The following is a 65,665-nucleotide window of genomic DNA, read 5'->3' as shown; positions in this document are numbered from 1 at the left end:
AACTGAAACAGATGCACACCAGGACACATTATAGTCAAGCTGTCAAAAGCCAAAGACAAAGTGGAACCTAAAAGCAGCAAGAGAAGTGACTTGTCATGTACAAGGGATCCTCAATAAGACTAAATACCAATTTCTCATCAGAAACCATGGAGGCTGGAATGGAGAAAGTGGACATATTTAAAGACAATTATCAACCATGATTTCTATATCTGATAAAACTGTCCTTCAATAGTAGAGAAATCAGGACATTCCCACTTAAACAAAAATGGAGGGAATTTGTAACTACTGTACCTGCCCTAAGACAAATACTGAAGGAAATCTTCCAGAAGGAAAGGAAAGGATACTAGACAGTAAACTGAAGCCATGTGATGAAATAAATATCCATAATAAAGTTAACTAAATGGGTAAATATAAATGCCAGTATTACTGTATTCTTGGTTTTTAACTCTACTTTTTATTTTACGTGACCTAAAATACAAAGCATACGAAATCATAATTCTATATCTTGGGGCACACAAAGTATAAAGATACAATTTGTGACAAAACAACATAAAGGAGTGGACGGATATAGGAACAGAAATTGTGAATGCTGTTGAAGATAGTTTCATATTCAGACTTGATTTTTACAGATTAAGTATATTAAATGTAAACCCCATAGTAACCAAAAGTTGGAAAGGAATAAGTGAAACTATTTGTATTTGTAGATGACATGATCCTATATATGAAACTAAAAAAAAACCCATGAGAAAACAATAAGAGGTAATAAAAGAATGCAGAAAAGTTGCAGGGCACCATAGCAACACACAGAAATCAATTCTCAAAGCCAAAAGGTGGCATGCATGATTGTTATGTAACCCACAACTTCTTGAAAAAATAAACAAACAAAAGGTGGAAGCAACCTACACACCCATTAGATGAATGGATAAACAACATATGGTGTATATATATATATATATATACAATGGAATATTGTTCAGCCTTATAAAGGAATGAAATTCTGATACATGCTACTGCATGAAGCTTGAAGACATCATGTTGAGTGGAGTAAGTCAGACGCAAAGAGACAGTATTAGAACAATACAGAGATGATTACCATGGCACCCGCACAAGGATGATATGCAAGTTCATGAAGCATTCCATATTTTCCTAATTACATGGAATCTAGAATATGGAATGAGATCTTGTTATTCTGTACAGGTTGATGTAATACTCTGATAAATTCCAGAGTAATTTGGGCAGAAAATAAAAAAAGTATTCGCAAAGTCCCTTGAGGGACTGGATAAAAAATGTGAAACTATTAAACCTCCCTACCTGGGGAATACCTGATATTCTCTCGAGCTTTAGGAATTTCCAGTGTAATAAGCCAAACACTCATCCTTGATGCTTGCCTTTAGGTAACTTATTTCTATAATGGCGAAGCTAAGTCTGCTTATAATTATGCCTGAGAGTCACCCCCAGAGAACCTCTTGTTTCTCAGATGTGGCTTCTCTCTCTAGCCAAACTGTGCAAATAAATTCACTACCCACCCCCTCCACCCCCCCACTTCTATGTGGGACATGACTCCCAGTGGTGTAACTCTCCCTGGCAACATGGAACATAACTCCCAGGGATGAATCTGGTTCTGGCATTGTGGGATTGACAAGGGGAAAAGAAATGAAGCCAGATAAAGATTCAGTGGCTAAGAGATTTCAAATAGAGTTGAGAGGTCATTCTGGAAGTTGCTCTTATGCATGCTTCAGCCAGATATTGCAAATTGCCACTGTATGCCAAGCCCCAACCAACAGTATTCCTGAAAACCCTAAAGAATACCCTGGGCTCTATGTAAGATTCAATAAGATTTTACTTATTAAGTTTATTTTTCCAGAAACTTAAAACCTTCAGATTGTTCCTAAGCCAGATAAGCCCTGAAACCCAGAGGTACCAGTCTATGCAAGAACATCAACCCGTTTCATTCCTCTACTCCATAAAGTCAACACACTTTTTCAGCATGAAGAATTTAGAATGGTCACTGCCCAGATATCTCTGAAGATTGAGAGAATGCTCAAATGAGAGGGAGGAGTTGTAACTGAAAAGGTAGAATTTAACAAATGATTATGACTACTGATGCATTATATAGATATTTCTTTTTTAGTTTCTAGTGTATTCGAATAGTCAGAAGGAAATATCTGAAATTGTTGAACTGTAACCGGGTAGCATTGATCATTGATTATGATTGTGTTACTATGTAGCTTTTATCCTGTGAGACTGTGATTGTAAAAACCTTGTAACTGACACCCCTTTTGTCCAGTGTATTATTAGATGAGTAATATAATAAAGACATGCAAAAGTTTAAAAGCCTTAAAAAATTTACTGGGCAACAAGGTTCAAATATGAAATATTTCATTTTGTAAATTAAACAATTTTAGTAACTGTAACTTTTCTAGCAAATGCCATTACTTGAAATATATGTACACTATAACACTGTCTTTAGGTTTTACGCTATATTTCTCTGGATGAGGTTTTAGAATCACAAAATAAGCCATTTACTTTGATACAAAAAAGAGACAGATATTGTTTGATTCTATTTGTATGAAATAGCTAGAATATGCAAAGTAATATACACAGAACCTAGAGTACACGTTACCTGAGGAGGATGAATGGGAAGTGAATGCATGATAGGTACAGGGTTTCTGTTTGAGCTGATGGAATATCTCTGGTATGGATCGTGGTGAGATTAGCACAACATTGTGAATATGATTAATTCCACTGAATGGTATGCTTGGGACTGGCTCAGATGGGAATGTTTATGTTTTATATGGGTTTCCACAATTAAAAATAAAAAAGCAACTAAGCAGAGAATGACAATTAAATGTAATACATTAACTTGGACTAGATCTAATTATGGGAGAGAAAATGCCCAAGTGGACATTATTGGGACATATGAAAAATTGGAATATAGACTAACCTTTATAGCAATGTTTTATTTCTTGAACTTGATAACTGTACTTAAGATAGTTAAATAAGTGAATATCCTTTTTCTTAGGAAATGTACAAGAAAGGATTAATGTTTCAGTGCTTGATGTATACATCTACTCTCAAATGTTTAGACAATAAATAGGATGATATGGCAGATGTGGCAAACTGTTAAAAGTTGATAGATCTGTGTATCTCTTGTAGGCTATTTAGGAGTTCTCTGTATGGGTTTTGTATTTTTTTTCCCCACTCTCCAATAAATTTGAGATTATTTCAAAATTAAAAATAAAAAATAAAGCGTGCGTCGCCCAGCTATCAGCGAACAAGGACGAAACCGCAGGTCACACGCAACTAAAACTCCTGGAGCGCCCCAGACCTCACCGTCAGTGTCTCCGCGACAAAAACCCAGGGTTCTGACAACTACAACTCCCAGAGTTCCCCGCAGATGCGCCATGAGTCCTCTGAGACAAAAACCCAGATCTCAGAGAACTACGACTCCCGTAGGGCCCAGCAGCCGCGCCGTTAGCGCCACCGGAAGGAAGGCAGCTGGTCTCACATAACTACAACTCCCCTAGACTCAGGCAACTACGACTCTCATAGCGCTCTGCCACCGCGCTATCAGCGCACCAAGAAGAAACCTCCGGTGGAAGGCAACTAAAACTAGATCGCCCCGTGACCGCGCCGTCAGTGCCTCTGAGAAAGAAACCCCAGCCTCAGGCAACTACAACTCCCAGTGAGCCCCGCGGCTGCGCCGTCACCATCACCGGAAGGAAGTCAGCCGGACGCACTACATCTCCCAGAGAGCGCCGGGACCAAGGCCCCTGGACTTAGGCAACTACGAGTCCCAGAACGCCCCGCAGCTGCACCGACCGCGCCACCGGAACGAAGACAGCCGGTCTCAGGCAACTACAAGTCCCAGAGTGCGTCGTGGTGAATGCCCCTGGACGCAGGCAACTGCGACTCCCAGATAGTTCCGGGAGGAAGGCCCCTGAGTCAGGCAACTACGACTCCCAGAGCGCTCTGCGGCGGCACTATCAGCACAACCGGAGGAAGACTCCTAGAGCGCCCCGTGACCTCCCCGTCTGTGCCTCAGCCACAAAAACCCCGGGATAAGACAGCTACAACTCCCTGAGCACCCCACGGTTGCGCCATGGGGGATTACGACTCCCATAGTGACCACGCCATTAGCGCCACCCGAACGAAAGCAGCCTGTCTCAGCAACGACATTTCCCGGAGCGCCCCGCGGCTGCGCCGTCAGTACCACGAGAAGGAAAGCAGCAACTACAAGTCCCAGAGTGCGTCGGGACGAGGGCCCCTGGACTCAGGCAACTACGACTCCCACAGTTCCCGGCGGCCGCGCCGTGGCGCATGCGGAACGAAGATCGCCTGTCTGAGACAACTACGGCTTCCAGAGAGCTGGGCGGTCGCACTGTCAGGCACCAGGAGGAATCCTCCGTTTGAAGGTATCTAAAGCTCCTAGACCGCCCCTGACGGCGCCGTCAGTGTCTCTGAGACAGAAACGCCGGCCTCAGGCAACTACACGTCTCAGAGCTCCCCGCGGCCGCCCCCTGGCGCCTCCGGGACGAAAGCCGCTGGTTTCAGACAATTCCCAGAAGTCACTGCGGCCTCAGCCCTTGTTAAGAATCTCTGGGCTTGGAGAACTACGGTTCCCAGAACCCCTCGCGGCGGAGCGGGGACTGCCGGGCTCCCGTAGTGCCCGAGGACGCCTGAGCGTCCGGGCGAGGCCGGGTAAGAAGCACAGGGTGGGAAGATCCTGCGCGTGGAGCGGCCAGAGTTACCCGAGGGGCGGGTCTCCGCGTCTGCTCTGAAAGGGCCTAGGATCCGGGAGGGTGGGAGGGATGGGGGCAACTAAATATAAAAATATGAGGATTAGGGAAGAGCAGCTAACTGAATCTGGGAGCAGTACTCAGTTGGAAACCGTTTATGAAAAAGTCTCATCGCTCACACCAAAATGCTTGCCCAGGTCTCCTGGCTAATCGCTTTATTTAAACAACGTGATGAACCGAGGAAAAGAAACAAGTTTAGGAAAGAAGAAATCGAGTTTATTTTGGAACATCAGACGTTTGTGTGCTTTCTTAACTGCTAATCTTGCCCAAACTGTCATCTTGAATATTACCGTTACTTCACCACATTCATTTCTCCAAATCTTTACACAGAAGTCAGCCTGATGTTTATAAAAGCAATTCTAATCGTCATGTCATTCCCCTGCGTAACATTATTTGCTTGCTCTTAGGTAAAAGCTAAAATCCTTAACATGGTCTACAGGATTCTGCATGATCTCATCCCTATCTACCTCTTCAGACTTTATTCTTAAATTACTTTCTTCCTCTCTGACTGTGCTAACATGGTTTCCACAAATGCCACGTACTTCAGGATCTTTGAGCATTTCAATTTGCATGGTCTGAAAAGCTGCCTATCCCTTCACCCATGATTTCATTAGATCATTTCAATCCATCCTATTTCAGCTCAAGCAACTTTTTCAAGGAAGTGTTCTCATGCGCCATATACATAAGGTCTCACTGAATCCTATACTTGTTCTTTTTAGCATTTATAAAATTTGCAATTGTATTTCTAATTATGTGTATTTGTGTGATTCTAAAGACTTTCTAGTTTGCCCTTTATACTCTAGTTTGCCCTGCACGCCTATCATAATTAACACATTGCTTGGCCTAGAGTAAGTACTCAATGAATATTTAGTGAATTGATGAATGAAGAATTGTTTGTTTCCTAGAGCTGTCATATATTACCACAAACTGGGTGGCTTATAAAACTGAAATTTATTCTCACAGTTCTGGAGGCCAGATATCTGAAATCAGGTGTTAGCAGGACTGTGCTCCCTCCAAAGACTCGAAGGAGAATACTTGCCTCTTCTGGCTTCCGGTGTCTCCAGGAATTCCTTGGTTTGTTGCTACATCCTCCAGTCACATCCTTCTCCTCACTCTGTGGCTCTTCTCTGTGTGTCTCTTACAAGGATACACCATTGGATTTAGGGGCCACCCAGATAATCCATTTTAAAGATCTTAAGATCTCTATCTTAATTTATCTGCAAAGACACTTTTTCCAAATAAGGTTACATTCACAGGTTCTCAAGTTGGGATGTAGATACATCTTTTTGGTGGGCACCATTCAATGGAAGAGACCTAAGTGATAGCCTTTTCTGCAGAAATAGAACACTCCAAGTTTGGCCTCCTGAGGAAAGAAAAATAGTCATTTTGAAAGTTGGGAATCTTTTTCTGGATCTTAATGGCTCCTTTTCTTTTATTTGCTCCAACCACTCCCTCCTAGTCTCTACCTTCCCCCAGGCCATAGTCACAAATATCTCTCTGAAAACCTGCTATGGAGGTGAAGAAGCACTGTTGCATGGGAGTTCAGGGTCCCTCAGGCCCTGCTGCCAACTTAAAGCAGGAAAACCTAGTACACAGTTCCTATAACAAATATATCAAATAATGTAAAGCTTAAGTTCTATCACTAGGACTGCTCAGAGCCTATGTTGGAAATGTCCTGATTTGACAAGTAGATTAGTGATGAGGCAGTTTTCTGACCATGGCAGAGGCAGCAGCTCCCTCGGTTTTCCGATTCTGTGGTGTGGTCTGGGGGGTTGTTCCTGAAAATTCAGCCTAGAGTCTATTTCTTCCTTCATATATTACATTCTAGCTAGCAGGGAAGAATTTTGTTGTCTGCATGCAACAGCCCTATTACAATAATTGGTACCAGAAGTAGTTCCAGGCAGCAGGCCCTCAAGGAAATGGGAATCATGGATTAGTTCTTGGATGAGTTAGCTTTTGAAAGGCATGAAGATCTAGTTATTGTTAGAAAATAATTCATGGCATACAATATACAGCTTTTGGTAGATCGAAAGCCACCTGTGAAGACCGTCACTGAGGAAATGAGGAATAAAAAGTTTGTGATGTGGGCTGGCTGTTTATAAGTGCACTGGAGAGCCCAAAGAAAGAAAATTCCAGGTTGAGGTATGAAATTACCAGCTCTAGGAAAAATTAGAGAAACAGTTTCTAAAACCACCCAAAAGTATTTCATCTCATGTAGTCACAGGACTAATAGAAGTAAAAAAATCTTATCCTAGAAGTGGCTGAATTACAACATTCGTTGAATTCACAGCTGTGCTAGTTCTCTTACGTAAATGTTAAGATACCAACTGGAAGAATTAGGAGAGTTTTAGTAACTCAAAATATCCCAAGAATCCCACTGAGCCTCCAGTGGGAGCAGAAGCAGTGTCTCCCTTGTTCTTCTTATCTGATTAAGTTAATTCTGCCTAGCTGAAGACCCTATGTCATAATCCAAGTAGGCTACCTTGAAAGGGATTACAATTTTTCTCATGTCTCCACCTCAACACCAATAACTACAATTGTATCCCAGCATGCCTTGGGGAGAGAAGAGTCACACTCATAAGACTATTTACATTATTTGCTAATTTACAATGAAAATTTGAAAAATATACATGGGGGAAATCTGAGGATACTGGGGGAGACTGAAAATCTATATCAGCAAGATTTTTTTTTTTTTAAGTATGGGATTATTTTTAAGAATTTCTAGATTCAATGAGTAAATACAGGCAGTTTGGAGTGGTTATAACTTCTTCCTTAGTTGGTTACCTGAAAGACAGCAGAAGCCAATGCTAGGTTAAGTTGAGATATCAGGAAATTCCTTGGCACAAAATAATGATTTAAGGAAATATGATTGTTGCTATAGATTTGTCATGAATAATCCACTCACCATTCCTCGATTTTGACCCCCAAGGGGACCCAAAGGACAATTTTTTTTTTAACAAGGACATTTAGAAGTTGATTAGTGAGAGGAATGCCAGCATTATGGCAGGGAGTTGTAGGCCAAGACTGAATACAGAAGACACTGCCACTGACATAAGACCCCTTGTATTAGTTAGGGTTCTCTAGGGAAACAGAATCAACAATCAATATCTAAATATAAGATTTCATAAAAGCATCTCAGGCAACTGTGGGGATGCACTAGTCCAAATTCCGTAGGGCAGGCAGCGAACTGGCAGCTCTGATGAAGGTGTTTGACAAACTCCTCAAGAAATGCTATGCTGGTCAGCCAAAGAAGTAGTGAAGATCCTCTATCTGTCTTGCTTAAAAGTCTTCAACTGATTGGATTAAATCCAGCTGGTTGACTTCTCTCATTGTGGAAGACAGGCCCTTCGTTGATGTAATCAGTCATAGCTGCAGTCAACTGACTGATGATTTAATAAGCCAGCTCTCTGGTTTATTAACCAGCCACAAATGTCCTTGCAGTAACAGTTAGGTGAGTGTTTGCTTGACCAGACACCTGGACACCATCACCCGGCCAAGTTGACACATGAACCTAACGATCATGTCAAAGAAGATGATAGGATTCTGGGATGGAACAGACCTAGTAGCAGAACCTAATTGCCAGAGGCAGGGTGAGGATGGTTACTGCAACAGGCTCAAGGCCGCAATGGTAATCAGAATTACTGGTCCTGCGGAAAGCTTTGGAAAAGGCTAATTGGTCAAGGGATCTTAAGGACCAAAATAGATGTTCAGGTTACATAGGTCTTCCCTTATCTTATAATGGAAAATATAGGAGAAGCTGGATATCCTTGAGATGGACCTTGTAATTGTATCACAAGTACAAACTATAAAACTTAGGAACAATCAACAGGCCATTTTACCAATCTATCAAGCTGACTTTCTTGGTGATCAAAACAATGTTAAGACTAGTGGACTTATGCATGGTTAGGATGCCATCATTACACCTTCCTTTCCTTAAAGTGGGTCATTTGGTCTGAAGCCAGCTGATAGACAAAGATGAGTCACACTGTTGATCTGTTTGCCTTCTCTGACTCTCTAGGCATTAACATGAGACAAAAAAATCCACGTTTCATGCCCACTATGAAAAGTTCATCCACATACCTTTTCCTCAGATTTCCTTATCCCTTATGTTCTAGTCTTGCTCCTCTCAGCACCCGGAAACCAATCAAGTCAGTCACCACTGCCAAGGAGTTAATGCATATCCACATTTACACCCATATTTCCCTGTCTCTGAGGCAAAATATCAAGCTCATTGTTCACACTTTCGGCCACTGCCTCTTAGGGTCCTCCCACACGTGAGGCTGAAATGCGTCAGTGGTCCTTTGCAGATCATGCTGATGCATCTGTGAACCAGAATTGGAATTTCCTCCTCTGTCAGAGAAGTCCCCCACGAGGCCTAAGTATCAGTTGAGGTAGGTGGCACAGGAGTCTGGACAACCCTGTTTATGTATTTTACTTAGGCTTTATAAACCTTCCAGGTCCTGATGCCAAAACAAAGCATTCCCATCTGCAGTGGGAATAATACACCTCATGATGGTGAGCACATGGTCACATAGGAGCAGAGTGCTCAGTCTCGATTAGGCTCCAGCAGTATCCTAGAATCTGTTTCTCAAATGGAAAATAGTTCTCTGACACAGAAGGCATGGCCTTGCTCCACAATCCTATTAGTTCCCTCTTGTGACTCTCCTTTGGAGAGTGAAATAGACTCCATAACAGCATCCCTGTTTGCCTTGGATATCTCCAGAATGGTCAGATTTGCTGCATCATGTGACCTAGCTCATCAAGAGCTTACACCAGTCCAGGGCCTGCTGCAGGTCCCTCTCTCGCTCCAAGCCCCACTCAGAGTTAGAAGCCTTCCAAGTTAACCAACAAACCTGTCGGAACAGAATATCTCAGTGAGCTACATGCAGCCTTCAAAATCCAAAGTGGTCGACCAAGCATTGAACCTCTTTGTGTTATGGGGTGCCAACGCGATATCTTTTGCTTCACCTGAGATGGGATGTCCTAGCAGTCTTCCAATCACTGAACCTCTAAAAACCTCATTGATGTGGCAGGTCCTGACTCCTTCTGGGGTTTCCCTCCCACTTTCTGGCATATACGTATATTATAAGGGAATGGGTACTAGCTACTTCCTCTCACAATTCCCGAGTAGTTGACTTCATCAGTATAGGGGGCCGATGTGACCTTTGACCAAGATCCCTGTGTATTATATTATGACAGCGAGTGAGAGTGAATTGACCCTCATCCAACATAGTGAATATGTACTGATGTCCTTGCGATGTGAAGGCATCTGCCTTTGATCCTCTTTGCTGATGGGGATTGAGAGGAAACAATGGCATACCAAGGGCCAGAGCTGTGTGGACAGGCTCAGTAAAGACACCACATAAAACTTTGCAGCAGAGGGAGAACCTAAGATGGCAGCTAGGTGAGATAGGGCAAAAAAAACACCTCTGTGAAAAATATTAGATAAAAACCAGAAAGTGACACAGAACATCAGTTCCATAGTATAGCACCAGCCAGACAAGGTCTGCTAAATCTACAGGGACCATGCATTTGGTGAAACCAGGAGTCTGCATTCTGAAACGAGTGAGTGAGTCGGCTGAAAGTCCCTCGGCCACACTGCAGTGTGGGGAAATGGTGGGTTGGTGTTTGGAGACAGACTAGTTCTTAAAAAAAAAAAAAAAAAAAAAAAACAAAAACCCAGGAGCAGCTGCAGATACGATGGGGAGAGCCCCACAGTGAAGCACGGCGGGAGTGGGCTGGGCTAACGCCTCTGTGCCTGGCATGGAGGATACTCCTTCCTGCACCTGCTGCTGGTTGTCTTGGGGCCAGGCGCGCAAAGGGGAGCCAAAGGGAGAAAGGACTGCATGAATTGCAGCTATCTCCCCGGCAGGCAGGTGACGCTGCTGCCTGGGGCTGAACCCACAGCCCAGAGCTGCAGTGGGAAGCCCAGTGTGATGGGGAATCTTGCCCACAGTACTGTGCACATGCCAGTGTCAGCCATGGACAGTGGCCTTTAATACACCCACGGCTGACCATCCCGGAGCTGGGAGGGCGGAGCTGTGCAAAAAGGGGGAAGTTAACACGTCCCATTCAACCATCTTTGAAGCAGGCTGGGAGCACCCCTGCATGGCCCAGGATCCCAGGGCTTCCCTGGAGGCCAGCGTGCACCTGTGACATGGCACAGCCCTCCCTCAGCAGAGGTCCTGGAAGAGCACAGCAGGGAAAGGGGAACCACTCAGAAATCCCAGGGAACCTATGCCAATACCAAGGACTTGTGGGTCAGTGGCAGAGAACAGCCTTAACTCTCTGGGAACATCTGGGAGGTTTGATTATTAAAGCTGCCCTGCCTCCCTAACCATTCAGACACACGCCCCTCATTTAGGGCGGACAGCACTGAAAACACACCCAAATTAAATGCACCAGTTGGACCCCACAAGAGTCAGATCCCCACATACCACAAAGACAAAGTTGGGGAGAACCGACTTCAGGGGAATAGGTGACTCATGGACGCCATCTGCTGGTTAGAGAAAGTGTATGCCACCAAGCTGCAGTTCTGACATATTAGAGATCAAGTAAAGCAAATGCCAAGAAGCCAAAAACAAAAGAAAATCTTAAAGCATATGATAAAACCAGATGATATGGAGAACCCAATCTCAAACACCCAAATCAAAATATCAGAAGAGACACAGTACTTAGCACAATTAATCAAAGGACTACAATCAAGAATGAAAGCATGGCACAGGATATAAAGGACATGAAGAAGACCCTAGAAGAGCATAAAGAAGACAATGCAAGAGTAAATAAAAAAAAATAGAAGATCTTATGGTGATTAAAGAAACTGTAGGCCAAATTAAAAAGACTCTGGATACTCATAATACAAGATTAGAGGAAGCTGAACAACAACTCAGCCTCCTCGAGGGCTGAGAACAGAAAATGAAAGAACAAAAGAAAGAATGGGGAAAAAATCGAAAAAATCAAAATGGATCTCAGGGATATGATAGATAAAATAAAACTTCCCAAATCTTCTACACAATATAAATACACAAAGCATAAATGCCCAGCAAACTCCAAATAGAATAAATTCAAATAAACCCACTCCAGGACATATTCTGATCAGACTGTCAAATACTGAAGAGAAGGAGCAAGTTCTGAAAGCAGCAAGAGAAAAGCAATTCACCACATACAAAGGAAACAACATGAGAATAAGTAGGGACTACTCAGCGGCCACCATGGAGGCGAGAACCGTGGCATAACAATTAAAATTCTGAGAGAGAAAAATTTCCAACCAAGAATACTTTATCCAGCAAAACTCTCTTTCAAATCTGAGGGAGAGCTTAAATTTTTCACAGACAAACAAATGCTGAGAGATCTTGCTAATAAAAGACCTGCCCTACTTCAGATACTAAAGAGAGCCCTACCGACAGAGAAGCAAAGAAAGGAGAGAGAGATATAGAAAATTTAACAGACATATATAGAATATTACATCCCAGGTCATGGGGACACACATTCTTCTCTAGTGATCATGGATCTTTCTCCAGAATGGATCAAATGCTGGGACATAAAAACAAGCCTCAATAAATTAAAAAAAAAATGGATTTGTTCAAAGCACATTCTCTGACCACAATGGAATACAAATAGAAGTCAATAACCATCAGAGACTTGGAGAATTCACAAACACCTGGAAGACAAAAATGAGGGGGTGATAAAAACATTCCCAGATAATCAAAAGCTGAGAGACTTCATCACCAGTAATCAGTCCTAGAAGAAATGCTAACGGGAATTGAGCAGGCTGAAACGAAGGGACACTAAACAATTGACTCAAACAACATGAAGAAATAAAGATTTCCAGTAAAGATCACATGGTAAATATAAATACTAATACTACTGTATTTTTGATTTATAACTCCACTATTTACTTCCTACAGGATCTAAAATACATAAACTGTAATGATATATCAGTGGTTTTGGACTCAATGTAAAATACGTAATTTTTGACAAGAACTACATAAAGGTGGGGGAATGATGGAGTATAGGAACATAGTTTGTGTGTCATACTGAAGTTAATTTGGTATCAAAGAAAAACAAGATTGTTATAGATTTAAGATGTTAAATTTAAGCCCCATGGTAAACACAAAGAAAATATCAGAGAATATGACCACAGAGATGAAAAGTAGAGTAGGGATTCCGAGTGGGGGAAGGGGCAATGGGGAGTTAAGAAATGAGAGTAGGGTTTCTGTTTGGGGTGAAGGGAAACTTCTAGAAATGGATGGTGGGAAGGTGATGGCATTGCAACATGCTAAATTCTAAATTCTAAATTTAAACATTCTAAATTTAAAACATTCTAAATTAGTGGAATTAGCATTCCACTAATGGAATGCTAGGAAGGGGGTGGAATGGGAAGATTTAGGCTATATATTCCACAATTGAAAAAAAAAACAGTCTAAATAGATGACAATTAAATGCCAAGGATGATCCTGGATTGGATCTGAGGATGGAGGATTGGAGGCTCAAAGGGACACAGATGGGACATGCACACAAAAAGGAAATATAGAATGTAAGCTTTGTATCAATGTTGAATTTCTTGAACTTCTTAGATGCGCTTAATGAGACTGCATAAAAGAATGTTCTTGTCCATGGGAAAAGTATATGTGAATTATAGTATTTGTTCAAAGATATGTGCAGCTAGCTCTCATATGTTCAGAGGACAAAGCAATAGATGATGGATGTTAGGAAGGGAGAGAGGGAGGAAGGGAGGGAGGGAAAGAAAGAAATGCTGGTGTGACAGGTTGCTAAAGTTGGTGGATCAGGGTATCGGGTGAGGGGAGTCAGGGTATGATGGAATTCTATGTACAGGGTTTGTACTGTTTTTGCAACTCTTCCTGTAAGATTGTATTTATTTCAAAATAAAATTTATTAAATTAAAAAAAAACAAACATTGCAGCAGCATCTGGGGCTGTCAGTTGGATATGTTTACAGTAGTTCACAATTATCCACCACAATCCATCTGTTTCTTTGCAGGGGCCTGATGGGTAAATTACATGGGGATGTGACAAGGACCATGACCTCTTAATTCTTCAGGTATATGATAGTGGTACTAAGCTCTGTCATTCTTCCCAGAATTCAGTATTTCTCCTAATTTACCAACCTTGACTGGGGAGGCAGCTGAAGGCTCCCAGTTTTCCTTTCCTGTCATGATGGCTCTTACTCAATGAGTCAGGCAACCAAAGTGAGGGCTCTCCTAGCTGTTCAGTATATATATCCCAGTTCAACATTCTAGGAATAGAAAAGTACACACTAAGTGGGCCCCCAGACACAGTAGACACACTGGGAGAAGGACATAGGCCAACACTTAATTTATCACCGAAACTCAGCAAGTCCACATTTCTAGATGACAGCATTTCAGATACCCTGATATCAACGTTACCTTGAACTCCATGAGGTCTTTTACCATGTCCCATAGATCTCTTACATTACTTTCTGTATTTTCTATTCTTTGCTTTTCTGTACTTCTATCTGAATATTTCTTCTGACCTATCATGCATTCACTCAGTCCCTCTTCAGTTCTCATTCTGTGAATCCCATTTAATGACATAATTATAATTCATGTATTTTTCAGTTTAAGAATATACATCCAATTCTCTTTTATAGTTTCTCAATGTTATTTAATTTCTTGGACATATTATTCACAGACATTTTAGATCTGTCTCAAATAATGTGGAATTTGTTTTTCTTATTGGTATTTTAATATACTCCTTTGCCTTTCATTTTTATTCAATCCTCCTTCTGTATGTCTGGTAATTTTAAAAATTTTAACTTTTCCTTTTGAAATAAATTCAGACTTAACAAAAAGTAGCAAAAATAGTACAAAGAAATACTGTGTACCATTTACCTAGCTTTCCCAACTCTTACATAACTACAAAATTAGGAAAGTGACATTGATACAATATATTATTTAATACAGACCTTATTCAATTTTTTCCAGTTGTCCCACTAACAAATTGTATCTCCCTCCTTCCCTCCCCGCCCTTGTCTGTTTCAGGATTCATTCCAAGATCACATATTGCATTTGGCTGTCAGGTCCGCTTAGTCTCCTTTAATCTGGGGGCCTCACACTTTTTCTATCATGAGCCTGATACTTCTGAAAACTACTGGTCAGTTATTTTGTAGAATATGCCTTAATTTTTGTCTGATGTTTCCTTGTCATTAAATTCAGGTTATTTAAAAATTTGAAAGCATCTCTTATAAAAAAGCTCCAACCAGGAAGGGCACAATAGAAAATCTCAGCAAAGAAACAGAAGTTAAAAAAAACAAATGGAAAAATACCAAAACCAAAATTTAACAACAAGCTCACTTGATGGGCTCCATAACAGAACAGAGATGACAGGAGAAAGATTCCTTAAACTTGATCTAAGAACAACAGAAATTGTTCAATATGAACAACAGAGAGAGAAAAAGGATAAAGAAAAAAAAAAGAGTGATTGAGGGACTTGTGGAACAACAGGAAAGGTCTAACCGTTATGTTTTGGAGTCCCAGACGAAGAGAGGGGAGAAAGTGCAGGACATAAATTTGGTGAAAAACATTAACTTTCAGGTCTAACAACCTCAACAAGGCCCAAATAGGATAAACTTGAAAACTGTTTTTTTCAGGTGTTTCTATTGTCCTCAGCAATAGGGTTGGCCAAAGCAGGCTCTTCTGCCATTGTTGGAAATGGAAATACCTCTCCATGTACTTGGATATTTAAAAAATATACTTTTGTTAAAAAACTTTATTTTGAAATACATTCAAACTTACAGGAACAGTTGCAAAAACAATACAAACCCCATACACAGAACTCCAGCATACCCTGACCCCCCTCCCCTGATACCCCGATCCACAAAGTTTAACATGCTGTCACACCACCATTTCTTTCCCTCCCTCCCTCCCTATCATCCATCATCTATTGCTCTGTCTTCTGAACATGAGAGCTAGCTGCACACATGCGTGAAAAAACAATATAATTCACATATACATTTCCCATGGACAAGAACATTCTTTTATGCAATCCCATTAAGTGCAGCTAAGAAGTTCAAGAAATTCAACATTGATACAAAGCTTACATTCTGTATTTCCTTTTTGTGTGTGTGTCCCATCTGTGTCCCTTTGAGCCTCCTCTCCTCCATCCTCAGATCCCATCCAGGATCATCCTTGGCATTTCATTGTCATCATCTATTTAGTCTTTTTTTTTTTTTTTTTCAATTGTGGAAACATATACAGCCTAAATCTTCCCATTCCACTTCCTCCCTAGCATTCCATTAGTGAGATTAGTCACATTTAGAATGTTACAATGCCATCACCTTCCCACCATCCATTACTAGAAACTTCCCTTCACCTCAAACAGCAACCCTACACTCATTTCTTAACTCCCCATTGCCCCTTCCCCCACTTCTCATAACCCATACTCTACTTTTCATCTCTATGGTCATATTCTCTGATACTTTCTTTGTGTTTACCATGGGGCTTAAATTTAATCTCTTAAATCTATAGCAGTCTTGTTTTTCTTTGATACCAACTTAACTTCAATAGGACACGTAAAGTATGTTCCTATACTCCTCCATTCTCCCACCTTTATGTAGTTCTTGTCAAAAGTTATGTATTTTAAATCACTGCCCTCCCCCCTACGTGGGATCAGACACCCAGGGAAGTGAATCTCCCTGGCAACGTGGAATATGACTCCCAGGGAGGAATGTAGACCTGGCACCGTGGGACGGAGAACATCTTCTTGACCAAAAGGGGGATGTGAAAGGAAATGAAATAAGCTTCAGTGGCAGAGAGATTCCAAAAGGAGCCGAGAGGTCACTCTGGTGGGCACTCTTATGCACACTTTAGACAACCCTTTTTAGGTTCTAAAGAATTGGGGTAGCTGGTGGTGGATACCTGAAACTATCAAACTACAACCCAGAACCCATGAATCTCGAAGACAGTTGTATAAAAATGTAGCTTATGAGGGGTGACAATGGGATTGGGAAAGCCATAAGGACCAAACACCACTTTGTCTAGTTTATGGATGGATGTGTAGAAAAGTAGGGGAAGGAAACAAACAGACAAAGGTACCCAGTGTTCTTTTTTACTTCAATTGCTCTTTTTCACTCTAATTATTATTCTTGTTATTTTTGTGTGTGTGCTAATGAAGGTGTCAGGGATTGATTTAGGTGATGAATGTACAACTATGTAATGGTACTGTAAACAATCGAAAGTACAATTTGTTTTGTATGACTGCGTGGTATGTGAATATATCTCAATAAAATGATTAAAAAAAAAATAATAAAAATAAAAAAATAAAACCTCCTTGCCATTCCTGGGTGCCCCTGTTCCTCTGTCAAAAGGTGTGAAATGAAGAATGAGTGGAGAGTGGACCAAAGTCCTTGGACTTGGGGTAAAAAAAAAAAAAAAAAAAAAAAAAAAAAAAAAAAAAAAAAGTTATGTATTTTACATTGAGTCCAAAACCACTGATTTATCATTACAGTGTATGTATTTTAGCTCCTGTAGGAAGTAAACAGTGGAATTACAAATTAAAAATACAGTAGTATTGGTATTTATATTTACCATGTGATCTTTACTAGAAATCTTTATTTCTTCATGTTGTTTCAGTCAGTTGTTTAGTGTCCCTTCCTTTCAGCCTGCTCACTTCCCTTTAGCATTTCTTATATGACTGATACTGGTGATGAAGTCCCTCAGCTTTTGATTATCTGGGAATGTTTTCATCTCCCCCTCATTTTTACCCTCCTGTTGTTTGTGAATTTTCTAAGTCTCTGATGGTAAGTGACTTCTATTTGTATTCCATTGTGATCAGAGAATGTGCTTTGAATAAATTCAATTTTTTAAAAAAAATTATTGAGGCTTGTTTTATGTCCCAGCATATGGTCTCTTCTGAGAAGGATCCATGATCACTATAGAAGAATGTGTGTCCTGGTGATTCAGGATGTAATGTTCTATATATGTCTGTTAAATTTCTCTATATGTCTCTTTCCTTTCTTTGTTTCTCTGTTGGTAGGGCTCTCTTTAGTATCTGAAGTAGGGCAGGTGTTTTATTAGCAAAATCTCTCAGCACTTGTCTGTGAAAAATTTAAGCTCTCCCTCAAATTTGAAAGAGAGTTTTGCTGGATAAAGTATTCTTGGTTGAAAATTTTTCTCTCTCAGAATTTTAAATATGTTATGCCACTGCCTTCTCACCTCCATGGTGGCCGCTGAGTAGTCACTACTTAGTCTTATGCTGTTTCCTTTGTATGTGGTGAATTGCTTTTCTCTTGCTGCTTTCAGAACTTGCTCCTTCTCTTCAGTATTTGTCAGTCTGATCAGAATATGTCTTGGAGTGGGTTTATTTGGATTTATTCTATTTGGAGTTCTCTGGGCATTTATGCTTTGTGTATTTATATTGTGTAGAAGGTTTGGGAAGTTTTCCCCAACAATTTCTTTGAATACTCTTTCTAGACCTTTACCCTTCTCTTCCCCTTCTGGTACATCAATGAGTCTTAAATTTGGACATTTTATTTTATCTATTATATCCCTGAGATCCATTTCAATTTTTAAAATTTTTTTCCTCATTCTTTTGTTCTTTCATTTTCCATTCTGTGGTCCTTGAGGATGCTGAGTCATTGTTCAACTTTCTCTAATCTTGTATTATGAGTATCCAGAGTCTTTTTAATTTGGCCAACAGTTTCTTTTATTTCCATAAGATTTTTTTTTATTTATTCTTGCAATTTCTTCTTTATGCTTTTCTAGGGTCTTCTTTATGTCCTTTATATCCTGTGCCATGCTCTTCTTCATGTCCTTTATGTCCTGTGCCATGCTCTCATTGTTTGACTTTAGTTCTTTGATTAATTGCACCTAGTACTGTGTCTCTTCTGATCTTTTGATTTGGGTGTTTGGGTTTGGGTTCTCCATATCATCTGGTTTTATCATATGCTTTAAGATTTTCTGTTGTTTTTGGCCTCTTGGCATTTTCTTTACCTGATAGGGTTCTTTCTGGATATAAATAGTACTGATTTCTAATTTGTCAGATCTACAGCTTGGTGGCATACACTTTCACTAACTAGCCAGCAGATGGCGTCCGCGAGTCACCTATTCCCTTCCCAACTTTGTCTTTGTGGTGTGTGGGGATCTGCTTCTTGTGGGGGTCCAATTGGTGCACTTAATTTGGGTGTGTTGTTGGTGCTGTCCGCCCTGAATGTGGGGTGTGTGTCTGGGTGGTTAGGGAGGCAGAGCAGCTTTAACAATCAAACCTCCCAGGTGTTCCCAGCTGGAGATTTAAGGCTACTGCAAGAGTCTAAACCTTCATTTCAGTCTCGCCACAGATTGTCTCTGCCACTGACCCACAAGTCCTTGGTATTGGCATAGGGTCCCTGGGATTTTTCAGCAGGTCCCCCTTCCCAGCCATACTCTTCCAGGACCTCTGCTGAGGGAAGGCTGTGACACGTCACAAGTGCATGCTGGCCCTCCAGGGAAGCCCTGGGCCACTGGGCCATGCAGGGGTGTTCCCAGCCTGCTGTAAAGATGGTTGAATGGGGTGTGTTAATTTCCCCCTTTGCACACAGCTCTGCCTTCCAGCTCTGGGACAATTAGCTGTGGGTGCACTAAAGGCCACTGTCCACGGCCGATATTGTGGCTTGTGTGCGGTACTGTGGGAAGTACTCCCCGTCGCACTGGGACCCTTGGCGTGGCTCAGGCCTATAGCTCCAGCCCCAGGCAGGAGTGTTTCCAGCCCGCTGGGGAGATGGCTGCAAGGGGCATGGTTTCTTTCTCCTTTTGGCTCCCCTCTGCCCCCTGGCCCCAAGACAATCAGCAGCGGGCTATCCTCCATGCCAGATACCGAGACATTGGCACAGCATGCTCCTGCTGTGCTTCATTGTGTGGTTCTCACTGTTGTAACTGCAGCTGCTCCCGGGTTTTTTTTTGTTTTTTTTTTAAAGAACTAGTCTGTCTCCAAACACCAACCCACAGTTTCCCCACACCGCAGCACAGCTGCGGGACTTTCAGCCGGCTCACTCACTCATTTCAGAATGTAGACCCCTGGTTTCACCAAATGCACGGTCCTTGTGGATTTAGGAGACCTCGTCCGGCTGATGCATCGCTGGAACTGGTGTTCTGGGTCACTTTCTGGCTTTTATCTAGTATTTTTCATGGAGGTGCTTTTTTGCCCTGTCTCACCTAGCCACCATCTTAGGTTCTCCCCTAAAAAATATACTTTAAAAAAACTCATCAATCAAAGAAAGTATTCATAATTCAATGAAAAGATATTTAGAATAGAATAATCTGGAAATACTACATAGCAAATTCATGAGATGCAGTGAAAGTAATGATTTGAGGTAGAGGTATACCTTTATGAGCTTATATTACAAAAAAACGAATGGCTGACAATTAACAAACTAGGTTTCCAGCTTTATAAAAAGCTAGTAAAAGAATGTCAGAATAAACCCAAGAAGCAGAAAGCATAATAAAAACATCTGAAATAAAAAAAGATACAGATCAACAAAACCAAAATCTTGTTTTTGTAAAAGCTGATAAATAGACAAACTCCTGACAAAATGGAGCAAGTAAAAAGAAGTCACAAATAAATATTATTAATGAAGAAATGCAACATAACTACAGATACAGAAAATATTCCAAAATTAAAAGAAAAGTCATCTACAATTTGATGTTGATAAACATAACTTCTTAGGAAAAATAGCCTACCAAATTTCCTTAAGAAGATATACAACATTGTGCAAAACTGTGAATAGTATGCTATTGTGCTAGATTGCAAAACCTTTATAGAGTTTATCTCCCATCTACCAGATTGCATGTGGTGTGTCAGGACCTCAAACTTGTTAGCCACCTTTTGCTCACCCTGCCTGCTGGGCATTCTCTCACTGTTGTAATGGATCACTGTGATGTTGTCAGGATGTCCAGGCAGGCTAGGTCTCTTCAGACTATATTTTGACAGCCCTGAGGTAAAACTGAGTGTATAATGTTGTCTGATCCATGTGAATGCAAACATTTTCTGACCCTCCTTCTTGACTGGGATAAAAAGAATCCATTTGCCAAATCAAAGGCTATGTACCATGTACCCGAAGCCATAAACATCTCCTTTAGAAACAATACCATGTTTGAAGTTGGAACTACTTCTTGGTTGAGCTTGCGTCTAACCTATGGTTGTTCTCTAAGATTTGTCTGGTTTCTGCAGAGTCTACAATACTGGATTAAGCAGAAATATGATAGGAACACTACAAGTGTCTGCCATACTCCTGCCTCCCTCCCCCCTCCCAACTAACGCTGCATGTGAGAATATTTTTGATTTGTTATCTTAGGGGGGAACAATTTCACAGGTTTCCACCTGGCCTTTCCTACTATGGTAGATCATGGTAAATTTTAGGTTGCATATCTAAATGTTACTAGAATGAAAATTTAAAAAAAGAACATAGGATGGTCTAACACAAACAGTGAATGCTATTGTAAATGATGGACTATAGTTAATAGTATAATTATAAAAATGTTGTTTCATGAATTGTTACAAATGTATACACCAATGGAAGGTGTTAATAATAGAGTGGTATATATGGGAACTCTGTATTTTATGCACGATTTTTCTGTAACCTGTAACTTCTGTAATGAAAAAAAGAAAAAGAGAAAAAGAAAAATATTCAATACATTTTAGCAGTTCTAAGTTTGTATGAAAAATTACAGATCTCAAACTATCCAAGACAAAAATGAAAAAGCACAATTAGAAAAGCTTTCCCTTCTAGATATCAAGAGATTTTATAAAGGTATAGTAACAAAAACAATGTAATGCTTTTCATACAGGGATATAAAAACAGCTCTATTGATAAGAATAGATAGTCCAGAAAGGGACCTTTGCACACGTGGAAATTTGACATATAATTTCACAAATGTTGAAGAAAAAATGAACTATTGAATAGTTGGGGTTAGGAAATCAGCTTCCCATATGGACAAAATAAAATAAAATAAAATTAGGTCAACATCTCACACTACATAGACAATATGATTCTGTAAAAAACAAACAAACAAACAAAAAAGAAAAAGAAAAAAAACGTGGTTTCCAAAGTTGGACCCACCTGACCCTGCACAAAACCAAGAAACAAGTCTCTTGGTGAGAAAGTGAATTTTATTGTGAATGCACACACAAGGAACTAGAGGAAATCTTTCCTAGACATGTTAGAAGTGAGAAAGAGGACTCAGGCTTTTATAGCCCAAGAAGACAAGGAGTCCAGAAGAAAACAGAAAATAAGAAAGAAAAAAAAAAACCTGAGTAATAGTCACAGGATTCATTAAAACTGAGCAATGGTCACCTGCTTCATTCTCATTAGATTACCACATCCTGTTATCTTACAGGTCCTCCTCTCTTTGCTGACTATCCAGGTATCTCCGATCTTTGTCCTTCAAGGCAGGAAGGTGCTGATTTATGAGTCCATATGGTGTTTCTGGCGCCATTCCATCCTGCTTTAGGATGTTATCTCATTCCTGCAGGTAAAAATGAGAAGGTCTGGTTAATGTAACTAGAAATGGAGAGTAAATGTTTGAGATGAGATCAACAGCAAGCTATTCCAGCAAGGGCTTTAGGCTTTAGATGAATCAAAAAGCTGTTTGAGTAAGAGATTATGATAAACATTTTCTAGCTACCAAAGGCCATATGAAGCATTCTCCAGCTAAAGGATTATATTGAGCATCTTTCCAACTATCCAGCATCACACACATGCGCTACATGCACACATGCACACACTCAATTCAGATAGAATGACACTTAAATGTCAAAAGCCAAACTCTAAAAGATAATGCAAGGAAATATTTTATAACATAAGGATAGGGAAAGATTACTTAAGACATTCCAAGCAGAAACAGTGAAGAAAAAGTTTTATGGTGTCAAAATTAAAATCCAAGAGATTGACAATTTTATAAACAAAGTTCAACTACAAGAAATAGAAAAAATATTTAAAACATATTTTGTAGATTGAGGATTAGTAAATAGTATTCTTCGAATTCTATGACTCTATGGAGCAAAATAACCCAAAAGAAAAATGGACAAAGGTTATAAATTGACAATTTATGGAATAAAAACTTAAATTGTCAAGAAATTTATGTAAATATGTTCTGCTAAACATATCTACTAAACACTGATACACAATATCTGTATTTTCTGCATTTCTGATATTAGCCCAATTTTAAAAATCTTGACCTTAGTGGCTAGACACATCTTGTTCCTGACCCCTCCAGCATACTGGTTTTACGGCTCAGGTCCTATGTTTTTATCTTAAGTAGCATACAAATATTTCTGCTTCACTATTTTTAAATATCTTGTATATATTTTGAAGTCTTAAATATCCTTTTCATCTTAAGATGATTATAGATTTTTTCCCTTTGACTCACAGATATGGTGATACTCACGGATTTCCTGATCATCCTTATGTTTCCGAACAGACGCCACTTGATTGTCGAGCACTTTTGTAAGGTCTTGCTCCACTTTTTCAACAATGTCTCAGTATTTCTGCATGTGCAATAACAAGTTTTTTTTCTGAGGCTTCTTTTCAAATCATACATTCGTAGATTCTGGTTTATGCTGGATATTTAATAGGTAATTTTGTTTTCTTCTAATTTGTCTGGAACTGTTTACATATAAGAATTCTCTGATCACTAGAAGTTTGAAAAACTCACCCAGAACCTCATGGAATGATGCTTTCTGGCAGAGACTCTCTGAAATTGTTTTCAGTTTTATCCACGATTAGGGTTTCCATTTTCTTGGGTGAAGTTTCATCATCTTTATATTCTTGGAGAATCACGCGTGTCACAAAGAATTTCGAATTAATTAACATAGAGGGTTCTCATTTAGTTTCTTATGTGTCTGAGGTTCTTTCTTTTTCATCGTACCCTTATATTTTTATTTTCCCATATGGACAGTGATTTATCTATAACTTTCTCCTTTTTTGGGCTCCTTTTCTTTTTATAAGGTTAATGCCTTATTTTTACTTTTTCCCACAGCATTCGTTACGGACCACTTTACTTTTTACTGTTAATTCCTTTGTGATTTCTACAAATGTACTTAATTTTTCCCCTGGTTTCCTCAACAGAATTTTTAATAAAATCGATTTTTGTTTGTTCATTCTTAAACACTGATGGATTTGGTCTCCCAGGTTTTCTACGAATCCTAAACTTTTATATTTCTCACAGATTCGCGATCACCAAGCCTCACCTGCGTCCCTTGGTGACCTCGGCTTCTAGAACGCCAGATGTCGCCGTGCCTCGGGGCACTCTGGGAAATGGAGTTCGGGAGGCGCCTTGCGCACGCGCACCGGCACGCGGCAGCCGAAGCTCTCGGGTTGCGCTTGGTTCCTCTTTGTGCTCGGCTGCCACGTGAGGCGGGGCGGGTGAATACGTGCGCGCGCGCGTGAGCCCTTGCGTGCGCGCGCGGACCGACCCCGCCCCGCCCCGCCCCGGTGCTGGTCGGCGCGGCACCGTTCGGATCCGACAAAGGCCGGCGCGCGGCGGCCGGCGCCGGGTGGTGTTTGCGGGGCCGGGGCGGCCCTGCCGGGCGCGTGTCGAGGGGCTCGGTTGGCTTTGACTGCGGATCCGAGGCCTGTGGGGGTCAGTGTGTAGGCAGACGGAGAGCTGGGCGGAGTGGGGGCCGGTGGGTCGTGGCTGGGGGCACCTGGGTGGTTCGGGGTCTGGGGTCCGTGACTGACGGGGCCTGTGAGGTGACAGGTCGCGGCCCTTTGGGGTGCTGGGGGCTCCTTTCGGGCCAGCGACGGGAGGGTTGGCGATGAGGTGGGCGCTGGGAGCCCGAGGGGGCGACGGGGCGCCCGGTGCTGGCGCGGGAAGCCCGCAGGCCCCGGCGCCTTCCTGCCGCTTGTCTCGGGCTGTTTCCTTTCGAGTCGACGTGGAGCAGGCGGCGCCTTCGCGTGTCATCCGCGGTGCCTGGACGCCGTCGGAAGTGCGGGGACCCGGGGCCACAGCGAGGGCGTCGCGCGGGCGCCGCGGGCCGGGGCGCGGTGCGGGGGTGGCTGCTGGCCCCGCGCCCTCCGCTCTCGGGGACGGGTGTTCCCGGGGGGTCCCTGCTCTGGCGGGAGCTGGGGGACGGAGGGCAGGGCGAGGCCGCGTCAGAAGCCCTTTTCTATAGTTTTGATTCCAGCTCCACCACTTACCGTGGACAGTCCATTCAGTTCCTGGGAGACCTGAAGTTTTCCATCGAAAACTAGGGAATGCAAAGAAGTGATTTTTCCCCCTAGCTCTGATCCCGTCTGTTGTCATAAAAATATTTTGTTTTAATTACCTAATTCCTGCTTCTGGTACGAATACCAAGATGTGAAGGGTATATTTTGAAAAATAAATTTCTCTCTTCTGTGTTCCTCGGGTATCCGGTTTCCCTCCACCCACTGGAGTCAGATGCTCTAGTGTTCTGCCACTTGCAAACCTGTGTATGTATCTTTTAACACAGAGATACTTTGTATACTTACATACTCGTCAGCACTGTGGGTTTTACTTAATGTTTCATCTTGATAATCCTGTGGTCAGCCCCTACAGGTCCCATGAATTTTTATATATGCTGCGAGGATTCCTTTGTATGCTTGTTCCATGATTTGGTTCCTTGTTCCCCATTGATGGACATTTAATCTGTTTCTGGACATTTGCTATCATACCTTTTTTTCCTATTATTTAAAACAAAACTCCTATCTTTTAGAAGGGTTTGGATTCCTGAGCCGTCTTAACAAGGCTATAATGCTTTCCTGACTTCCCTTTGTTTCAGCCATGGGGTGCTGAACTGAAACTGCTCTGCATATTTATTGTTTCCTTGGATTATGAACTTTAAAAATTTTTTAAATAGTATTTACCATTTTTTATATTATGATAAATTTTAAATATATTCATTGCAGCAAATTTGGAGCATCTTAATAAACAGAAGAAAATAAAAATCATCCCTCATCCCCTTCAACAGGAGATTGTCACTGCTAACGTTTTGATACATTTCTTTTAGTCAATTTATATATGTTTTTATACATACATATTTTTACATATTACCTATTTGTATTTTCTTTAAAAAAACAAAATTGGCATAATATGGTGTGCATAATATGGTCTGGCACATGGTAAATGTAAAAAATGTTACTTTTTATTTTATACCTTTGAAATATCCTTAGAATTTGACAGAGTGGAGCCACGGGAACTTCCTTCTGAAGAAAAATGTAAGAGCTGGTAAAGGGAGAGCTGCAGCATTCAGCAGGAGCTGCCAAGGTAAAAAAGGAAAAACAATGAGGTTAAGAGGGGCAGAATTCTATAGTGAAGGGCTTAGGCTTCCCTTTACTGAAAGGATGTGTTTTAGGACCAAGTATAAGAGATTTTGGTTCAGGGGTAATTTCTCCCTCAGGGGCCAATGTTAGAAAACATTTGTTTAGATTAGTAAAGTCAAGTCACTCTAGAGTCTCCATTATTCTCAGTAACAAACTTAAATAGCACCAGAAATATTTTTAAATTGCCACACTGATGGCTTACTCCTGTTGGCCTGAAATTTTGAATCTTGTACACTGTCTGTAATAAATCTACCCTATTTCCACATAAATCCCTCCACTCTTAAGAAATCTTCACTGAAATTCAGCTAAATTTCACCAAGTAGTCTTTGACAAGAGTATAAGGAGAGTAAAAAATTATGTTGTGTAGTTTGGCTATGTGCTTAAGGAAATGGTTGAATGATAAACATAGTTTTATTCTTTTCAACATAGGAATTTTTATGTGGAAATGAAATGAAGTGGAAACAATGCAGAGAAAATGACATGTTTGTTACAGGTGTATTTTCCTGTATTTTTATTTTTGTGTGTGTATCTATATGTGCATATTATAATTGTTTTTTGTTTTTAACCATGTGGATTTTTCATTTTTTAATGGCTAAATTTATTGCCTTAAAAAAATATTGTGGTTTTTGCTTTTTGTATCATTTGTAGGGAAAAAATCACCTGCCAAATTATACAAAAATTCACCTGTATTTTCTTCAGGCATTATTGTGGTTTCCATTATTTTTAATTTTAAGTCATCTGAAAGTAGGTTGCTGGAATATATGAGATAGACATTTAACTTTAGTTTCTTTTAAATCCATTAAGTAATCTAATTTTACTCATGGCTTTGAAATGCTACATTTATCATATGCTAAATTCTAACATACTCTTGGGAATTAATTTGCACTGTTAGATTTTATTCATCTGTATATCTTTTCTGAAGCCAGTGTCATACTCTTTTGATTTTTATAATTTTATAATATATTTTAATATTTCATTGGGCCTCTTTACTCTCATTATTTTGAACTTTAGAATTGCTTGTTTTAAAACAAATATTTTTGAGATTATGGTTGCAGTTCTCTTAAATATGTATAGATGATTTGGGGCTGAATTATCTGTATAATGTGAAGTCTTCCTATCCCAGAATAAGATAAAACTGTACCTTTATTTAAATATTTTTTATTATCCTCACTGGTGTTTTTGTTTCTTATTTCATGAGTCTTGCACATTTCTTGTCAAGTATATTCTTACATGCTTTATGTATTTGTTTTATTATGAGGAGGAGTTGATAGTCTATCTTTTTATTGTTTTTTGTAAAACGGTCTATTGATATTATAGAAATACGTTTAGTGACCAAGGATGATATTCTTTGTATAGTGGAAAAAAATCAAAAACAGGTTTTCAGCATGACCATATACTTTCAATTTTGTTAAAAGTGTAAGAATAGTTTCCATCATCTCCTAAGAGTGGTTTTCTGTGTTATGGTGGGGTTGTAGTAATAATTTCTTATTTGGCTTGTATGCATTTAAGTATTTTGCCATCATATTTTATTTTTGCAATAGTAAATATGACTAATATTTATTTAGTGATTACAATGTGTCAACCATTGTTCTAAGATGCATATATCATCACAATTTAAGATCTAATGGAATCATTTCTTGTGTAACTAGGAGAAATCTCAGTAAGTGTTTCTGAGTTGGCACTAAAGTTTGAAACAGAGAAAGTTGTGAAAGAGAAGGGCTTGTTTTCTTAAATGTGGTTTTGTAGCATGATGTACAGGTGAGGCAGGTTGTTTCTCATTTTCGTTTTTGTAGGAATAGGGTGACTGGATGGTGCTTGTGCATATGGGTGTGAGAGTGTGTACACATACCAATACAAATGACACCATGGCTTTTGGTATAAATGCATTGAACATAGCAAGAAATAAAATTCCAAATCTGCTGTGTAACAGCCATGCAATTGTAGACACTCCCTAACTCACTCTATTTTCTCTCTGTAAAATGTTGGTTTTATTAAATCCCCAACAGGGTCCCCTGTGAGAAATAATTTGCTTAGTATGTTGCCTTGCATGTAGCAAACATTCAAATGTTAGCTATTATTGTTATTACAAGGCCCTGTTAGTCATTTTCTTTTAAAATCTTGTTTAACCCTCAGAATCCCAATATGAGATCCACTTTATCCTCACCCTATTAGCAAGTAAAGCAATGGAAGCTCAGAAGGTAGGAAAGGAAGAAACCAAGAAGCAATAATACATGTAAGAACCATAATAAATACAACTTTATCAATTAAAAGACAAAGGTTCTTGGTTTGGATTTTTTAAAAAACTTAAGCAAAGCTGATTATAAGGGACATCTAAAATGAGACTGAAATTTAGAATGTAATGAGATGGGGGATCATATGCCAGGCAAATACTAACCAAAAGAATGCTGATGTTGCCAACTCCATCTAAGATAAAATAGATTTTAAGGCAAAAGGCATTATTTGGGGTATGAAGTGATATTACATAATGATTAAAGGAGTAATTCTCTAGAAATAAATAGTTTCTGTGCATCAAACAGCATAACAAACATGTAAACCAAGCATCAACAAAATTATAAGAAAAACTGACTGATCAGTAATTATATTGGGAGATTTTAGCATATCTCCTTCAGAAATGGATAGAATTGGCAGGCAAAAATTAGGAAGGATATAGAAGATTTTAACAGGAAACTAAGGCTTGGAAAGGTGAAATTTGTTTTTGCCCAAAGTCACAAAACCAGCAAATGGGGCAAGATTGAAACTCAAATCCATTTTAATACAAACCACATAAGCTTTTCAAAATTCCATTTGCTTAAAAAAAGAATTGTCTTTTACTTCATAGCATCTGAACATTGGTTTAATCTCAGAGTTACTTTATTTCCAATATTTCTTTATCTGTTTGCAGAGCCATGGGCTTCTATTGTGTAATTAAGGAAGCTGGGTTCTTTTCAACTGTATTGTGTTTCTGTCCCTGATAGCCCTGTTTAAATTATATAGAAAACACACCCTGACCTTAGATGGTCATGCATTTCTAGTTCCTATCAGGAGAGAAAACACAATTTAGGTGCAATGTGAATATACCAGATAAAGTGAGTTTGTTTCTAAATTCACAGGTCCTGGTTCACTAGAAATAACCCTGCTCACGTGGTATAAGAAAGAAGGTCCTGGAGCCAGGAATTTAATCCCAATGGAGAAGACCTAGTCAGGACCTCACCCCGGAACGTTGAGGCCAAGCAGGAAGAGACATAAGATAGAACAGATTTCAGATTTGCTGATCATCTCCCAGGGAAAACAGAAAATGAATACATTACAGGTGAGTTGATTGTTTATTATTCATTATTTTTTCAGGGGATTAGAAAAGATATGTAAGAAGTCTTACAGTAAAAAAGAGAAGTAGAAGTAATTAAGAAATTAGGGGAAAATATCCTTAGAGTAGAAAACTGGGATTGGGGCAAAATTGGAGTAGTGATATGTCAACTATGGGGCCTTGTGAAGTTCTTAAGGTCGGAATTCCTATAAACCATAGCATCCTGCATAATTATTTTTTTTAAATGCAATTTTATTGAGATATGTTCATATAATATACAGTCCTTCAAAGTGTAAAATCAGTTGTTCATAGTTGTGCATTGATCACCACAATCAATTGTTGAACATTTTTATTACTCCATAAAATAAAATAAAAATTAGAATTAAAAAAAACATCCAAAACATGCCATTCCCCTTCTCCCCCCATTGTTCATTTACTTTTTTTCACACTCATTCATTGTTATTTTTAACTTGATCAAAAAATTAAAAAAAAAACAATAAAAAAACAGCATTTCAAACAAAATAAAAGGAATAAGAAAAAACAAATAACCTAAAATAGCTACATTGCTTCCAACATGTTCCTACCCTACCCCAAGAAAATAGAGAGACTATAACCTAACAAAGGAATAAGAAAAACAAATAACCAAAAATAACTACATTTCTGCAGACTTGTTCCTACCATACCCCCCAGAAATTAACAAACCATAGTCCTTCCTGAGCATTCCCAGAACATTAAGTTTACCCTCGATGACTTATCTGTTCTTATTAGATTATCATCACCTCTTCACTATTTACTGTCTATTGCTAGGTCCCCTACATTCTACAATATAAATCATTAAGTCTTCAAGGTTCATCCATGTTTCATATGTTTCACGGTATCATTCCTTCCTATTGCTATGTAGTATTCCATCCTGTGTATATACCACATTTTGTTTATCTCCTCATCTGTTGAAAGACATTTGGGTTGTTTCCATCTATTGGCAATTGTGAATATTGCTGCTATGAACATTGGTGTGCAGATACCTGTTTGTGTCACTGCTTTCAGATCTTCCGGGTATATACCGAGATGGGCAATTGCTGGATCGAAGGGTAACTCTATATCTGGTTTTCTAAGGAACAGCCAAACTGACTTCCAGAGTGGCTGAACCATTATACAGTCCCACCAACAATGAATAAGAGTTCCAATTTCTCCACATCCTCTCCAGCATTTGTGGTTTCCTGTTTGTTTAATGGCAGCCATTCTAACTGGTGTGAGATGGTATCTCATTGTGGTCTTAATTTGCATCTCCCTAATAGCTAGTGAAGCTGAACATTTTTTCATGTGTTTTTTGGCCATTTGTATTTCCTCTTCAGAGAGCTGTCTTTTTATATCTTTTCCCCATTTTATAATTGGGCTGTCTATACTATTGTCATTTAGTTGTAGGATTTATTTATATATGCAAGATACCAGTCTTTTTTCAGATACATCAAATATTTTTTTCCCATTGACTTGGCTGCATCTTCACCTTTTTGACAAATTCCTTTGAGGTACAGAAACTTTTAAGTTTGAGGAGTTCCCATTTATCTGTTTTTCCTTTTGTTGCTTGTGCTTTGGGTGTAAGGTCTAGCAAGTGACCTCCTAATACAAGGTCTTGAAGATGTTCCCCTACATTATCTCTTCTAGGAGTTTTGTGGTACTGTCTCTTATATTGAGGTCTTTAATACATTTTGAGTGAATTTTTGTGTAGGGTGTGAGGTACGGGTCCTCTTTCATTCTTTTGGATATGGATATCCAATTCTCCCAGCCCCATTTTGAAGAGACTCTTCTGTCCCAGTTCAGTGGTTTTGGGGGCCTTATCAAAGATCAGTCAACTGTAGATCTGAGGGTCTATCTCCAAATTCTCAATTTGATTCCATAGATCAATATGTCTATCTTTGTGCCAGTACCATGCTGTTTTGACTACTGTGGCTTTATAATAAGCTCCAAAGTCAGGGAGTGTAAATCCTCCCACTTTGTTTTTCTTTTTTAGAATGCTTTTAGCAATTCAAGGCATCTTCCCCTTCTAAATAAATTTGATAACCAGCTTTTCCAAGTCTGCAAAGTAAGTTGTTGGAATTTTATTGGAATTGCATTGAATCTGTAGATGAGTTTAGGTAGAATTGGCATCTTGATGTATAGGTCTTTTACATCCTTAGTTATGTTTATACCTAGGTACTTGATTTTTTTAGTTGCTGTTGAGAATGATATCTTTTTCTTGAGTGTCTCTTCAGTTAGGTCATTTATAGTGTATAGGAACATTACTGACTTATGTGCATTAATCTTGTATCCTGCTACTTTGCTAAATTTATTAGCTCAAGTAGCTGTGTCATCGATTTCTCAGGGTTTTCCAGATATAAGATCATATCATCTGCAAACAATGACAGTTTTACTTCTTCCTTTCCAATTTGAATGCCTTTTATTTCTTTGTCTTGCTGGATTGCTCTGGCTAGAACTTCTAGCACAATGTTGAATAACAGTGGTGACTGTGGGCATGCTTGTCTCGTTCCTGATCAGTCTCTCACCTTTGAGTACTATGGCTGTGGGTTTTTCATATGTGCCTTTTATCATATTCAGGAAGTTTCTTTCAATTCCTACCTTTTGAAGTGCTTTTATCAAAAAAGGATGCTGGATTTTGTCAAATGCTTTTTCAGCTTCTATTGAGATGATCATTTGATTTTTCCCTTTTGATTCGTTAATGTGTTATATTACATTGATTGATTTTCTTATGTTGAACCATCCTTGCATGCCTGGAATGAACCCCACTTGGTCATGGTGTATGATTTTTTTAATGTGTCTTTGGATTTGATTTGCAAGTATTTTGTTGAGAGTTTTTGCACTTATTTTCATGAGGGAGATTGGCCTATAGTTTTCGTTTCTTGTAGCATCTTTATCTGATTTTAGTATTAGAGTAATGTTAGCTTCATAAAATGAGTTAGGTAGTGATCCATTTTCTTCAATGTTTTGAAAGAGTTTAAGTAAGATTGGTGTCAGTTCTTTTTGGAAAGTTTGGTAGAATTCCCCTGTGAAGCCATCTGGCCCTGGGCATTTACTTGTGGGAAGATTTTTGATGACTGATTGGATCTCTTTGCTTGTGATTGGTTGGTTGAGGTCTTCTGTTTCTTCTCTTGTCAGGTTGGGTTGTTCATATGTTTCCAGGAAATTGTCCATTTCCTCTACATTATCCAGTTTGTTGGCATATAGTTGTTCATAGTATCCTCTTATGATTTTTAAAATTTCTTCCAGATCTGCAGTTATGTTACCTCTCTCATTTATTATTTTGTTTATTTGGGTCTTCTCTGTTTTTGATTTTGTCAGTCTAGCTAGGGGCTTGTCAATCTTGTTGATCTTCTCAAAGAACCAATTTTTGGTGTTATTTATTCTCTCTATTGTTTTTTTGTTCTCTGTGTCATTTATTTCTGCTTTAATCCTTGTTACTTCTTTTCTTCTACTGCTTGGTTTAGAATTAGTTTGCTGTTCATTTTCTAGCTTCTTCAGCTGTTCCATTAGTTTTTTTATTTTAGCTCTTTCTTCCTTTTTAATGTATGCATTTAGAGCTATAAATTTCCCCCTCAGTACAGCCTTTGCTGCATCCCATAAGTTTTGATATGTTGTGTTTTCATTTTCATTCATCTCTATATATTGAGCAATTTCTCCTTTAACCCACTGATGTTTAGGAGTGTGTTGTTTAACCTCCAGATATTTGTGAATTTTCTAAGTCTCTGATGGTTATTGACTTCTAATTGTATTCCATTGTGATCCTAGAGTGTGCTTTGAATAATTTCAGTCTTTTTAAATTTACTGAGGCTTCTTTTATGGCCCAGCATATGATCTGTTCTGGAGAAAGTTCTTTGAACACTAGAGAAGAATGTGTATCCTGGTGATTTGGGATGTAATGTTCTATGTATGTCTGTTAATTCAAATTCATTTATCAGGTTGTATAGGTTTTCAATTTGCTTATTGGTCCTCTGTCTGGTTGATCTATCTATAGGAGAAAGTCATGTGTTGAAGTCTCCCACAATTATTGTGAAAACATCTATTGCTTCCTTCACTTTTGCCAGTGTTTGTTTAATGTATTTTGGGGCACCTTGATTGGGTGCATAGACATTTATGATTGTTATTTCTTCTTGTTGAACTGTCCCTTTTATTAGTGTATAGTGACCTTTTTGTCTTTTATGACATCCTTGCATTTAAAGTCTATTTTATCTGAGATTAATATTGCTATTCCTGCTTTCTTTTGGCTGTAGTTTGCATGGAATGTATTTTTTCCATCCTTTCATTTTCAATTTCTTTGTGTCTCTGGGTCTAAGATGAGTCTCTTGTAAGCAACATATTGATGGTTCATATTTTTTAATCCGTTCTGCCAATCTATATCGTTTAATTGGTAAGTTTTATCTAGTCACATTCTGTGTTATTACTGTGAAGGCATTTCTTGAATCACCCATCCTATCCTTTGGTTTTTGTTTGTCATATATATTTTTTCCCCTTCTTTGTTTATTTCCTTTAATGTACCCTTATTAAATCTCTTTGTTCTGAAGTGTTCTCCGTACCTCTCTCTCCTTTTTTTGTTTCCCTGCAGGTAGGGCTCCCTTTACTGTCTCAAGTAGGGCAGGTCTCTTGTTAGCAGATTCTCTCAGCATTTGTGTGTCTGTGAAGATTTTAAGTTCCCCCTCAGATTTGAAGGAGAGCTTTGCTGGATAAAGAACTCTTGGTTGGCAGTTTTTCTCTTTCAAAAATTTAAATATGTCATACCACCGCCTTCTCGCCTCCAAGGTGGCTGCTGAGTAGTCACTGCTTAGTCTTATGTTGTTTCCCTTGTATGTGGTGAATTGCTTTTCTCTTGCTGCTTTCAGAAGTTCAGCATTTGACAGTCTGGTCAGAATATGTCTTGGAGTGGGTTTATTTGGATTTATTCTGTTTGGAGTTTGTTGGTTGTTTATGATTTGTGTATTTATGTTGTTTAGAAGGGCGGGGAAGTTTTTCCCAACAATTTCTTTGAATACTCTTCCTAGACCTTTACCCTTCTCTTCCCCTTCTGGAACACCAGTGATTCTTTTTTTTTTTTTTTTTTCCTTTTTTTTTTATTATTATTAAATTCAGTTTTATTGAAATAGATTCACACACCATACAATCATCCATGGTATACAATCCACTGTGCACAGTATGATAACATAGTTATGCGTTCATCACCACAATCTATCTCTGAACATTTTCCTTACATCAGAAAGAACCAGAACAAGAATAAAAAATAAAAGTGAAAAAAAACACCCAAATCATCCCCCCAACCAGTGATTCTTATACTTGCTCACTTTATGTTGTCCATCATGTACCTGAGATCCATCTCAAATTTTTTTTATTTTTTTCTCCGTTCTTTCTTTTGTACTTTCACTTTCAATTCTGCGCTCTTCCATTTCACTTATTCTTTCCTCAGCTTCCTCTAATCTAGTACTGTGTGTATCCAGAATCTTTTTAATTTGATGAGTAGTTTCTTTTATTTCCATATTATCATCTATTTTTTCATTTACTCTTTGAAATTCTTCTTTATGCCCTTTTAGGGTCTTCTTCAAGTCCTTTATATCCTGTGCCATGATCTCATTGTTTATGATTAGTTGTTTGATTAATTGCTCCAAGTACTGTCTCCTCTCTGATTTTTTGATTTGGGTGTCTGGGTTTGGGTTATCCACATCTTCTGGTGTCTTCATATGCTTTAAAATTTTCTGTTGTTTTTGGTCTCTTGGCATTTGCTTATCTTGATAGGGTTCTTTTAGGATATGCAGGCTTATTTGAATAATTATCTGTAATTTGTCAGGGCTACAGCTTGGTGGAGTGCACTTTTGTTGTCTTACCAGCAGATGGCACTCCCCGAGCCACCTATTACCCTCACACCAGTTCTCACCAACTTTGTCTATGTTGTGAGTGGGGGTCTGAATCTTGTGGGGGTCCAATCAGTGCACCAAATTTCCTTGTGTAGTTGTTGCAGCCAGCCCTGAAGATGGGGGGTGTGCCCTGTGCAGTTAGGAGGGAAGGCAGCTTGAAGACTCAAATCTCCCAGCTGTTCCTGGAGACTTAAAACTGTTGCATGAGTCCAACCCTTCGGTTCAGACTCTCCACAGTCTCTCTCTGCTGAGGGCCCACAAGTCCCTGGGATTGGTGTAGGGCCCTTGGGACTTCGTGCAGGACCCCACCTCCAAGCCGTGCCCTCTGTGGAGGGAAGACTGTGCAGTGTCACAGGCGAGTGGAATCTGCCAGGGACTCTCTTGGCTGCAGTGCCACCAGGGGCGTTTCCAGCCCACTGAGAAGATGGCTGTACGGGACGTGGTAATTTCCCACTTCTGCGGACCTCCTATTTCCTAGCTCTGGGACAATTAGCTGTTGGTGTGGGAAAGGCTATCGTCCACTCCAGATACTGAGGCCATGTCCAGGCGTGGAAGGCACTCCCCACCGCACTCGACTGTGTGGCTCTCATTACCAGATCCACAGCCACTTTTGGGGTTTTTAAACTAATTCGTCTCCAAACACTGACCCCCGGTTTCTCCCCATGTCAGCATGTGTTCTAGTTTGTTAGTGCTGCCTTTTCATAAAACACCAGAAATGGATTGGCTTTTATAAAGGGGGTTTATTTGATTACACAGTTACAGTCTTAAGGCCATAAAGTGTCCAAGGTAACACATCAGCAATTTGGGTACCTTCCCTGGAGGATGGCCAATGGCATCCGGAAAACCTCTGTTAGCTGGGAAGGCATGTGGCCGGCATCTGCTCCAAAGTTCTGGTTTCAAAATGGCTTTCTCCCAGGACATTCCTCTCTAGGCTGCAGCTCCTCAAAAATGTCACTTGTAGTTGCTCTTGGGGCATTTCTCCTCTCTTAGCTTCTCCAGAGCAAGAGTCTGCTTTTAAAGACCATCTCCAAAATGTCTCTGTAAGCTTCAGCTCCTTTCTCAGCTCCTGTGTGTTCTTCAACGTGTTCCTCTTGGCTGTAGCAAGCTCGCTCCTTCTGTCTGAGCTTATATAGTGCTCCAGTGAACTAATCAAGGCCCACGCTGAGTGGACGGGGCCACACATCCATGGAAATTATCTAATCAGAGTCATAACCTACAGTTGGGTGGGTCGCATCTCCATGGAAACACTCAAAGAATTACAATCGAATCAACACTAATATGTCTGCCCACACCACACTGCGTCAAAGATAATGGCGTTTTGGGGACACAATGCATTCAAACCGGCCCAGCATGGTTGCCATTTCCCCAGCAGGCTCACTCACTCGTTCCCAGATGCAGAGTCTCAGTTTCACCAAGTGCACAGTCACTGTGGGTGCAGCAGACTTTGTCCAGCTGGTAAAACACTGGAACTGGTGTTCTGGAGCACTTTCTGTCTTTTATCTAGCGTTTTTCACGGAGAAGTATTTTGCTCTATCTCTCCTAATCTACCATCTTGGATCCTCATAATTATTAATTTTGAGCTGCAAAACTTGGCTCGGAAATATATGGCAGTTGTAATAAAGAATGGTGAACATTTCCATGAATTTGCGTCCTCCAAAGGAGAAAGCAGAGTAAAATACTTCTTGGTTATTAGGTGCCGGTTTTTTTTCCTTGATGAATGATCTAATGGGTAATGTCCTCAGTGACACTGTAATAAATACAGTGTGCTTACGGCCATTTCTCTTAGTCCTCCTCAGTGTGATGCAAGGGTATAGCCAAAGCAGCACTTAGTGACCATAATTATTTATTTACCTTTTAATTGTGAAATATAATTCATGTGCAGTAAAGTACATAAAAATATAAGTACAGCTCAGTGGATTATCAAGTGACTATCCATGAAACCACCACTCAAGTCAAGAAATAAAGCATTCATAGCCACAGCGAGTCCTTTCATGTCCCCTCTCCCAGTCACCACCCCGTTCTTGACAAAGGTAACTAGATCCTAAATTTTTTGTAAATGCTTTTTTGCTTCACTGTTCACAGAATATCATATAATGAGTTTTTTTCTTCCTTTTCAAATTTTGTTACTTTTATTTTTATTTATTTAATTTTTTGGCCTGTGTTGGCCATGACCAGTATGCAGTTTTGAATGGAAGTGGTAACAGTAGCCATCTTGGTTTTCTTTCTGATCTCAGAAGGAAGAATTCCAACATTTTACCACTAGCAATAATGTTTGTTCTAGTTTCTTTTGTATATGCCTTTTTTTTTTAGATTTTTTTATTGTGAAATATAACATAAATGCAGAAAAGTGATAATTTTCAAAATACAATTTAACAAGTAGTTAAAGAGCAAATTTCAAAGAATGTTACGGGTTACAGTTCCACAGTTTCAGTTATTTCTTTATTATGAAATATAATATATATGCAAAAAAGGTAATAACTCTGAAAGTATGATTTAACAAGTAGTTAAATAGGAAATTTCCAAAAATGTTATGAGTTACAGTACCATAGTTTCAGTTATTTCCTTATTGTGAAATATAACATATATACAAAAAGGTGAGAACTTTCAAAGTACAATTTAATGAGTAGCTATAGAGCAAATTTCAAAGAATTTTATGGGTTATAGTTCCACCATTTCAATTCTTTGCTTCTAGCTATTCTAATACCCTAGCAACTAAGAAAAAGAAAATCATATAGAGATTCAGTATTCATAATCCTTTGTTAAATTCTGTCTTGTCTGTTGCTACCCCTTCTTCTAGTTTAATCACTTTCCTGATGTTCAGGGATATCTAGGCAGTGACCACCCTAACTTGTTCATGTTGAAATGGAGTGTCGACATCATAGGAAAAGGGGACACATTGATGTTCTTAAAGAGGCTATTGCCTCTGGATTTTCAGACTTAGTTGGCATAGGAGTTCTCTGGAGGATTTAAGTTTCTTAAGAATAAACTTAGTGAAACTTTTATAGAGTCTCAGATAGGGATCCAGGTATTCCTTAGGTTTTCGGGACTGTTGACTTGGGCTTATCATACTGTGACCGTTTGGGATATCTAGCTGAAGCTTGCATAGGAGTAACCTCTAGGACAGCCTCTCAATTATATGAATTCTTTTAGCCACTGAAACCTTGTTTTGTTGCCTGTCTTTTTCCCCTTTTGTTCAAAAAGGCATTCTCCACCCATCAACACCAGGGTCAGGCTCATTCCCAGAATCTGTGTCCCACATCGCCTGGGAGACTCCTTCACCTGGGGGGTCCTGTCCCACATCAGGGGGAGGGTGATGAATTTATTTGCAGAGTTGGACTTAGAGAAAAAAAGTCCACATTTGAGCAACAAAAGAGGTTCTCTGGAGGTGACTCCTAAGCATAATTATAGGTGGGCTTAGCCTCCCCTTTACAACGATAAGTTTCACCAGAGCAAGCCTCAAGATAGAGGGCTTAACTTATAAAGTAGGGGGTTCCTAAGTTCACAATAATCCATCCATAGTTGTACAATCCTCTTCACTCTCCATTTTAAATAATACACATGATGCAAAACACCCCATAGCTCTTTTCAGCACTTAATTGTTTGTCCACAGTATTTGTGTAGTACTAGTATGATATTCCTATTAATTATAGTCCCTAGTATGCAATAGGTAGATTTTTCCCATATACAATTCTGTTGTCAACTCTCTGTACCAGTGTCATACCTTAGAGGTGTGTTCTAGTTTGCTAATGCTGCTGGAATGCAAAACGCCGGAGATGGATTGGCTTTTATAAAAAGGGGTTTATTTGGTCACACAGTTACAGTCATAAGGCCATAAAGTGTCCAAGGTAACCCATCAGCAATCAGGTACCTTCACTGGAGGATGGCCAATGGTGTCTGGAAAACCTGTTAGCTGGGAAGGCACATGGCTGATTCCAAAATGGCTTTCTCCCAGGACGTTCCTCTCTAGGCTGCAGTTCCTCAAAAATGTCTCTCAGTTGCACTTGGGGTATTTTTCCTCTCTTAGCTTCTCCAGAGCACGTGTCTGCTTTCAATGGCTGTCTTCAAACCGTCTGTCATCCGCAGCTCCTGTGCTTTCTTCTAAGTGTCCCTCTTGGCTGTAGCTCCTCTTCAAAACATCATGCACAGCTGCACTGAGTTCCCTCTGCCTGTCAGCTCATTTATATGGCTCCACTGATCAAGGCCCACCCTGAATGGGTGGGGCCACACCTCCATGGAAATATCCCATCAGAGTTATCACCTATAGGTGGGTGGTGCGCATTTCCATGCAAATCTAATCAGCACCAAAACATCTGCCCCACAAGACTGCATCAAAGAATATGGCTTTTTCTGTGGGACATAATACGTTCAGACTGGCACAGAGGTATATCAGGCAAGCACCTGTGGGAAACATGCCTTTAAATAACCCCTTTCAATCCTAATTGCCTTCTATATAGCTCTGATACTTATAATCCCATTAACAAACAATCATCACCCCATCCAGTCCCATATCTTTGAATTCACCATCAGTAAGTAACATATCTGAACATATTAAATTATCATTCCCCCTCACTAGCTTCTATCACTAGGTCCCCAATATTCTACATTATAAGACATCAATTTTATATTGTTCATGGAGTTCATAGAAGTGGTAACATACAATATCTCTCCTTTTGTTTCTGACTTATTTCACTCAGCATTATATCATCAGGGTTCATCCATGTTGCCATAAGTTTCAGGACCTTGTTCCATCTTACTGCAACATTTTGTTTATCCACTTGTCTGTTGAAGGACACTTGGATTGTTTTCATCTCTTGGCGACTGTGAACAATGCCACTGTGAACATCGGTGTGCAAATGTCCGTTCGTGTCATTGCTTTTAGATCTTCTGGGTATATACCGAGAAGTGGAATTGAGAAATTGCCAGGTATCTTTTTTAAGAAAAAGAAATTCCACCAAATTCCTAGTTTAAGAATTTTTACAATGAATAGATGTTGATAATTTTTAAATTTTAGGTATGTTCATTTTATTCTTTTTTCAAATGCCTTATATTCCTTTCTTATGAAATCTATTCCTTTCTTTTGAAAATTAAAAAAATGTTTTTAAAAAACTATGCTTGATTTTTCTAGTTTTTGTAGTTCTTTTGCACAGTCTTCCATTTATCAAATGCTTTTTCTACATCTGCTGTGATGATTGTATATTTTTACCTCCTTTAATCACTTAATGAAGTGAATATCATTGAATTTTTAAATGTTAAACCAATCTTGAATTCCTGGGATAAATGCTGTGTGGTCTTGATATATTCTCTATATATTGCTCAGTGTGGTCTGTTAATATTTGATTAAGATTTTCACATCAGTGTTAATGTGTAAGTCTGCCTTTACTTTTTCTTTCTCATAATGTCCTTATTGGATTTTGGTATCAAGGTTATACTGGTATCATAAAAAGATTAGGGGCATGTTATTTCTTTGATTCTATGGAAGAGTTTGGTAAAATTGGCATTATTTCTACTTTAAATGTTTATAAAATTAGCATGTCAACCCATCTGGGCCTGGAAGTTTTTTGTGAGAAGATTTTAATGATGAATTATATTTTTAAAGAATTGTAGGGATGTTTGAGTTTTCAATTTCTAATTATGTCTCTTTTGATAAGCTCTATTTCTCTAGCAATGTGTTTTTGTTCTTTATAATCTTTTGTGTTAAACTAATAATTTTAATATACCACTTTAATGTATCTCTTGATTTTTTAGCCATATTTTAATTAATTTTTTTTTATGGTTGCTCTATGGATTACACAATGTACCTTTGTTTTATCACAATCTAATTCAGGTTAATATTGACTTAATTTTGGTAAAATGTACAAACTTTGTACCAGTAGATCCCCATTTCCTCACCACTCCTTTTGTTATTATTGTTACATATATTCCATCTATATATGTATAAACCCAACAATAGTGTTACAATTATTGCTTTAAATAATCTTTATGTTTATCCCAAAATTAAGAAGAGATGTATACAGAGACATACAACACACACACACAGTCTTATATTTATCCACAAAGTAACTTTTCTGGTACTGTTTATCATTTTCTGTGGATTAGAGTTACTCTCTGTGAAGTTCTGTTACTATTTCTTACAACTCAGGTCTGCTAGCAATGAAGTCTACCAGCTTTTGTTGATCTGGGAATATATTTTGCATTCATTTTTGAAGGATAGTTTCTGCCAAGTGTAGAATTTTCCAGCACTTTGAATATGTTATTACATTGCCTTTTGACTTCCATTCTTTCTGATGAGAAGTCAGCTTTTATTGTATTATTCTCTTTTATGTTAGTTTTTTTTTTTATTACTGCTTTCAGTATTTTTTCTTTGTTTCTGAATTTGATATGATGTTCTAGGTGCAGTTCTCTTTGTTTTTATCCTACTTGTGGTTTATTAAGCTCAATAGACATGAAAGTTAATGTTTTTCATCAAATTTGGGAAATTTTCATCCATTTTTTCTTTAAATATTTTATCTGCCTCTTTTTCTATATATCTTTCCTTCTGGGACTCCCATTAAACATATATTGAAATGCTTGATATTGTCTGACAGGCCTCTGAGGCTCTGTTTTTATTTCTTTGGATTTGATCATTTCTATTGCTCTATCTTTAATTCTTCTTTCTACTGCTATCTCAGATCTCTTGTTGAGTCTATATAGTGAATTGTTTCAGATATTGTTCTTTTCAACTCTAGAATTTTTTTTTTTGTATATATATTTTTTATTAGAGAAGTTGTGGGTTTACAGAACAACCATGCATAAAACACAGGATTCACAAATACTACCCTATTATTAACACCTCACTTTGGTGTGTGTTCTAGTTTGCTAATGTTGCCAGAATGCAAAACACCAGAGATGGATTGGCTTTTATAAAAGGGGGTTTATTTGGTTACACAGTTACAGTCTTAAGGCCATAAAGTGTCCAAGGTAACATGTCAGCAATCGGGTACCTTCACTGGAGGATGGCCAATGATGTCCAGAAAACCTCTGTTAGCTGGGAAGGCACGTGGCTGGCGTCTGCTCCAAAGTTCTGGTTTCAAAATTACTTTCTCCCAGGACATTCCTCTCCAGGCTGCAGTTCCTCAAAAATGTCACTCTTAGTTGCACTTGGGGTATTTGTCCTCTCTCAGCTTCTCCAGAGCAAGAGTCTGCTTCCAATGGCCGTCTTCAAACTGTCTCTCATCTGCAGCTCCTGTGCTTTCTTCAAAGTGTCCCTCTTGGCTGTAGCAAACTTGCTCCTTCCATCTGAGCTTATATAGTGCTCCAGTGAACTAATCAAGGGCCACACTGAATGGGTGGGGCCACACCTCCATGGAAATTATCCAGAGTCATCACCCACAGTGGGGTGGGGCACATCTCCATGGAAACTCTCAAAGGATTCTAATCTCACCAGCACTAAAATGTCTGCCCCATAAGATTGCATCAAAGAATATGGCTTTTTCTGGGGGATATAATACATTCAAACCGGCACAGTGTAAAACATTACAATTGATGACAGCATGTTTTTATAATTGTCCTATTAAGTGTACTCCATGGTTTAACTTAAGGTTCACTGTGTAGTGCAGTTCTCTGAATTTTTAAAAAAATTTATTCTATTACCATGTGTACAACATTTCACCTTTTAACCATGTTCACGTACGTATTTCAGTGCTGTTAATTATGTTCATAATGTTGTGCTACCATCACCATTTGTTTTTTTTTTTAATAGTTTGTTTTCCAGTGAGATTCCTGACATGTTGATTCGGTGTGAGCATATTTTCATTTAATTGTTTGCACATAGTTTCCTTTAATTCTTTGAACAAATTTATGCTAGGAGCTATGAAGTCTTTGTCTGCTTTACCCAACTTCTGAACCCTCATATAGACAGTTTCTATTGATTGCTTAGTTTTTGAATATAGACACAGTTTCCTGTTTCTATGTATGTCTAGTAATTTCTGCTAGAATATGGACATTTTAGATAGTACATTGTAGAAATTCCAGATCTATTTTATTTTCCTTAGTTGTTTTTCCTTAGTATATTTTCCTCAGTAGTATGCCTGCATTTTTAAATTTCTGCATTTGTCTCTTAATGTCTATACTCAGTTTTTTAAAAAATGGATTAACATAATATTTAAAAATTTTTATTTTTAATAAATATTTTTGTCCAATATATATAAAACAAAAATTATAACCACTTTAAGTTCTGTGACATGAAGTTCATTGACAATATTGTGTAACTTTCACTACCATTTCCAGACTTTTTTCTTCATTCCAAAACAAAACTCATATTCATTTAGGAATAGCTCTCCATTTCCCCCATCCCCTGGTAACAGCCTTCTGCTTTCTGTCTCTATGAATTTACTCATTCTCAGTACTTCATATAAATATTTGTCCTTTTGTGTCTGGCATATTTTACTCAATGTGACATCTTCAAGGTTCATCCATGTTGTAGCATGTATGAACCCTTTATTTTTATGGCTGAATAATATTCCACTATATGGATATACCTCATTTTATTTATCCATTCATCTGTTGATGGTCACGTGGATTGTTTCCACCATTTGACTGTTGTGAATAATGGTACAATGAACACTGGTGTACAAATATCTGTCTGAGTCTTTGCTATCATTTCTTTTGTGTATATTTAGGAGTAGAAGTGCCAGGTCATATGATTAATTCTATGTTTAAATTTCTGAAGAACTGCCAAACTGTTTTCCCCACTGGCTGAACAATTTTCATTCCCACCAACAATGTATGAAGGTTCCTATTTCTCTGTATTCTTGCCCACACTTTATACCTGTTTTTTTTTTTTTTTTTTTTAATCACCATCCTGGTGGGTGTGAAGTGGTATCTTATTGTAGTTTTAATTTAAATTTCTCTAGTGACTAATGATGATGAGCAGATTTTCTATGCTTATTGATTGTTTGAATATCTTCTTTGGAGGTATGTCTATTCAATTCCTTGGCCTATTTTTTAATTCAGTTTGTCTTTTTGTTGAGATCTAGGAGCTGCTGATATTCCAGATATGAAATCTTAACCAAATATATGATATGTAAATATTTTCTCCCATTCTGTAGGTTGTCTTTTCACTTTCATGATAAAGTCCTTCAATGTAAAGATTTTTAATTTTGGTGAAGTCCATTTTATCTATTTTTTCTTTGTTGCTTGTACTTTTGGTGTGAAATCTAAAAACCCATTGCCTATTGCAAGGTCCTAAAGATATTTTCCTGTGTTTTCTTTTAACAGTTTTATAGTATTAGTTCTTATATTTGTCATTGATCCATTTTGAATTAATTTTCATATGTTGAGAGGAATGGGTTCACATTCATTCTTTTGCAGGTGGATTTCCAGCTTCTGCAGTACCATTTGTTGAACAGACTATTCTTTCCCTATTAAATGGACTTGGCACCCTTGTTGAAAGTCAACTGGTCATAAATGTGTGGAATTATCTCTGGATTCTTAATTTTATTCCGTTGGTCAATATGTCTGTCTTTAAGCCAGTTTTACTCTCTTTTATACTGTAATTTGTAGTAAGTTTTGAAGTCAGGAAATATGAGTCCTCCAACTTTGTTCTTCCAGATTGTTTTGGCAGTTTGGGGCCCCTTGCATTTGAGGATGAGCTTTTCCATTTCTGCAAAAAAAGACTACTGGAATTTTTATAGGGATTGCATTGAGTCTGTAGATCACTTCAGGCAGTAGTGACATCTTAACAATCTTAAATCTTCCAATCCATGAACACAGGATGTTTTTTCATTTGTTTAGGTCTTTTAAAAATATTTTTCAGCAATGTTTTATAGTTGTCAGTGTACAAGTCTTTCATCTCCATGGTTAAATTTATTCCTAGGTATTTTATTCTTTTAGCTGCTACTGTAAATGGAATTGTGTTCTTGATTTTCTTTTCAGATTGTTCATTACTGCTGTATGGAACCCAACTGAGTTCTATTTGTTTATCTTCTATCCTACCTCTTTGCTGAATTTATTTATTAATTCTAGTGGCTTTCTTGTGTATTCTTGGGATTTTCTACTTAATAGAATCATGTCATCTGTGAATAGGGATAATTTAACTTCCTCTTAGATTTGAATGCCTTTTATTTCTTTTTCATTCCTGATTGCTTTGTCTAGAACTGTCAGTATGTTGAGTAACAGTGATGATAGTAGGCATCCTTGTCTTGTTCCTGATCTTGGTGGTAAAGCTTTTAGTCTTTCACTATAGAATATGATATGTGCTATGGGTTTTTCATATGCCCTTTATCATGTTGAGATAATTTCCTCCTAAGTTTCCTGAGTGTTTTTATCATGAAGGCGTGTTGGATTTTGACAAATGCCTTTGTACATCAAATGAGATAATCGTGTTTTTTTCCCCTTCATTCTATTAATCTGCATCTATATTCATAAGGGATAATTGGTCTGAAATTTTCTGTTGAGCTGTCTTTCTCTTCCTTTGGCATCAGGGTAACAACAGACTCACAGAATGAGTTAGGAACTATTCACTCCTTTTCTATTTTTTGGAAAAGTTGGAGATGCATTAGTGTTAATTCTTTAAATGTTTGGTAGAATTTAAAAGTAGAGCCATTTGGTCCTGGACTTTTGTTAGTTGGGAGGTGTTTAATTATTGTTTTAATTCCATTACTTGTGATATATCTTTTGAGATCTGCTATTTCTTCTTGAGTCAGTGCTTGTTTCTGTGTTTCTAGGCATTTGTCCATTGGTTTTTTGATTTGTTGGCATACAACAAACAGTTTCTCTTATTTCTATGAGGCTGTTAGTAATGTCCACACTTTCATGCTTTATTATAGTTATTTGTGTCCTTGTCTTTTTTTCTTTTCAGTCTTGCTAAATGTTTGTTGGTCTTATTGTACTTTTCAGAAAACCAACTTTTGGATTCATTTATTCTCTGAGTTGGTTTTCTGTTCTCTGTTTCATTTATATCCACTCTAATTTTTACTATTTCCTTCTGCTAACTTTGGGTTTAATTTGCTTTTCTTGTTGTAGTTTCTTTAGGTATGAAGTTAGGTTATTGATTGTGGTCCCTTCCCCTCATGGGATAGAAAGTTTATATTTTATTTTATAAATGCTTTTATTTTTATTTGGTATAGTTTAAACAGCAAGGCTTCTCTATACCAAAAGGTTACATATTGTATCATCACATTTATAAGTCATTCTTTTAAAAATTATTTTTGTTTTGTTTAGTTTTGTTTTCTTCTTTTTTATTGTAGGCATTAAGTGCTATACATTTCCCTGGGCATCTTGTAAGTTTTGGTATGTTATGTTTATGTTTTAATTTGTCTGGAAGTATTTTCTAATATCCCTGTGATTTCTTCTTTGTCTGATTTGTTGTTTAATAGTATGTTGCTTAATTTCCATATATTTGTAAATTTTCCAGTTTTTCTTCTGTTTTTGGTTTCTAGTTTTATCCCATTGTGGTTCAAGAAGATACATTGTATGATTTAATATTTCTAAATGTATTAAGATTTGACTTTTGGTCTAAAGTATGGTCTGGCCTGAAAAAAACTCACTTGGAAAAACATGTATTTCGCTGTTGTTAGGTGACGTGTTCCAGAAATGTCCATTAGCTCTAATTGATTAATAGTGTTCTTCAAGTCTTCTATTTCCTTATCGATCTTCTGTTTAGATGTTTTTTCAGTTATTGAAGGTCATGTATTGAAGACTCCAAGTATTGTAGAATTATCTGTATCTCTGTTAAAGTCTGTCACTTTTTGCTTCCTAAATTTTGGTGCTCTGTTGTGAGATGCATATATATTTATAATCATCTTTTTCCTGGATTGAACCTTTTATCAATATATAATACTGTTTGTCTCTTGTAATATTTTATGAGTTAAAGTCTATTTTGCCTGACAATAACATAGCCACTCCAGCTCTCTTTTGAGAGCATAGTATCTCTCTTTCTATCCTTTTACTTTCATCCTCTTTGCATCTTAGTACCTAAAATGAGTCTCTTGTAGAAGGCATTTAGATGGAGCATGCTTTTTCATCCAATCTACAAATCTTTGCCTTTTTTAGTAGGGGAGTTTAATCCATTGATATAAGGTAATAACAGAAGGATTTACTTCTGCCATTTAACTATTTGTTTTCTGTATGTCTTGTGTGCTTTTGTTATTGTTCCTCAAGTACTCTGTTACTCCTTTTTTTTTTTTTTTTTTTTTGTATTTAGTTGCTTTTATGTAGTGTACCATTTAATTCCCTTTGTTTTTCTCTATGTTTTACTTATTTTATTATGGTTACCTTTGTAATTGCAATTAACATCTTAAACCAATAGCAACCTAATTTTAGTGCCAACCAATCTAGTTTCATTGGTACACAAATTCTTACTCCTATATATATCTCTCTGCCTCTTCCTTTTTATTGTCTCAGATTGCATTTTTATACATTGTATGCACTTTACCATAGATTTTACATGTGCTTTATACATTTCCCTAGGTTATATAGGGATTAAAAAAAAAGTTACAAACCAGAAGTACATTAATACATGGTTTTGTATTTCTATGTAGTTATCTTTACTACTATTCTTTATTTCATCTTAAGACTTTTGAGTTACTGTTCTATGTCCTTTCATTTTAGCCTGAAAAACTGCCTTTAACATTTCTTATAGGGCAGTTTTTCTGTTTTTCAGTTTTTGTTTATTGGTAAATATCTTAATTTCTTCTTCATTTTTGAAAGGTAATTTTGCTGAATATAAGATTCTTGGTTGATAGTTTTTCTTTAAGGATTTTAAATATGTTATCCCATTGTCTTCTGGCTTCCATAGGTTCTGATGAGAATCCACTATTACTCTTATTGGGGATCCCTTGTATATGACAAGTCTTTTGCTGCATTTAAAATTCTCTCCTTGTCTTTGGATTTTGACAATTTTGCTATAATATTTCTTGTCAATGTCTTTGAGTCCATCCTGCTTGGAGTTCGTTAAACTTCCTGGATGTGTGTTTTCATGTATTTTATCAGATTTGGGAAGTTTTAAGCCATTATTTCTGAAAATCCTTTTCTGCCCCTTTCTTCTCCTTCTTGGACTCCACTGAAGCATATGTTGGCATGCTTGATTGGGTTGCACAGGTTCCTCAGGCTCTGTTCGTTTCTCTTCATTATTTTTTCTTTCTGCTGCTCACACTGTATAATTTCAATTGTCCTATTTTCAGGTTCGCTGATCCTTTTTTCTCCCTGTTCAAATCTGCTGTTGAATTTGTCTAGTGAGTTTTTCATTTCAGTTTTTGTACTTTGAGCGCCCCAGTATTTCTTTGGTTCTTTTAAATAATTTCTGTCATTTTATTTTGTTCAGACAATGTTTTCCTAATTTCCTTTTGTTCTCTGTAATGAATTCCTTTTGCTCACTGAATATATTTGTGATGGTTTGGAGCTGTTGTATACCCCAGAAAAGCTATGTTCTTTTAATCCATTCTTGTGTGTTCAAACCTGTTGCTGACAGGACGATGCAGAAATGAAACACAGACACAAAGTTAAGATTTAAGGGAGCAGAGGACCCACAGCATTGTATGCCAAGTGGGTACTGATGCATCTGTGCTCCAGTTGTTTATTTGTTTGCTACACAAAGCAAGACTACACTATATGATCAAAAGCATTCAGGGTCTCTCAGATATTAATCTTTACATCCTGCTGCAGATAAGAAGGAATAATCTGGGGTCAATGGTTAACGCTGCTGTCATAGTCACAAGACACACATCTTTACAAGGCGTGCCTGCACAGCGTTCCATGCAGGCTTGCAGCCCAGCATTCCAGGCTGCCACCCCGGACATGGTCTAAGTGACATGAAAGGCTTGGTTCCCCACACAAACCTGTCGTGGGTAGGACCTTTTGATTAGGTTGTTTCCATGGAGATGTGACCCAGCCTATTCAAGGTGGGTCTTAATCTCCTTGCTGGAGTCCTTTATGGGAGGAAAAAAGACAGATGAAATTCAGAAGCTCAGAGAAGCTGAGATAAATCCAGAGAAAAGCCTCTGGAGGAGAGAGAGAGCCATTGAAACAAACCTAAGAGAGAAGGACCAGCAGATGTCTCCATGTGTCTTCCCATGACAGAGAAATCCTGGCTGCCAGCAGCTTTTCCTCTAAGAGGGTATCTTCTTCTTGATGCCTTAATTTGGACATTTTTATGGCCATAGAACTGTAAATTTGTAATCTAATAAATCCCCATAGAAGAAGCCAACCTGTTTCTGGTATATTGCATTCCAGCAGCTTTAGCAAACTGAAACAACATTTAAAACAGTTAATTTCAAATCTTTGTGTGTGGCTCTTCAGGGATGGTTTCTGGCAAAATGTTTTTTCCTGTGAATGGCCATACTTTCCTGTTTCTTTGTGTGTTTTGTGATTTCTTTGAGAGCTGGACATTCTGAGTATTATGTTGCTATAACTCTTGAAATCTAGTCCTTGCACTCTTCTGAGATTGCTAGGGTATTTTTGTTGTTGTTGAGGGCTGGAGCCATCAATTTGTAACTTGTCCAAAGTGTTTTTGCTCCTAAATAGAAAAGGAAAGAGAAAAGAGGAAAAAGAAAAAAGATACTGCCTCTTGAAGACTCCTTTCCACTTTTGACTGGAGGGGTTGAAACAGTGGCCACTCTCAGAGCTGCCCACCCCATCTTCTCAGGCACTCTAAAGTAACTGATCAAAAGCAGTGAACAGAAATCAGACACACACACCCAGAATTTAGAGGACTAGGTCCCTATAGCCCACCCTGGCACCGGAAACTCAGGCTGCAGTTCCCCACTGCTACCTGAGGGTAGGGGATGGTAGCCACTGCATAGAAGGTAAAATTTACCAGTCTTCACCCTAATTTACCAGCCTCTTTGTCCAGTTCTTCCCTGGATGTTAAAGTTTTCCACTAGACTCCTGAGTTATAAAATAATTGATTCAGACAGTTCATGCCAGTTCTGTAGTTCTGGTGGAGGGTCTGCTTCCTGGAGCTTCCTGCTCTGCCATCTTCCCACAGCACTCCTCCTGTGCTCAGTGTAATTTTATTTTTACATTTTTAGGCTGAATAATTTATTGGCGAGCCAATGCATTGTGCAGATGTGTTGAAACCTCATGGCCTGGCTGTGTACTCTTCTTTGTCTGGCTTCTTTCTCTCAATATATGTGAGATTTGTTAAACTGCATGTATCAGTAGTTCTTTTGTATTGAGCACAGTATACTGAATGAACATATTCCAGCAGTACTTCTCAAAGTATGGTCTCTGGACTCTTGGCGACCCTTGAGACTCTTTGAAGGAGGACTCCATAAGCTCACAACTATTTTCATAATAATATTAAGACTTTTCTTGCCTTTTTTCTTATGTTCGTATTTGTGCTGATGGAGCAATAGCAATGATGGGTAAAACTTTTGGTGCCTTAAATTAAAGCAGTGGCACCAAACTATTCTAATAGTTGTTGTGTTCCTCACTGCCACGCATTCATGGTAAATTAGAAAAATATGTGCCAATTTTAGTTTCATGAAGAATTAAAATTAATTTTACTGAATCTTGACCCTTGGGTTATATGTATTTTTAGTACTCTGGGCAATTTAATGGAAAGTACACACAAAGCATTTCTGAGGTATACTGAAGTATGACTCTTGTCTCAAGAAAAGTATTTGCACAATTTTTTTAAGCTGTGGGCTCATTAAATTGTTTTATTGATCACCATTTTTGAAAGAAATAACAAGCTATTATAATTAAGACTTGGGTATTTGGTAGACATTTTCATGACAGTGTCCTAGGTCAAGGAAAACACTGCTGACAGTATTTTTGCAAGTGATAGAAATTGAGCTTTCCAGTGAAAATTAGATTTTTGGAAAACCTGTATCTACCAGTGTCTGTTTGACAGGTTCCCAGTACTTAAAGACTTTCCAAACAACATTGATGGCTATTTTAACAAAGGTGATATTTTCATATTGTATAGTCAAGTGTGTGAACATTTAGAATAACTTTGGTTACGAATATTTTCCAAATGAGCAATGCATGATGTTATAAAACCGTCTTACTCTTTAAAGAGTAAGTTAGAGCAGTGGACTTGAATATTATAGACTACAAGACATTCATTAGTAGAGTTGAAGATTATACATTATAGCAGATTTTTTAAGATCTACCACTTGCTTAGTTCTGGTGTGTTGTCACAGAAGAATATACACAATTGACTAATCCTAATAGTTTCTGGATTCTTTGGGATTTTCTACATGTGCAATGTGTCAATAAAATTATCTTTTTAATAATTATGTTTTTTCCTTGCCTTGCATTGTACTTACCAGAATCTCATGCAATTTGGATTAGAGGTGTTATTAGGAAACATCTTTGTCTTGTCCTCAACCCATACTGTCCTTTTATGGTAGCCGTTAACCACATGTGGCTGTTTGAACCTAAAGGTCAGTTACTCAGCTGCACTAGTCAACTTTCAAGTACTTGATAGACACTTATTGCTAGTGTCTACTGTATTGGACAGAAAAGCTATAGAACATTTCAGTCATCGCAGAAAGTTCTATCTGATGACATTCTAGTCCTTAGGGGGTAAGTTATTTAATTTTTCACCATTAAGTATATATTATTAGCTGTAAATTTGTTGTACCTTACTATTATCAGATTAATTTCCCTTCTATTTCTAGTTTGCTAATAGAAGTTTACAATGAACACCTGGTCATTGGATGCCTTTTTTGTATCTGATAAGGTAAACATATGGTTTTGCTCTTTTATTCTGTTAATGTGATTAATTTGGGGGGGATGTTAAACCATCCTTTGATTATGCTTCATTGTGCTGTTTATACATTGCTTGACTTAATTCACCAATATTTTGTTAGGAGTTTTAATTCTATGTTAGGGTTATTTCCTTTTTTTTTTTTTTTTTTTTTTTTTTTTTTTTTTTTTTTTTTTTCATCTATATTCATTAGGGAGATTGGCCAGTAGTTTTCCTTTTTTGTAGCATCTTTGCCTGGTTTTGGTATTAGATTGATGTTAGCTTCATAAAATGAGTTGGGTAGTGTTCCATTTTCTTCAATGTTTTGAAAGAGTTTGAGTAAGATTGGTGTCAGTTCTTTCTGGAAAGTTTGGTAGAATTCCCCTGTGAAGCCATCTGGCCCTGGGCATTTATTTGTGGGAAGATTTTTGATGACTGATTGGATCTCTTTGCTTGTGATGGGTTGGTTGAGGTCTTCTATTTCTTCTCTGGTCAGTCTAGGTTGTTCATATGTTTCCAGGAAATTGTCCATTTCCTCTACATTATCCAGTTTGTTGCCATACAGTTGTTCATAGTATCCTCTTATAATTTTTTTAATTTCTTCAGGATCTGCAGTTATGTCACCTTTTTCATTCATTATTTTGTTTCTATGGGTCTTCTCTCTTTTTGATTTTGTCAGTCTAGCTAGGGGCTTGTCAATCTTGTTGATCTTCTCAAAGAACCAACTTTTGGTGATATTTATCCTCTCTATTGTTTTTTTGTTCTCTGTGTCATTTATTTCTGCTTTAATCCTTGTTATTTCTTTTCTTCTACTTGGTTTAGGATTGGTTTGCTGTTCATTTTCTAGCTTCTTCAGTTGATCCATTAGTTCTTTGATTTTGGCTCTTTCTTCCTTTTTAATATATGCGTTTAGTGCTATAAATTTCCCCCTTAGCACTGCTTTTGCTGCATCCCATAGGTTTTGGTATGTTGTGTTCTCATTTTCATTCGTCTCTATATATTTAGCAATTTCTCTTGCTATTTCTTCTTTAACCCACTGATTGTTTAGGAGTGTGTTGTTTAACCTCCAGGTATTTGTGAATTTTCTAAGTCTCTGATGGTTATTGACTTCTAATTGTATTCCATTGTGGTCAGAGAATGTGCTTTGAATAATTTCAATCTTTTTAAATGTATTGAGGCTTGTTTTATGTCCCAGCATATGATCTATTCTGGAGAAAGTTCCGTGAGCACTAGAAAAGTATGTGTATCCTGGTGATTTGGGATGTAATGTCCTGTATATGTCTGTTAAATCTAATTCATTTATCAGATTGTTTAGGTTTTCAATTTCCTTATTGGTCTTCTGTCTGGTTGATCTATCTATAGGAGAGAGTGATGTGTTGAAGTCTCCCACAATTATCGTGGAAACATCAATTGCTTCCTTTAGTTTTGCCAGTGTTTCTCTCATGTATTTTGTGGCACCTTGATTGGGTGCATAGACATTTACGATTGTTATTTCTTCTTGCTGAATTGCCCCTTTTATTAGTATGTAGTGGCCTTCTTTGTCTCTCAAAACATCCCTGCATTTGAAGTCTATTTTATCTGAGATTAATATTGCTACACCTGCTTTCTTTTGGCTGTAGCTTGCATGAAATACTTTTTTTCCATCCTCTCACTTTCAAGTTTCTTTGTGTCCCTGTGTCTAAGATGAGTCTCTTGTATGCAACATATTGATGGTTCGTTTTTTTTGATCCATTCTGTGAATCTGTATCTTTTAATTGGGGAATTTAATCCATTTACATTCAACGTTATAACCGTGAAGGCATTTCTTGAATCAGCCATATTATCCTTTGATTTATGTTTGTCATATTTTTCCCCTCTCTCTATTAATATCCTTTATTGTACCCATACCGAATCTCTTTAGTACTGAACCTTTCTCCAAGTCTCTCTGTCCTTTCTTTGTTTCTCTGTCTGTAGTGCTCCCTTTAGTATCTCCAGTAGGGCAGGTCTCTTGTTAGCAAATTCTCTCAGCATTTGTTTGTCTGTGAAAAATTTAAGCTCTCCCTCAAATTTGAAGGAGAGCTTTGCTGGATAAAGTATTCTTGGCTGGAAATTTTTCTCACTCAGAATTTTAAATACATCGTGCCACTGCCTTCTCACCTCCATGGTGGCTGCTGAGTAGTCACTACTTAGTCTTATGCTGTTTCCTTTGTATGTGGTGAATTGCTTTTCTCTTGCTGCTTTCAGAACTTGCTCCTTCTCTTCTGTGTTTGACAGTGTGATCAGTATATGTCTCGGAGTGGGTTTATTTGGATTTATTCTATTTGGGGTTCGCTGAGCATTTAAGATTTGTGTATTTATGTTGTTCAGAAGATTTGGGAAGTTTTCCCCAACAATTTCTTTGAATACTCTTCCTAGACCTTTACCCTTTTCTTCCCCTTCTGGGACACCAATGAGTCTTATATTTGGACGTTTCATATTATCTATCATATCCCTGAGGTCCATTTCGATTTTTTCAATTTTTTTCCCCATTCTTTCTTTTATGCTTTCATTTTCCATTCTGTCATCTTCGAGGTCACTGATTCGTTGTTCAACTTCCTCTAGTCTTGTACTATGAGTGTCCAGAATCTTTTTAATGTGGTTAACAGTTTCTTTAATTTCCATAAGATCATCCATTTTTTTATTTAGTCTTGCAATGTCTTCTTTATGCTCTTCTAGGGTCTTCTTGATTTCCTTTGTCTCCTGTACTATGGTCTCATTGTTCATCTTTAGTTCTTTGAGTAGCTGCTCTAGGTGCTGTGTCTCTTCTGAGCTTTTGATTTGGGTGCTTGGGCTTGGGTTATCCATATCGTCTGGTTTTTTCATATGCTTTATAATTTTCTGTTGTTTTTGGCCTCGTGGCGTTTGCTGAACTTGATAGGGTTCTTTTAGGATTTGTAGACCAATTGAAGTCCTTATCTCTAATATATCAGATCTACAGCTTCGTGGAGTACACTTTCTCTAACTAACCAGCAGGTGGCGTCCACGAGCCACCTGTTCTCCACAAGCCAGTTCTCCCCTGCTTAGCCTTTGTGGTGAGTGGGGGAGTGAGTCTTGTGGGGTCCAATTCGTGTACCAAGCTTGCGTGTGTAGTTGGTGTTGCCTGCCCTGTATATGGGGCGTGTTTCTGGGCAGTCAGGGAGGGGAGGGTGGCTCTAACACTCAAATCTCCCTGGTGATCCTGGAGTTTTAAGGCTGCTGCAATAGTCTAATCCTTCAGTTCAGTCCTGCCACAGTTTGTCTCTGCCACTGACCCACAAGTCCTTGGTATTGGCGTATGGCTCCTGAGACTTGCAAGTGGGCCCCTCTTCCAGGCCGTGCACCCCCTGGTCCTCTGTTGAGGGATGACTGTGCTATATCACAGGTGAGTGCCGTCCCCCCAGGGCAGTTCTAGGCTGCTGGGCTGTATAGGGAGGCTCCCAGTCTGCTGAAATGATGGCTGAATGGGGCTTTGTTAATTCACACTGCTCTACCTTCCCAACTCTGGGACAATCAGCTGAGGTTGCAGGGAAGGCTAATGTCCTCACCCAGTTTTGTGGTGTGTGCCTGTTATCTGAAGCACTTCCGTCACACTGGGTTGTCTGGGGCAGTTCTGGGCTATGGGGCTGGCGATGGGCAGGAGTGTTTCCTGTCCACCAGGATGATGGCTGTGAGTGGACACCCCCCTTTTCTTGGGAAGTTGTGGTGTTTAGTGAATTTTCTCAGCCACTGGATTATTGAGTTTTGTCTCAGAGCTCTCCTAGTTCTGCTCTTGACTTGACCTGCCTAAATTGGAAGTCTTTGAAGCTTTCTGTATTGGGCTTCTTAGAGTAATTGTTTTAGAAAAAGAAAAAAGGATTAAAAAAATAATAAAAAAAGGGCCCTCCTCAGAGATCTAATGGGTTATTGAAATGCTAAGAGACAAAGCAACCAGGGCCATTAAGGAAAGGTCCACAGGGCAGAGAGATCAGCTTTTCTTCGGGATTTGCATATGCGCCTCGGGGCCCGAGCTCGGGCCTGAGCTCTGCCCTTCCCCCTTCCACGCTCACCAGAACTCCAAAAATCCTCCGCTTTTATTTTGGAGTTTTTCGTGTTGTTTTTTTTCTATGCCTGTCTCCTCTCTGCTGGGCTGGCTGCTCTCAGATTCTCTGGTGTCTGGTCTCCGTCTATAGATTTCGCTGATCTCAGCAGTTCCACGTTTTCATGAGTGTTGTATGAAGTATGCCCAAAGTCAGATTGCTCTGTGGTGTCCAGTCCACGCAGTTCCTGGCTTTCTACCTCCTTTCCTGGAGGAGTAACTTCTCCCTGAAGACTGGCTACCAGCAAGCGACCTTCAGCTCCTCTGTCACATGGCCAGGGACGTGGTGATGTCAGCTGGTCCTTCTCTCCCGGGTTTTGATCGGGTTATTTCCTTTTAATGTTCTTTTCTTATATCCTTTTTTAGAGTTGGGATTAGTGGTCTGCTGCCTTTATTTATGAAATGAGCTGGGAAGTGTTCCCTCTTTATCTGTTCTCTGAAAGAGTTTGTATAAGGTCATATTATTTCTTCCTTATATGTTTGGAAGAATTTCATCACTAAGCTATTAAGGCCATGAGGGGAGGGATGTTTTAAAATTATGGTGTCAATTTCTGTAACAGATTTATTCAAATTTTCTGTTATTTCTTGTATCAGTTTTATACAATATGCGGTCATCTATGGCTTCTTTCACTTAGCGTAATGTTTTTGAGGTTCATCCATGTTTTGGCATATGTCAGAAACACATTCCTTTTTATTGCTGAATAGTATTCCATGGTATGAATATACCACATTTTGTTTATCCATTCACCAGTTGATGCACATTTGGATTTTTTCAACTTTTGGATTGTCATGAATAATGCTGCTGTGGTCAATCATGTATAAGTCTTTGTGTGAACATATGTGTTCATATCTACGACTGGAATTGCTGAGCTATATACTAAAATTATTTTAACTTTTATGGAAACTGCCAGACTATTTTACGTAGTGCCTGTACCATTTTATATTTTACCAGCAATGCATGAAGTTCTCCATATTCTTGACAATACTTGTTATTGTGAGTGATTTCCATTATAGCCATTGTTGTGGGTATTAAATGGTATCTTATTGTGGTTTTAATTTGCATTTTCCTAATGACTAATGATCTAGGCCATCATTTCTTGTGCTTATTAGCCATTTCTATGATTTGGTGAATGTATTCAAATCTTTGGTTCATTTTTTTAACTTTTTATTGTGAAATTTAACATATATACAGAAAAGTGATTACTTTCAAAGTACAATTTAACAGGTAGTTATAGAGCAAATTTCAAAGAATATTATTGGTTACAGTTCCACCATTTTCAGTTCTTACCTTCTAGCTGTTCTAATACCCTCGAGACTAAAAAAAAGAAATATTTATATAAAAATTTAGTATTCATAGTCCTTTATTAAACCCTTTCTTGTCTGTTGGTACTCCTCCCTCTCGTTTGATCACTTTCTCAATCTTCAGGGATATCTGGGCAGTGACCACCCTAACTTGTTCACACCGAAAAGGGGTATTGACATTATGGTGAAGGGGGATGCATCTGGTTGATGTTCTTGAAGAGGCTTTTGCCTCTGGGTTTGGGGACTTATTTGGCATAGGAACAGTCTAGAGGATTTAAGTTTCGGAGAAATAAACTTGGTGAGTGAAACTTTTATAGAGTCTCTGATAGGGACCTGGGTATTCTTTAGGATTTTCGGGACTACTGTTGATTTTGGTTTGGCACACTGTAGCCTTTTGGAATATCTAGCTGAAGCTTGCATAGAAGTAACCTCCAGTATAGCCTCTCGGCTGTTTGAAATCTCTTAGCCACTGAAACCTTATTTTGTTACCTTTCTTTTCCCATTTTTTGTCAAGAAGGCATTCTCAATTCCTTGATGCCAGGGCCAGGCTCGTTCCTTGGAGTTGTGTCCCACGTCATCTTTGGCTCATTTTAAAATTGGGTTGTCATCTTATTGAGTTGCAAGAGTTTTTATAAGTTCTGATGAAAAGTTCTTTATCAGACAGATGCCTTGAAAATATTTTGTCCCCATATGTGGCTTGTTATTTCATTTTCCAGTGGTGGTTTTTGAAGAGTACAAATTTCAAATTTTGTTTTACTGTTTCAGATGGAATGGAGAAGCCTTACCACCATGTAAGTACCTTTCCCTCTCTCCTTTATATTATGGTTATCTTGTTATACCTACATACACTGAAAACCCATTAGACAGTGTTATGCTTATTTTCAGCCATCACATATGCTTTAAAGAACTTAAGAGAAAGTGTTCTCCATTTCTGTAGGTTTTCTTTCTTGAATTTCCAGCTTTCCCTCTCCCTTCTGTCTGAAGATCTTCCTGTAGTAATTCTTTTAGAGAAGGTCTGTTGGCCTTCAATTCTCTTAGTTTTCCTTCATCAGAAAATGTCTTTATTTCACAGTCATTCAGGATGGATATTTAAGCTAGATACAGAATTTGGGGTTAGGCGGTCTTTCTTTTCAACACTTTAAAATGATGTGCTACTATTTCTTTCTGGCCTATGTGGTTTCTGATGAGAAATGTGCAGTCATTTGAATTGCTGTTCATTGTAAGTGATGCGTTCTCTTTTGCTTTGTAGCAGCTTAATTATGATGTATCTGAACATGGATTTTATGTGTATCTGGCTTTGTGTCCCCTGAGCTTCTTGAATCTGTAGGTTTATATCTTTTGCCAAATTTGAGAATCCTTCAGCAATTGTTTCTTGAAACATTTTTTTTCACCACACTTTTATCTTTTTCTTTTTCTTTCTGTGACTCCCATGACATGACACTTTGGTATTGTTCTGTGGGTTCCTTAGGTGCTATTCATTTTGAAATCTTTTTCTCTCTGTAGTTCCAAATGGATAGTTTCTGTAATATCTGCTCTCAAAGTCTATGGTATGCTGTATAGGGTCAGATTTCTGATTTTTAAAGATATTCTGAATTTGTTAAAGATGAGTGTGTGTTTTCTTGCCCTCTCCAGAGATTTGGGACAGAAATCTATCTTGATCCAATGTCTAGTCATATTTCTAAAAACTAAATGTGTCTACATCACTCCCCTTCCTATTAAATCTGTCATGGATAACTTGGCAACAGGAAAGATTCTAGCCGTGTTAATCATAACCTACCCTGCCTCCCATCATGGGCTTCAATCTCATCACCATCCTGTAACCTATTATTCTGTTTGGATGAAATGTTTATAATGCCTCAACCCTTAGCAGTTTTCTCTTCTTGTTTCTGAGCAGCATTTGCATGTGGTATGTGTAACATTAATTTCCTAAAACTCAACTCAAGCTTTCACTTTGTCATGGAGCCTAACTTGTCATTCTCAAATAGAATGTTGCTATCCCTGCTTGTTTTCTGTGTTGTATCCTTTCTTCAGTTCTGTCTTAGCTGTTTTAATACCTTAATTTCATTTATGAGTATGTAAGTTTGCAGCCCTCTACAAGACTAAACAATTTTTGAGAGTATTGTTTTATTTTTCTTCCTTTTGCTCCTACCTCTTCCAGTGTCATACACATTTGAAGTTTGGTTAATAGTTTTTTGGTGGTTCAGGGGATTTATAATCTCATTTTCCAATTTCCATGTGTTGTGTAAATGAAGGATAGAAGAATGCACAACAGCATTTTCTCCCACAAAGTATATGCAAAGATAGGAACGTGTTAATGGGCATTCTTAACAGCATGCTGTGGTGAGAATAACCATCAATGTGATCAAACTCTGATACTTCTTTCCCGTAATGATGCAATGATAATTGCTTCAGATTTACTAGGATTTTGATCTTACAGGAGTCATTATCATTTGAAGATTTGTCTGTGGACTTCACCCAGAAGGAATGGCAGCTACTGGACCCCTATCAGAAAGACTTATACAAGGATGTCATGTTGGAGAACTATAGCAGCCTCGTATCACTGGGTAAGGAAAGATTCCCAGAATACCAGATGTTGTGCCCAATAAATTACTTTTTCAGTTCCTGAGAGCTATGGGGGCCTCTGAAATGTTAAGGTGTTTAGATATAATTTAGGAGAAGAAAGTTTCTTGGTCTGTCTCACCAGAGAAAAATATTTGGATCTCACTTTCCGACAGTGAAGACTTAACTTCAGTGTGTGGCTTTTGGAACCACGTAGTAGTAGTAGTAATAGTAGTCGTAGTAGTGGTAGTAGTCGTAGTCATAGTCTTAGTCGTAGTCATAGTCGTAGCAGCAGTAGTCGTAGCAGCAGCAGTAGCCGTAGCAGTAGCAGTAGTAGTAGCAGTAGTAGTAGTAGTAACAGCAGCAGCAGCAGCAGCAGTGGCTTTTGGAACCAAGTAGTAGTAGTCGTAGCAGTAGTTGTAGCATCCAACACGTGTGACTATGCCACACATTCTTATCTTTCCAAGGACTAACAGCTGATAAATGAAAGAGTCTGGATTTGAACCCAGGCTCTGAAATATTTAATTGTTTGGGAATTGAATTATAGAAGTCAAAGATTCTTCGTTCCTATTAAGCACCAGGACCATTACTATAACTTTGAAAATTATTTACTCTGTTGAGATACAAATGGGTGGCTTCACTTGGCCAACTCTGATGCTAAATCTTGCTCGTTCTTCAGAGGCCCTTAAGGCCAAGTTGGGTCCACATCCTTTGTGATTTCCCATAAACAGGGTATGAAGTTATGAAACCAGATGTCATCTTCAAGTTGGAGCATGGAGAAGAGCCATGGATAAGAGATGGAGAATTCCCAAGTTCAGACTTTCCAGGTGAGTGTATGTGAACACAGCAGATGGGGGAAGGTAAAAGTTAGTCTCAATGGGTTCATGATTGGTTGACATCTTTGAAATGGGCTCAAGTGAGCTTTTTTAAAATCTGAATCTTTGGTGGTGATTTAGAACAATTGACGTGAGCTAATTAGGGAAACCACACTAGATTATAGATCATAGATCAACTTGTAGGCAATGGAAAGGAGTTTGTATTTATTTAAATAATTTTAAATAAAAGTAATATTACCTGATTCACATTTAAAAAAATTCATTCTGGCCACTGAAGAGAGGATGTAATTGGAAGCACAGAATCCAATTAGAAAGATATTTCATCAAGATATGATACATTAGACTACAGCAGAGAAGGTGCCAGAGAGAACTGGGGTGACTTGGGATATACCACAAATAACCAAATACTAAGCAATCCCATTTTTCTAATGAGAAAAGTTAAAAACAAATTTTTGGAGTAATGTATGAAAATTTCAAATGTTTAATTACTTTAGTAATGTGGTAATAATATAAAGTCAGTAAGTTTCATTTACAAATACTCTTTTTTCTACTCTCACATTCTCTGATACCATTTTATTCAATCTATTCATATACATCTCAAAACTAGTAGATCTATAATGGAGTCCTGTTTTTAATCTCCAAACCTATCTTTCCTTCATTATTCCCCAACCCAATAATTAACACCGTAATCCACCACATTGTTCAAACACCAAACCTAGGAGTCATTCTTGATTCCTTCCTTTCCCTTATTTCCCCACATCAATTCCATCAGTAAATTTTGTTGATTCTACCTCCAAAATGTCATATATCGCCAACCAGGATTTATTGCCCTCAACTGACATTTAAATCCTTAAGAAGTTTTTCATATTACTGATTCTCCTTCATATCTGTGGCTATGACTTCACACAAAAAATTTTCAAGTGGAGGTTGTTTTTAAAAAACAAGCCTTTTAAAGAGTATTTAAAACAGTAATATAAATGATTATGTTGTGAAGATAATGAAAATAGAATGAGATAATAAATAACAGTGGAACTATAAAAATATTTGAAGAATGGGTATTTGTGTCTTGGGATATTTTCATTGAGAGCACACATGGAATTTAAAATTTCTGTACCTGAAAAGCTTAGGTGAATGATGATGTGTTTTGAAAATGTGTTACATAAAGTATCTTTCTTGATAATAAAGATATTTATGGCAATTTTAAATAAAACTTTGTGAAAATGTGGGGTGAGGAGGATAGTACATGAAGTATTTCCCACCTCTCAATCTTGAAATGCTTTTATCCAATTTCTTTATCAAATCAGTTCATTTTCTTCATTATGTTTATATACCATACAGTTGCATTTTTTCCTTTTTTTCATATTTTGTTCTTTATCTTTTTCATTAGAACACAAGTTTCTTAGTTGCAAGGGCTTATCTGTCTTGTTCTCTTATGTGTCTCCAGTGCCTCACATGCTGCCTGGAACATTGTAGAAACTTAACGTACTGCTGCGTGAGTGAATTAATTCCTCAGAGCATCGGATCCGTACTTCTTCCGTACTCCTTTATTTGTTCCTCATTGCTTTTCACTTGTTTTTCACATTCTCTCTCCACTTGACAAACATTTGGAAACAACCAAAGGTGATTGATTTAATCTGTCAGTTCCCTGTTTCTGTTTTCAGTATTTCTTTTATACTGGAGTATAAGCAGTATACTTTGGACTTATTTCACACTAGGAAACTGAGCCTTAAAAAGCAGGAAACCATTCAACATAGCATTTCTTTATTTTTTTTTTAATTCAATTAACTCAACCATAGAAAGATTCACTGTTTTTTTGTTTTCTTTGTAGAAGAAATCTGGCAAGTAGATGGTCACATGGTGTGGCACCAGGATAACCAAGGCATGCTTAAAAATATGAAAAGAGTTCACGAATGTGATGCAGTTGGGAAAAAAATCAATCTGAGTATGAACTTTGTTCCTTTAAGGAAAGCAAGCAAGGAAGGTGGCTTAGATGGAATAATTTTAAAGCATCATTTAGATTTGGTTATTCCAAAAGCAGATTATGAAAAACCAAAACCAGATGACTTTAATGTATTTGATAAATTATTTCTCCATACCAAGCCTGAAGAAACTGATACATGGTTAAAATACTATGAATGTGATAAATATGACAAAGTTATCTACAAGAAGTCACAGATTGTTATATATCACAGAACCCGTTTAGGGGAGAAACTGTATGAATGCAGTGAATGTAGGAAACGCTTCAACAAGAAATCAAGTCTCATGAAACATCAAAGCAGGCATATAAGAGAAATAGCCTTTGGCTGTGGTAACTGTGGCAAAACATTTCCCCAGAAGTCACAGTTTATTACACATCATAGAACTCATACAGGAGAGAAACCCTATGACTGTAGCCAATGTGGTAAAGCCTTCTCCCAAAAGTCACAGCTTACATCCCATAAGAGGACACATACAGGAGAGAAACCCTATGAATGTGGTGAATGTGGGAAAGCCTTTTCCCGGAAATCACATCTTATATCACATTGGAGGACACACACAGGAGAAAAACCTTATGAGTGCAGTGATTGTGGAAGAGCCTTCAGTGAAAAGTCAAATCTTATTAATCATCAGAGAATTCATACAGGAGAGAAACCTTTTGAATGTAGGGAATGTGGGAAAGCTTTCAGCAGGAAGTCACAACTCATTACACACCATAGGACACACACAGGAACAAAACCGTATGGATGTAGTGATTGTCGAAAAGCCTTCTTTGAGAAGTCAGAGCTCAGTAGACATCAGACAATTCATACTGGAGAGAAACCGTATGGATGCAGTGAGTGTGGGAAAGCATTTAGAGAGAGATCGAGTCTCAGTAATCATCAGAGAACCCATACAGGAGAGAAACCCCATGGATGCATTCAGTGTGGGAAAGCCTTCTCTCAGAAATCACATCTTATATCGCATTATATGACGCACACAGGAGAGAAACCTTTTGTATGCAGTAAATGTGGGAAAGCCTTCAGCAGGAAATCCCAGCTCGTTAGGCATCAGAGAACTCACACTGGAGAAAAGCCCTATGAATGCAGTGAATGTGGGAAAGCTTTCAGTGAAAAATTAAGCCTCACTAATCATCAGAGAATTCATACAGGAGAAAAACCTTACGTATGTACTGAATGTGGGAAGGCCTTTTGTCAGAAGTCACATCTCATATCACATCAGAGGACTCACACAGGAGAGAAACCCTATGATTGCAGTGAGTGTGGGAAAGCCTTTGGTGAGAAGTCAAGTCTTGCCACTCATCAAAGAACTCATACAGGAGAAAAACCCTATGAATGTAGGGACTGTGAAAAAGCCTTCTCTCAGAAATCACAACTCAATACTCACCAGAGAATTCACACAGGGGAGAAACCTTATGTATGCAGTCTTTGTAGGAAAGCTTTCTTTGAGAAATCAGAGCTAATTAGACATCAGAGAACCCATACAGGGGAAAAACCTTATGAATGCAATGAATGTAGAAAAGCCTTCAGGGAGAAGTCAAGTCTCATTAATCATCACAGAATACATACAGGAGAGAAACCCTTTGAATGCAGTGAATGTGGCAAAGCCTTCTCTCGGAAGTCACACCTCATACCACATCAGAGGACACATACAGGTGAGAAACCCTATGGATGCAGTGAATGTAAGAAGGCCTTTTCTCAGAAGTCACAGCTTGTTAACCATCAGAGAATTCATACAGGAGAGAAACCTTTTCAGTGTAATGAGTGTATGAAGGCCTTTTCCCAGAAGTCACAGCTCATTAATCATCAGAGAACTCATAGAGTAAAGAAGTCCTAGGAATGCAAGTAATATGAATGTTTTGCAGATCATATGTCGTATTTCAGAAAAGGCAGTTATGGTCAGTCTTTCAGATAATAGTCACTTGAGCTTACATATCAGAGAACTCTTTTACTGTAGGAACTCTATAAATGAAGTTGTTTGGGCAAACCTTTCAGCCGATAAACATACATAAATATTAGAACTTGTAGAGTGAATCTAGGGATGCAGTGGATTTCAAAAACCTTTTAAACCATAGTCAAACCTTCTACCTTACAAAATTCACAGCTAACAGAAATAAAGCCATCCAGAAGTCAAATCTCATTAGCATTGGAAAAATTCCCACTGAGGGTACTTCCCAGTGCTGGGAATGAGGGAAAACCCCATGAATGCAGCAACTGAGGGAAAGTTTTTATCAAGAAATGATAGTTCATTGTACTTAAGAACATGCCCTCAGGAATAAAATTCTACAAAAATACTAAGTATAGGATAATCTTCAGCAAGTAATCCAGTTATATTACATATTGAGGAATTCATATTGTAGAGAAACCTAACAATTTAAAAACATTGTAAACATCCTTTAGATATAATGCTATAAGGGGAGCCATCCACTCTTTATAAACATGGGTACCAAAAGTACCCAATTCTAAATGGTTGATACATGTTCTCTCTGAAGTATGAAGTTTGTTAAAATATGGAATAAATTGAATCATTGTAACAAACTTATGAATAAGAAATTTCTTAGAGGTATTTATGGTTTATTTTCTTGTACTACATGTTTCATATTTTGGAATTGCATGATAATTTATTGTAATTGGGAGGTTGGAATGCATATGCCTTAGAGTGCCTCTGATGTCTGCCAAGACACATTACATACCACTGATTTCTGTATTTTAATAATGTTACAAAAATGGTAACTGATAATAAAGCTTATTGCTAAATTTATAATACCAAGCTATAAGATCAAAGTTATAATACCACATCTCTTTTTTTTCTTATTTGTTGGCATATGTAAGAGGTCTATTGTTACTGACTGTTATATTCAGTAATAGAAGCCAAATTATATAAAGTCTTATGCATCCTCAGAGTCTGAGACACAGTATAAAACCCCTTTAATAAGTATGCAAAGGCAGGAACCATAGAGTAG

The 65,665-nt window shown here is 38.2% G+C and overlaps 1 protein-coding gene, 1 long non-coding RNA gene and 1 other non-coding gene across 15 annotated transcripts; 2 read left to right on the top strand and 1 right to left on the bottom strand.

Moving 5' to 3' along the window:
- Positions 1-1,036: 1,036 nt before the first annotated feature.
- LOC119519671 lies at positions 1,037-1,146 on the top strand. The gene has a single exon (XR_005214072.1). It is a non-coding gene; the product is annotated as a U6 spliceosomal RNA (small nuclear RNA).
- Positions 1,147-21,908: 20,762 nt separating this feature from the next.
- Positions 21,909-24,031, bottom strand: LOC119519352. Its single transcript, XR_005214009.1, has 4 exons — positions 23,999-24,031; positions 23,464-23,575; positions 23,197-23,296; positions 21,909-22,275 (listed from the first exon to the last, which is right to left on the bottom strand). It is a non-coding gene; the product is annotated as an uncharacterized LOC119519352 (long non-coding RNA).
- A 144-nt stretch (positions 24,032-24,175) lies between these two features.
- On the top strand, positions 24,176-65,463 carry ZNF84 (zinc finger protein 84). 13 transcript variants are annotated; one of them, XM_037816893.1, is made up of 10 exons: positions 24,176-24,390; positions 25,941-26,034; positions 26,520-26,583; positions 28,224-28,323; positions 29,201-29,400; positions 51,890-51,951; positions 58,048-58,122; positions 59,769-59,895; positions 60,622-60,717; positions 62,555-65,463. In XM_037816893.1, exons 6-10 carry the CDS (start codon positions 51,910-51,912, stop codon positions 64,537-64,539), a joined length of 2,325 nt encoding a protein of 774 aa, XP_037672821.1. In that variant the 5' UTR covers positions 24,176-24,390; positions 25,941-26,034; positions 26,520-26,583; positions 28,224-28,323; positions 29,201-29,400; positions 51,890-51,909; the 3' UTR covers positions 64,540-65,463. The 13 variants fall into 13 exon arrangements, with proteins under 13 accessions (XP_037672821.1, XP_037672820.1, XP_037672827.1 ...); XM_037816892.1 differs by having other exon boundaries at positions 24,935-26,034; XM_037816894.1 differs by lacking the exon at positions 24,176-24,390 and adding an exon at positions 24,488-25,220.
- Positions 65,464-65,665: the final 202 nt, after the last annotated feature.

The sequence above is a fragment of the Choloepus didactylus genome, chromosome 23, assembly GCF_015220235.1.
Source record: "Choloepus didactylus isolate mChoDid1 chromosome 23, mChoDid1.pri, whole genome shotgun sequence".
NCBI classification, from domain to species: domain Eukaryota; kingdom Metazoa; phylum Chordata; class Mammalia; order Pilosa; family Megalonychidae; genus Choloepus; species Choloepus didactylus.
This window is presented reverse-complemented; position numbering and strand designations above follow the sequence as displayed.

Coding starts and splice junctions, on each gene's coding strand:
- ZNF84 (XM_037816901.1), top strand. CDS start 51,910: ATGAACACCTGGTCATTGGATGCCTTTTTTGTATCTGATAAG. Junction 51,952..58,047: donor CCTTTTTTGTATCTGATAAG/GTAAACATATGG, acceptor TTCATTTTCCAG/TGGTGGTTTTTGAAGAGTAC. Junction 58,123..59,768: donor TGGAGAAGCCTTACCACCAT/GTAAGTACCTTT, acceptor TTGATCTTACAG/GAGTCATTATCATTTGAAGA.